At 39.5% G+C, this 72,089-nt stretch overlaps 1 protein-coding gene, 3 non-coding genes and 1 pseudogene across 12 annotated transcripts; 3 read left to right on the plus strand and 2 right to left on the minus strand.

Moving 5' to 3' along the window:
* The first annotated feature begins 17,606 nt into the window (after window positions 1–17,606).
* Window positions 17,607–23,169, plus strand: LOC113303894 (glutamate receptor 2.9-like). 9 transcript variants are annotated; one of them, XM_026552977.1, is made up of 9 exons: window positions 17,607–17,841; window positions 17,926–18,210; window positions 18,309–18,392; window positions 19,178–19,396; window positions 19,878–21,219; window positions 21,326–21,644; window positions 21,732–22,126; window positions 22,295–22,361; window positions 22,485–23,169. In XM_026552977.1, exons 5-9 carry the CDS (start codon window positions 20,350–20,352, stop codon window positions 22,616–22,618), a joined length of 1,785 nt encoding a protein of 594 aa, XP_026408762.1. In that variant the 5' UTR covers window positions 17,607–17,841; window positions 17,926–18,210; window positions 18,309–18,392; window positions 19,178–19,396; window positions 19,878–20,349; the 3' UTR covers window positions 22,619–23,169. The 9 variants fall into 9 exon arrangements, with proteins under 9 accessions (XP_026408762.1, XP_026408754.1, XP_026408755.1 ...); XM_026552972.1 differs by having other exon boundaries at window positions 17,627–17,713; window positions 17,786–17,841; window positions 22,295–23,169; XM_026552969.1 differs by having other exon boundaries at window positions 22,295–23,169.
* A 494-nt stretch (window positions 23,170–23,663) lies between these two features.
* On the plus strand, window positions 23,664–23,766 carry LOC113307035. The gene has a single exon (XR_003339002.1). It is a non-coding gene; the product is annotated as a U6 spliceosomal RNA (small nuclear RNA).
* A 1,144-nt stretch (window positions 23,767–24,910) lies between these two features.
* Window positions 24,911–26,832, minus strand: LOC113306414 (annotated as a pseudogene).
* A 31,316-nt stretch (window positions 26,833–58,148) lies between these two features.
* On the plus strand, window positions 58,149–58,220 carry TRNAD-GUC. Its single transcript has one exon. It is a non-coding gene; the product is annotated as a tRNA-Asp (tRNA).
* Window positions 58,221–58,330: 110 nt separating this feature from the next.
* Window positions 58,331–58,411, minus strand: TRNAL-AAG. The gene has a single exon. It is a non-coding gene; the product is annotated as a tRNA-Leu (tRNA).
* Window positions 58,412–72,089: the final 13,678 nt, after the last annotated feature.

The following is a 72,089-nucleotide window of genomic DNA, read 5'->3' on the forward strand; positions in this document are numbered from 1 at the left end:
AATCTCTCTGTAAAAATTACAGAGAGATTATTTGAGAGGCGCACGCCTTACCTAGCACTCACGGCTAGCAAATTGAGCCTGAATTATACATGGCTATGCAAAAACGTGGATAGGATCTCTCGAGCACCGCATGCTTAACAAAGGGACCTAAAAACAATAATATATTTTCACATGACATGTGTGACCGTCCACAGAGAGAGGGAGATCAACATCATCTCCTCTCACACTATGCACACGATTCCTAAGGAATTTCATTCCTTTTCACGTGACTCATTGGTGGCTCTCTAAGAGAGTCACAGAAATTATAACCGCAAGTGAACGGTGTCGAAAGTGGCAAATGTGCAAGTACGGGTCGATCCACAGAGACTTGGGGGAACAAATGTTGTTTTCTTTCTTTCCTAACTATCTCTAACTGCTAACAGAGCATGAATGGACTGAAATGAGAGCTGTGAGAAGTGAACAAAATCAGAACTAACAGTTATAGCAAAAGTGAAAACAAGAAAATTAAAATTTGAAAACAGGACATGAAAGAAAATTAACAAGAACAGGACGTGGAAGATGTGAATGTGGATGGGAATGAAGTGTATGGAGATGGATGAGAATTCTCTTTCACCTAGCTAGTTAGCCTAGGATAAATCCTTGTCATGTGGCTAGTTAACTACCTAAAATCCTTAGATTAACCCCTAGCATTGCCTATCTGATTAAAGCATAAACAATCACAGGTCATTTAGGTTCCTAGGTTTCTAACTAATATGGTTTGTTCATCCCTTATATTATTACTAACTCCTAGCATTAATGGTCTGTTTAAAGCACCACTAATCACAAGCCAGTGAACCCTTGGAATGTCACTAACCTAAGTGTTTTGAGCTCAACAGGGTGTAACCCAAATGGCTAACCAACATGGTTCAATGGTCTTCTCTAAGATTTAAACAGGAAATTAAACTAACTAACATGTGAGAAACAAAAATTGAAAGATGGAATTAAACAGCAAAGAACAAATATGAACAGAAATTGAAGAACTCTAAATTGCTTTTGAAATGGAAATTGAAATGAAATTAACCCAATTAGGGGGTATCTTGGATGACCCAAGAACCCCTATTACAACACCCCAAAGCATCTATTTATAGTTTATACACAATCTCTCCAAAATCCCCAAAAAAACAGAAAAATTAGGGTTTGATAAAAATTGAAATTAATGCATACCTAATATCTGAAAACACTTGAGAGCTTCGACCCATGTTTCTTATTCGTCTTCTCCTGCTCTTCCCATGCTCCTGTGATGTGAGATGTAGTGTCAAATCATCCATACTCAGTTCCTACTCCACTATCTTCGACCTAATCGTTCACAGCGCTAGAGAACAACGAATTAGGTTGATAAAAGTAGAGATAGGGATGATTGTGATGATGGTTTCTCGGATTTGTTAGAGAAAGTGGTTGGGAAAGGTGGTGGTGATGATGGCGGACATGGGTTCTGCAGACGGAGAGGGGAAGAAGGTGGAGTCGATGGTTTTGGGAGAAGGGTGTGTTTGGTTCGATTAGGTGAAGGTGGGTTTGGTGTTGTAGTGTTAGGCGGGTGTAGCAAATGTTGATGAACAGCGAGGATAAGCGTTGGATTGTCACTTCTGAAATGGATCTAACGGAAATATGGAAGCAGGCTTGGAGCGACCGTTGGATGTATGATACATCAAAACTGACGGCTTAGATCGGAGTTAGGTACTATGATGTTTGACATGAACTTCAGAGTTTGATGCACGATGATGAGGCGACCGTAGGATGATGTGATGGATCCTATCTGACGGTTCTCATGGAAATGGGTATGGATATTGGAAATGGATTTGGGTAAGGGTTTTGGGCCTTGGGTATGCCAAGCCCATATCTTCTTTAAGAATAATTCTTCCTCTTCAAGCCCACTTCTAGTTTATCCGGCTCTTGCAAACATCATTCTTTGCTGCCTTCCTGCAGGAGTCTTGACCGTTTCTTTGCTCTTTTCGCTCAACAATTCATCCAAGCTTTATTTAGTACCTAAAAATACAAAATTAATTAATAAAAATATTTATTCTTGAAAACAATGAAAATACAGAATATGGGATAAAATGTAGAATTAATGCACAAAAGATGAGATAAATGCCAAGAAAAATATATAGAAATATGCATTTTTTAGCACTCATCAAATACCCCCAAACCTGAATTTTACTTGTCCTCAAGTAAAATAAAACTAAGGAAATCCTACCTATACCACTGTCGCTGGTCTCTCGAATGCATTTAGCGTATGCACTAAGCCTTTTAAACCACTAAGTGTCCCTAGTGGACGAGTGAAGTCTCGTGAAGGTTTGCTTAGAACGTACCTACAAAGTTCTAGGTCAAAATATAAGCTCAGATTCCATCAAATGTGACATGTGCAAGTCAGTTTAAGCTCACAGCAAAATGGAGATGTCAATCTAGCTATCAAAGGCACAATCCTAGCACTGATAATAAATAAAGACATGTGATAAGAGTGTAAAGTGTATCTACACATGTGTAAAGAAAGATCGGATGTTATGACTACTAATCACCAAGAGATAGTTTCTCAGGCTAAGAACCAAGGTCGAAATCTAGCTAGCTGTCCGGACTTTACGAGAATTGTGAATGAGTTGGAGGTATTTCACAATTACTCGCGTTGTACATCAATGGCATGCACCCTTCCTTGCTTATTACAAAAAAGACACAAAAGATGACTCTTTACATGACTCTTATTTACATTGACTACTCTCTTTTATTTTTGGAACAAGAGAGGATGAAATTGAAAAATAATTGATTTTTTTTTTTTTGTATTTTTCTGATTTTTTTTTGAATATATACATCGTTTTTTTTTTTTGATAAGGAAACACTTTTGATACATAAGCAAAAAGAAACAAAAAATTACATGACATTTTGCAAGAGGTAGCCCTTTTTGATGCACCCAGTTAAATTCGATGGTTGTCTTTCTTAATGTAACCTCCACCTTCTATCCCAACCAACCAAAGAACAAGCTAGTCAAGTTTCGTTCAGTATTCTAAAGTGATTGGCAACTAAAACTTCCGATAGAACACCTCAAGGATGAGGCTATACATGTATTGGTAGATCGTGCCCGTGCAAGTTTCTTATCACTATGTGAATTGTGCTAGAATCAGGGGTGCCTAAATATCTAGACTGAGAATCCTTATGTTTACATACATGCACAAGAGTCAACATTTCAAGGTAAATGAGCTCCATTTTTATGTTTTTTTTTTCAATTTTTAATTTTTTTTTTTAATTTTTTTTTTTTCATTTTTTTCAAAAAGAAGGAGTTCTTGTTTTCAATTATGGCATATTATCAAAGTATCTACTTTTCACCCCCAAACCTAAACTAAACATTGTCCTCAATGTTTCAAAATATGAACAAAATTATAATACAACATATGAAGAGGATCATGTTGAGTAGAGAAAAAGGAAAGAGAATACCCGATTTCGGCGAAAGCAATATTAGAACTCCGTTATTCAAGGAAAGAATCCAACATATGTCAGCCGAGATCATATTGGATTAGCAAAATATTTACAAAAGGAACAAAAGGGTTTTAAGAAATTTTATCTACTGGATTATATACAAAAATTCACCATACACTAACAATCTAAAGAGTTGAGGATCAACCCAAAAGACAAAGTGTAGAGGTTTCAACAGCTTCACACAAATATAAAAGGAAATAAACGCAAGTGAAACTGTGAAACAAAATGAGCTACCCCCAAACCTGGATTTTTCAACGGACAAAATTTTGGATACAAAATCTCGCAGTTTTTGGGGTTCATCATGCACAAGGTCTAATTCGAAATGAACTTTGCTAGGGACGGGTACACATGCTAATTCCAACTGTGGTTCCTCAAAGATATTATACTTAGATGCAAAATAGTCCAAAAGGACTTGGGAAGCACACAGTTCCAAACCTAGATTAGGGACTCTCAGAAAAATTGGTTTGACAATATGGGTACAAACCAAATCTAGGTTGGGTGGAAGGCCATCAGATTGTGACTTATGTAGGACGATAGGCACATCATTATTAATCACATCAACATCTCCTAAGTCTTCTACAAGTGTCACAACATGCTCACAATCATCAAACAAATTGGCCAGATCACAATCAGAGTCATCAACATCATCAATAAATTTATTCTCATGCATCGGCAAATCAGGAGAAATATCACAATGTGACCTAGGTAGAGAATCAGACACATCAAATATATTTTCATGCATATTAGCATTAGTGTCTACAGAGGATTCAACTATTCCTATGTCATGCTCATCTTCGCAGAATAATTGTACGAATCCCATGTCAATATCAAAATCATATGAATTACAATGAGTATTAGAAAAAACAACATTCATGAAGGTCGAGGGCGAGAAGCCATATGTTATTGAACCAACAGGTTCCACAATATTTTCATGTTCTTCTAACATATCATCATAATCATCATAATCATCATCATGGTAGCATGCATATTGGTCCTCATTAACAATGGTGGTGTCATTAGTCGATTCATGTTCCTCTAAATTAGGTTCATATTCAACATCATTTACATGAATGGGACTAGACACTTCATTAGGGACAACATACATTTCCTCATGAATTTCCTCCTTTTGTAGGTGAAGCAAAATCTGATCTAAATATGCCTGAATTCGTGATGTAGATCTATCAAAGTTTTGCTTACTGAGTCTGAAAGCTTCTGTGGTGGAGTCTAAATTCATGGGAGTACAAAATTCTTCATGTTCAAATTGTGGTGAATGGTACATGTGTGCATGGTCATTAGGGTTTACAAAATATTGATCGCAACCCTCAAAGGATTGATTATGGTCCCAATGACTACCATTCTCACAATTTATGGGCATTTCATACCTTGGATTTTCTCTAGATTGCCTAAAATTATGCAAAATATGACAATTCTCAACAGGGTGGTCTAAACTACCACATGCGGGACATGCATAGATTTCAGGTTGCCTAAGAAAATTAGATGTGACAGATTCCTCATGTGATTGCATTTCTAAAGCTGCGATTCGAGTTTCTAATTGATCGATCAGTGATGATTGTGTGAGTGAGGCACTAGAAAAATGTTCATTTTCACGTTGTGGTGAATGATGCATGTGTGAATAGTTATTAGGGTTCATGTATTGAGGCTCGGGACTTTGAAAATGTCCATAATAATTCCTATAACTATTGACATCATGGTCTATGGGAGGTTCATAACGTGGAGTATGTCCATACGCAAGTTCTCTAAGGGAATTGTTGTATTCCCCAACTGTAGACCAAGATCTAGACATGATTTGGCTCAAAAGCTAAGTAACTATGTTACAAATCCAAAAATTTGGTTTTTAATGGGTTTGGATTTTTGGGAAAAATTTGGTTTTTATGGGTAACATTTGGTTTTGTCGGGTTTGAAAAAGAAATTTGGTTTTTAATGGGTTTTAGAAAATTTGGACTTAATGGGAAAAGAAAACACTTTGGTTTATTGGGTTTTGAAAACTTTGGTTTTATGGGATAAAAGGCCAAGCCCACTGTTGGGTTTTGGAAAAATTGTTGTGAAACAGAGCCCAACTTTCGGCCTAGAGTTTGGGTACACGGCCCACTAACGACTTCAGCAAGCCCAGAAACTAACGAAGCCCAGCTGAGTTGGTAGGTTCAGTTAAACTTGCTTAGGTTGTTTGTTGGATTTTTGAAACCCAAAATTTTGATAGGGACAATCCCACAGTTAAGCTCAAATACAAACCCAAAAGTTAACTTAAATTACAAGCCCAACAAAAAAATGGAAAAAATTATTACAAGCCCACAAATTAAAAATGGAAGCCCACAAGTTGGGTTCTCTTAATGGGTTTAGGCTTACTTGCTTAAGCACAGCCCAGCTGCTCAGTTTGGTTGCAAAAGCCCAGTTGGGCTTTGGATCATCCTAAGCTTTTGTCTTTGTTGAGGCCCAGTTGGGCTTGGCTCAACTTGTTAAGCTTGGCAGCAACTTCAGCAGGCCTAGTTGGGCTTGTGATTTTCTCCTCAGCAGCACAGTCCTGTTGGGCTTGGTCTTCAGCAGGCTCACCAGCTCAGGGCTTTGCAGCAGGAGCTGATCAACATCAACAGGTGCAGAAGGCAGCAGCAGGCAGCAACATGGAGAGTAACAGCCTCAGTTCCACCAGTTCACCAGCAACATCAGAGGCAGTGCAAATGGGCTAAGCAGTTCACAGCAGTGCACTAAAGCAACATGCAAGAAGATGCTCTAATATTGTGCAAGAACAGCAAGCCAACAACTAGATGAAGATGTAAACAGCAAGAATGCCCTGTAAACAGCAAATGATGAAAGTGCAGCTGCAAGTTAAGAGCAGCAGCAAGCAAATGAGCAAGGAAAGAAAAACAACATATGCGCCGCAACCGAGTCCCCGGCAGCGGCGCCAAAAACTTGGTGGCTCTCTAAATGAGTCACAGAAATTATAACCGCAAGTGCACGGTGTCGAAAGTGGCAAATGTGCAAGTACGGGTCGATCCACAGAGAATTGGGGGAACAAATGTTGTTTTCTTTCTTTCCTAACTATCTCTAACTGCTAACAGAGCATGAATGGACTGAAATGAGAGCTGTGAGAAGTGAACAAAATCAGAACTAACATTTATAGCAAAAGTGAAAACATGAAAATTAAAATTTTAAAACAGGACATGAAAGAAAATTAACAAGAACAGGACATGGAAGATGTGAATGTGGATGGGAATGAAGTGTATGGAGATGGATAAGAATTCTCTTTCACCTAGCTAGTTAGCCTAGGATAAATCCTTGTCATGTGGCTAGTTAACTACCTAAAATCCTTAGATTAACCCCTAGCATTGCCTATCTGATTAAAGCATAAACAATCACAGGTCATTTAGGTTCCTAGGTTTCTAACTAATATGGTTTGTTCATCCCTTAGATTATTACTAACTCCTAGCATTAATGGTCTGTTTAAAGCACCACTAATCACAAGCCAGTGAACCCTTGGAATGTCACAAACCTAAGTGTTTTGAACTCAACAGGGTGTAACCCAAATGGCTAACCAACATGGTTCAATGGTCTTCTCTAAGATTTAAACATGAAATTAAACTAACTAACATGTGAGAAACAAAAATTGAAAGATGGAATTAAACAGCAAAGAACAAATATGAACAGAAATTGAAGAACTCTAAATTGCTTTGAAATGGAAATTGAAATGAAATTAACTCAATTATGGGGTATCTCGGATGACCCAAGAACCCCTATTACAACACCCCAAAGCATCTATTTATAGTTTATACACAATCTCTCCAAAATCCCCAAAAAACCAGAAAAATTAGGGTTTGATAAAAATTGAAAATAATGCATACCTAATATCTGAAAACACTTGAGAGCTTCGACTCATGTTTCTTATTCGTCTTCTCCTGCTCTTCCCATGCTCCTGTGATGTGATATGTAGTGTCAAATCATCCATACTCAATTCCTACTCCATTGTCTTCGACCTAATCGTTCACAACGCTAGAGAACAACGGATTAGGTTGATAAAAATGGAGATAGGGATGATTGTGATGATGGGTTCTCGGATTTGTTAGAGAAAGTGGTTGGGAAAGGTGGTGGTGATGATGGCGGACATGGGTTCTGCAGACGGAGAGGGGAAGAAGGTGGAGTCGATGGTTTTGGGAGAAGGGTGTGTTTGGTTCGATTAGGTGAAGGTGGGTTTGGTTTTGTAGTGTTAGGCGGGTGTAGCAAATGTTGATGAACAGCGAGGATAAGCGTTGGATTGTCACTTCTGAAATGGATCTAACGGCAAGATGGAAGCAGGCTTGGAGCGACCGTTGGATGTATGATACATCAAAACTGACGGCTTAGATTGGAGTTAGGTACTATGATGTTTGACAGGAACTTCAGAGTTTGATGCACGATGATGAGGCGACCGTAGGATGATGTGATGGATCCTATCTGACGGTTCTCATGGAAATGGGTATGGATATTGGAAATGGATTTGGGTAAGGGTTTTGGGCCTTGGGTATGCCAAGCCCATATCTTCTTTAAGAATAATTCTTCCTCTTCAAGCCCACTTCTAGTTTATCCGGCTCTTGCAAACATCATTCTTTGCTGCCTTCCTGCGAGAGTCTTGACCGTTTCTTTGCTCTTTTCGCTCAACAATTCATCCAAGCTTTATTTAGTACCTAAAAATACAAAATTAATTAATAAAAATATTTATTCTTGAAAACAATGAAAATACAGAATATGGTATAAAATGTAGAATTAATGCACAAAAGATGAGATAAATGCCAAGAAAAATATATAGAAATATGCACTTTTTAGCATTCATCACTCATCCTAGTCATTTTCACAAATCAGAGAATATCTATCTATCTTGGCCAACTCGACTAAATAGAATATTTCTCTATCAAATACGTCACCACAAAGGCTGATAAAACTTCACACAAATAGTGGACATCAATTAGTATTTTGGTCAGGCGTTTCTACGACACGTGTGAGAAATATCTGGCTTATTTCTCACCGTAGAAGAGAATAAAGGCTGTGGAATAATGAGATAAACTCAGCCTAATTTATCCCTATTCCTGAAGATACGGGAGAATTGTTCCGCACGACATGGAAAGCAATCCTTATATTCACCGACTTGAGATTAGAGAATCCAGCTATAAATAGGTCATCTATTTTCCAATATACGATCATCTTTCTCATAACCTCTCAGAGCAATAACTTGTTCTCTAATCTCTCTCTTCATCTGCTTCCCTCCCTAAGACCAGCCCTAATCCTTCTTCCCTATGACTGAAGCAGCCTTTGACGGCCACTGTGAGTAGTTTAGGCGAAGACTGTTCGTGCTCAACCTCCCGAAACTCACTTTCAAAACCCTACAATCCCATATCTAGCCCCTCAACGATTTTAGGTAACTACAATTAGGTTATTGACTTTTTGTTCCAGAGATATTTATACCATAATTTGAAGCGATCATGTGAGTTTGGTCGTATTTCCCGATCCGTGTTCAGTTTTGAAAACGGGAACCTAGCTCAGCTGGTCATCCCCATTTCCCAAAGTTTTATGCGCTCCAGGAGTCCCAGGTTCGAGCCCTCAATGGCGTAATATTACAGGAATTAACATGGAAGGTAGTGTTAGCTTCCCCCCTTGTGACACAATCTCAGCCCCTCCATCCTCTTCGGTTCCCTTGGCTAGGTTACCCATGAGGCTCGCTGGTAGGTTAGCACAACAACCTGTTCAAATAATGTAGTAGTATGCCGTTGGAGCTTAGCTTGTTAGGCTTACAACTAGTTAATGTAATACTCTTTAACCAATAATAAAAATTTTATCATTAAGTTTTTATTAACTATATATTTTTGTAATTATTTTTTGTTAATAATTATTTTTTCTTTCAGTAAATCAAAGGATTTCAAACGCAATAACTCTCAAAAGAGAATGAAGAATTTTGCTTTGAGTTGCTAATGCGTGGGGGTGATGGGGCCAAATTGAAAAGATATACCGCTTGTTATTATTCATAATATTCAAATGATCCTTACAAACACTTGAAACAATCTTGAGTTTTTTTTCGACACTCGTTAAAAAGAAAATTGTCAGAAAATATAAACCATAATTTACATAAAAAATGATTGGCCAATGATTATTTTTGTTGTGATCCTCGCAATTACTTAAAATTTCTACCACAACAAAAAATTAGACCGAAGAAACCAGGTAAGAATACTTATTCATGGGAACAAAACCTATTTTGTTTGGATTACGAAAATTATAGAATGAGTAAGAAATTAGAATAAATAATTTTTGGAAAATATAGTCAACTTCGACCAAGATAGTCGGTCTTTTTCCATTGATGAGACGAATCTCTTAATATCGATAAGATGATATTTGGCCGAGATTCTACTGAGATGCAATCAATATTTTACGAGGAAAATTTTATCATATAAAAGTATAGTGTTGATGGTGGTTTTTTGACAATGAAAAAATTGGTAAATTCGCATCTGAACATGTATCAGAGACATATGTATTAGTATATACATATGTGATAGGGCTTCCCCTAGTTGTTGCTATTCATCTCCCAATGTACTCTAACTATACAAAATATACGTTCAAAGTATACTCTTGTTCCTAAACGGATACCAATATTGAACATGTTCTAAGTTGCAATAATTCCACATAAACATCATATATGAATATTTAAACTCACACTGAGTAATTTTGAACTTGTGTCAAGTTGCAGAACTTCCACGGTTGAATTCCTCAAAACTTTTTCTGTAGCACACCATGTTCAGAATATTACCTGAACAATGTTAATTCTCTATTATCCTTGTAATGGTTCCTAAACATAAAATAAGAGTGTCTATTCACCCTCAAAAGGTCAACAAAGACTAATGAAAGGATCAAAAAATGTGGTGCCAATCAAGTGCAGACGCCATAGGCGTTGTGCCACAATTACCACGACAGTTGAGAATGCCCAGTGTCAAATGAAGTATGCTTGGAACTATGCGGGTCGAAACATGCACGAAACCCATCCACCTTGCATGTGAAACCTCCTTGCACGACCAAGCATTATGCGGCACTAGGTAATGGAAAGTGATGGACATGCGCCAAGCCCGCACGACTAACCATTGCATGGATCTGAGAAATGCCCAGTGCAAACATGTGCCAAGTTTACACGACCAAGAATTGCACATATGACTTTGTAGCTTCTCATCCAAATGCTTGATTTCCTTGGTTCTTCAACATTCCTTGAATTCGTCGTCACTCCAAGTACTCCAGTGATTCTGAACGTGTTCAACTCAGCATCCTAGTTGTTGAAGATCCGTATCCATAACAATAAGAAAACCAGATGTTCTCAATTATTGTTATACAATGTCATAGTATTATTACACATCATCGATGTTCAGTTGTATCACAACTTTGACAATAATACTACGGTGATGTGCATCAATCCCCCTTAGTCAATAATTCATCTCACAATGAAAACAACTCCCCTTACATAATGATCTGTGAACCATATGTATGTAGTGTGAACTACAAAATAATTCTCCCCCTTTTTCTCAATATAAATTGGAAAAAGTTTGAAAATTATAGGGATCATAATGAAATTCTCAAAGAGATTATTCACGACTAAAAGAGAACATATCAACTTTTTTTCGATGATTGCACATAGTCGAAACTTAGTGTATTCATCAAGGAGTTTATATAGATACAAGATAACTCCTAGAATATTCTACAGCGGCACTCCCCACATAGTTCAATTAAGAACTCCTCCTCCCCTCCCCTTACATCCCATCCCCCCCCCCCTGTGAAACCTCCTTGCACGACCAAGCATTATGAGACACTAGGTAATGGAAAGTGATGGACATGCGCCAAGCCCGCACGACTAACCATTGCATGGATCTAAGAAATGCCTAGTTCAGACATGTGCCAAGTTCACACGACCAAGAATTACACATATGACTTTGTAGCTTCTCATCCAAATGCTTGATTTCCTTGGTTCTTCAACATTCCTTGAATTCTTCGTCACTCCAAGTACTCCAGTGATTCTGAACGTGTTCAACTCAGCATCCTAGTTGTTGAAGATTTGTATCCATAACAATAAGAAAACCATATGTTCTCAATTATTATTATACAATGTCATAGTATTATTACACAACATCGATGTTCAGTTGTATCACAGCTTTGAAAATAATACTACGGTGATGTGCATCAATCCCCCTTAGTCAATAATTCATCTCACAATGAAAACCACTCCCCTTACATAATGATCTGTAAACCATATGTATGTAGTGTGAACTACAAAATAATTCTCCCCCTTTTTCTCATTATAAATTGGAAAAAGTACGAAAATTATAGGGATCATAATGAAATTCTCAAAGAGATTATTCACGACTAAAAGAGAACATATCAACTTTTTTTCGATGATTTCACATAGTCGAAACTTAGTGTATTCATCAAGGAATTTATATAGATACAAGATAATTCCTACAATATTCTACAACGGAACTCCCCACATGGTTCAATTAAGAACTCCTCCTCCCCTCCCCTTACATCCCCCCCCCCCCCCCCCCCCAAAAAAAAAAAAAAAAAGTCATTCCTGAAAGAACAACAAGAGTGACAGTACATTTACAAGAAAAGAATGATTTCTTTGGACATTAACAAATCACATGAAACATGAAATTGTATCCAGTAAACTCGAATAAATTAACCACAAGAGAACCGTAATGATTAATTTAATTGGAAATGCTCAACATAAGAAAACCTATGGAGCCATACAGTACTTTTACATAGAAGTGGATCAGGGAAAGATCAATAATGCGGAATATTCAAAAGTTCATTCTATATTTTATCAAAATTTTCATAAAGACATAATAGACTTAACTTTTGACATATATGTGACGATCATAGTTCACGAACATAAAGACACATATCCCATAATTTTTTTGCGATATATAAAACCAATAAAGATTAGTACTGAAAAATCATCTTCCAAATAACTTAGAATAAATCTAAAACATTGCAATATGATAATCGTTGGCCATAGCTATGTGTAATCAAAATATTTTCTATTCCAAACCCTAGTTATCCTTCTTAAAACACAAGAATAAATTCTCACAAGAAGTTTCCTAGAAAAAATAAAAAGAACTCCTAAGAACCAAAAAACAAACTCAAACTGGAGTTAAAGAACACTTCTGTAACCATCACGGGTCTTGAGACCTTTGAGCTTGTGATTGACAACATCCACTGTTTCTTCGAAAAAGATATCCTCATTTAGAAGATCTTTAACATGTGTCTTCATGACAAAGTCATAATAATATTTTTCAACTCAGTTCGTAACACATCGAGACCCTTCATAGTATCAACGAGCTGCAGTTTCGCTTCCTCAAAGTATTTAAGAACATCATGAACCACTTCGGCCAAAAACATATTATCATTCTCTAAATCTTGATGAGTATAAGCAGAATAGCATGAGACATCAGAATAATCATCAGGAGTTTGATATTTGATATCATCAACTTCTACTAGGGTTCTTTTCTTCTTCCTATTGGACTCGAAACCAATACCTTTATCAAGAAAACTTTTTGCAAAATCACAAGTGCGAGAAGGTGATGACATTATTGACAAAGGAAAATAACCTAGAGTATGCGTACGTGACTCAATATGATTGGTATTTAAAGGGTTTCTTAGGGAATAACTTTAGGGTTTATAAAAATTGGTTTTTGAAAAGTCAATGTGGATACTCGTACAAAACCAATATGGTCCCCAAAACAAAACTTAAAAACCATAAAGTACCTCTTTACAAGGTAAAAGGGACACAACAAAATTTTCTTACACAATTTTTGGCTCAATAAATTTTATATTCTCACAAGAGGTAAAAACTTAGAGCATAAAATTAGCTCACAACTCAGCTACCCTTTGGTTTATTGTTTTCTTTGAATCATGACTTTTTGAGCTTGAGATGCTGGCCGTTGATTAAGAAACAAATTGTCACAAAAGTTTGACGTTTACGGTATTGAAAGATTATTGTAAACCCAAGAATGAAGATTGTTTATGGATTCGACAGATAGAGCTTGTCAATTATTCTCTTGCGGAAAAGTTAGATTGGAGGTTTTTAGTTGAATCAGAAGCGATTTGGGTACAAATTTTGAAGGCCAAATACTTTCAAAAATCTTTGTTCTCGGATGTTGGAAAAAAAGACTACAAGTCAACTATTTGGGAAGTATACTGGATGTCAAATCCATTTCAAAACCTTCATTTTGTTGGAGTGTTGGTGATGGCCTATCTATTAACATATGGACAGATCCTTGGATTCCACACATTGCTGACTTCCGTGTTAAAAGATATGAATTTGCTAGAAATATGGTTACCATTGTTTCGGATCTATTTGAAGCTACTAGCAGGAGATGAAATCGTACATTAATTGAATCCTTATTCCCTGCTCATGAAGCTAATGTTATACTTAAGATAAGGTTATGCATGGATAATGTGGGTGACAAACTTCTTTGGCTGAAATCTAAAACAAGTGAATTCACTTCAAAGTCCGTGTATAGGTGATTGGTTGATGCTCAACCGTCCTATTCAGATGGCAGAAATTGTTCAATTGATTGGAAGGTTTGTTGGAAACTTAATGGAATTTCTCCACGGGTTAAAATGTTTGTTTGGAAATTATTCTCAAATTCATTGGCTCTCACCAACAATATGGCAAGGTATATATCTCAAGCTGATCCTACTTGTTCCTTTTGTCACAATGAATTAGAAAGAATATATCTTTTCTTTTTGCACCGCGTAGTGGCAAAAAAGGTCTGGTTTGGTTCTCCTATTGGTCTTTATGGTGTCATTGGTCAAGGTAAGGTTTCTCTAAATGATTTGTTTAGTCATTGGCTTAAGGATGCGAGAGATCTTGAGTGTGTGAAATTGGCCAGTAATGTAGTTTGAGGCCTTTGGAAAGCAAGAAATAAATATGTTTTTTGAGAATACAAAAGTGAATGAATGGAGAATACTTTGTAAGGCTACGGATTTGTATAATGAATATAAGGTGAATCCGCAGACCACTACTGGCAATGCCAATGAAGTAGTCGTGCTATCTTCTTCTGGGGCAACGCCTCCCTCTGGGTCGTTTAAAGTTAATGGCGATGAAGCTAGCGGAAGGTACGCAATTACTGCTAGTGTTGTTATTAGAGACAAACATGGGAATATGGTGGCATGTCAGGGATTTTGTGAAGGTGATTGGGAGGGTACGAAACAAGAACAAACACTGGAAGCTGAAGCTCAAGGTTTTCTATAAGGACTCCAATTGGCCAAGTCTCTTAATCTCTCAGAAGTGATTTTAGAAGGCGGCTTGAGATCGGTCGTAGACTTCATTAATGAAAGAACTAACTTCCCATGGAAGTTACAGAGTTTGGTTTTAGATTGTAGATGTTTGAAATCATCTTTTTATTATGGCGCTGTCAATTTTATACCTAGAATTAAGAATTCAGTAGCTCATGCAGTCAAACCTCGATAAACGAATGTTCGATAAATGAATAACCTCGCCAAATGGATAATTTTCTATGGTCCCAACTTGGGCCAAGGTGATAAATGAATAACCTCGCTTATTGCATTAATGAATAAAAAGAATTGGATCCTTAAAGGCCTTATAAAAATATAAACGAATAATCACTAAATTCCATATAAAAAAGTATATATAAGAATAAAACAAAATACATAATCAGTAAATTTTACATAAAAGTATAGAAATAAACTCAATAAAATTCATCTATGGTTAAATGTTTTTTTCACCCAAACCAAAATACATGGCATCCTTAATTTTATGTAATGCTTTCACAATTTCTGGAATATTTTGCTCGTGCTGTATCAAGTAATTTTTTAAAGCGACCATCACTTGAAAGGGATCTTGATATGAAGCATTTGGTACGACGCTACTATCATCTGGTTCAGTATCATTCTCGTCATTCATTAACTCAATAATTTCTCCGTCTGTTGGAGATTCCATAACTGCATCATTTTTGTTAGGATAGTTTAAAACATGTTCGACGCCTATCACATTTCTATAACGTAAATCAAAAATGACACCAGTTAATCCTTGGATATCTGCTTCTAATTGACCATTTTCTAGTTGTGGATGATCTATATCTTCGAACCAAATCTTATAATGGCGGAAACATTTTGAATTTGTTTTTTCCCTCCAGCTTCATTTGTACGTCTTCTCTTATACAATTTAGCTTCTTAATTAAGAAAATATTGTCTAAAATGAATAAATATTTATTTATCAATAAATGGATAACCCCGCTACACGAATATTTTTTCTTGGTCCCGAAACCATTCATATATCGAGGTTTGACTGTATACTGGCGAAAGATGTAAGATCCTCTCGTACTCCTACGACTTGGTTTAATTGTATACCAAGATGTATCTCTGACTCTGTCATTCGCGACAAGTTTGCTATTTGGTTAATGGAATCTCTTTTTTCCCTAAAAAAACAAGTTGTACAAATAAAAAAGATTGTTTTGAGGCATACTCAAAACTTTTAAGGCGTACAAAATGATTATCCTAACTAGTGTAGCTTGATATGGGGTGTCTGAGGCTAGTTAAGTTAATTAGATAATCTTGATTTGTTTTAGAATAAAAAAATTGTGACATTTGCTTGATTATCTTTTTAATTTTTCAGTTTTTTAAATCATATTTATTATATTTTTTTTTAATTTGTAAATAACGAAAAACTTTGATAAAAATAAATATTTCAAAAACAAAAAGAAAAATTAGTATAAAAAGTTTTGAAATTAAATACAAAATAAAAATAGAAAAAGTTATAAAAAACTAATGAATTTTCAAGCCAGGTGGTGCTATATCCAACGCCGTCACTCGCAAACGCAACAAATACTTGGACATATGCAACTCCCAGGGTTATGGTTTAGGTGTTTTTACTTTCTCTACCCATAATGAGCTATGAGATAATATGAAGGCTTTCCTGAAAAGATTGAAAAATTGACTTGCGTGTCATGGCTACAATGTTAAAATTTGCAAGTTTTTGTTTCATAGGATAAGACTTGTCATTGAGAAGGTTGTAGGATCCCAACTTGTTGCTAAGATCCCAACTACCTTGTTGCAATACATTAACAACTTGAACAAAAATAATTTTTGTAATTATTTTAAAAAAAATATAAATGATAAGGACATTACTATCGTTATAAAATATGCCGGATATGAGATTATTGACTTTAATACCAAATGATTCTATTTTGTCTATATTAAATATGCCCCAAAATAGTCTTCCAGATAAACTGGGGCGTATATAAAGCCTAATTTGCCTGGCTTAAAAAAGCCTTAAAATACTTTTTTTCCGACACCTTATTTAAGTTTTGTTCATATCCATGACTAAATTTAGGCTTAAGCGCCGTACAAAAAGTGACTAAGCCCATCTAGTTTGTCAAACCCCCTCCCAAATTGGATTTCTGGTTCCACAAATGCAAAAAGAGACCACCTCCGTTTCTGGAAAATTGTTACTTTCAATTTTTATTTTAGCCTAACAATAAGCCAAATTGAAAAAGTGAAAGTAACAGTTTTTCAGAAACGGATGGAATATGATATTCAGATCATTAACCATATTCGAGATGCACATACAATACAGATAGTGTAACTGGAGTGTTAGAAAAACATATAAATATTCATTTTGTTTCTCAACCCATTGACCTTGTCATTCCCGCATTCTACTAGATGAATGGTATCTCACATGGTATGGGATGACTTTTCGTTCAAACGGTTTCTAAGACGTTGGATAATCAGATAAATGGTTGGAGTCGCATTCGATCCAGGACCCACCATTTTTTTAAAGGATTTAAAACTTGTAAATCAGAATTTTAAATGTGAGATATAGTGATGTACCAGTGGTTTATACAGAAGGGTATTCTCAAAGTCGTGCCGCATAACTTTTCCGTCACAGTAAATCAGATTTTCATGCTGGTTGATTTTTCTCTTGGTCTTGGCGTAGCTTCATCTCTTGTTTATGGCCTAGAGAAGCCCTCCCATATAGGGCGGGCGGGCTGTAAACTGGTCCATGTCCGAATCTAACACGCCAGATTGGTTTAGGATAGAACATAGAGAACTAGAACTAGACAGGGGTACTTCTGGTGAGATGGTGAGCATTTCTGTTAGCTCTCCACTGATTTGGCTTAAGGCTCTGGCTTCAATTTCTTATGGGTTTGAAGCTTGGAGGGACAATGGCAGCGCGGTGAGTCCCATTTTCGTCAATTGCAATAACAGCAGTTGATTTTGATGATATCAGCTGAATTGAAATTATCAGTTGACCTAGGGATTGCCTGCTCAACTGAGTTCTGGATGGAGAAGAAGCTGGCGCAGGTATTTGCTTCCCTTATAATCAATAGACATCCTATTTTCAGTGATTCCCCAATCTCCCGCAAACTGAATTCAGTGATTTTCCAGGTCTGTTATGTCTTAGGTTATTTTCATGGAGAAATCGAAAGCAAAATGAGCAGCTTGAGTAACATGGCACTTGAAAAAGAGATCCTGGACCATTCCAATCTAGCAATGTCAGAGGAGACAAAGAGGGTAAGAAATGTTGATGATGAAGTTACTGATGGATGTGAACTCTTGGTGGAAGTTGTTTGCAGAATTTCGACAAAGGAAAAATCAGAATTGTTACCTGAAGTTGATGCTCTTTCATTGAGCAGCTTTTGGAAAGACTTTGAGCTAAATTCATCACTCCAGGTGAAGGTCCAGACCAGTTTCATATATAGAAAGAGCTCATTGATTCAATTGTTTAGACTGGTGGTCAGTTAAGTCGCTAACAGTCTTCATGTTTGCAGGAGCAGATTGCAGGCATTGTGGCTTGAAGTCAGCAGTTGTAGGGATCCAAGTTGATACTGCTTCCATCTCCAACGAACCAACAGGTAACTTTAACCATATGGTGTCCGACTGATATCATTGCTTTCCAAGTGGAAGAAGTACTCCTTTGAGTTGTAGTTGCAGTTTAAAAATTGGTGCTATTTATCAAGTTGAAATTATAACCTGAAATTATACTGATGCCATTTATCAAGTTGAAACAAGCCCACAAAATTATCCAAATGTGGATAACTCGGTTCCGGTAGAGTTGTTTTTATCCTTTATTAAACTGCCCTAGATTTGGAATCCAAATCCTCATTCAAGCATAATATTTTATGGTTAGGGATGTTATTAGCAAGAATGTCAATGATGTAGACAGCACTTATGTTCAGGAGTTGAAGATGTCAACCAAAATCCTCATTCAAGAATTTTGACTCTTCATACTTAAGGAATCACTAATCATATGAGATTGAAGATGTCAACTTAAATACTCAAATCAAGCATTTTGAGTGTTCATTACTTCACCTGGCCATATATAAACACGTCCAAAGTACTAGACTATTGATCTGGAATCGTTCTTTCAAATAATATTATCCTTTTATAAATAAATAACTAGTCAAATATACATCTCATTGACAAGAAGGGGAAAGTCTAAGTTCATATTTTCCTCCATATAATTGTTTTAGGATAGCGTGCATACTTCTGCATTTATCTGTGAATTGGTGAAGTTATTAATAGACTATTGTGATTCTTGCTGATAGGGGAGGTGTGATGGAACTAAGTCATAATTGTCATCAACTCAGTGTTATTACCAATCACCTATTATTGTTCTTATTTGCTATTCATTTGTTAGGAAATCATGAATTAGTGGTAATGGGTCAAAACACAGCACAAGTAGTTGAGGAGTTTAAAGTAGGTGTGATTCTTGATCTGAATTTTACTATGGCAAAGGTGTGGTTGACTTCCATGAACATGGCTCTCTCTGACTTTTATGCAACTACTCCTCATAAGAGAAGGCTGGTTTTCCATGTAAGGGATTCTAACAGAGATGTCCTTGATGCATCCTCTGCTGGTAAACTCACTCTCCCTAGCTGTGTAGATAATTATGAATGCCTCTTCCTCATGTTTTTGTAGTCCATAATTCGATATTGTTATATTTTGTAGTACCAGCCGAAGTTGCTCTTATGTTGAATAGAAAAAATATATTTGATGCAATCGATGTACATTTAAAATGAGCAAAATTGTAAAAATACAGTTCTCCACTGTTCTAAAATAGAAGCATGTCTGTCGACTAAACCCAATATATCAAAACAGACTTATCTTTTTGAAACGGGAGTAAAATTTAACGTATGTCAGTAATAAATTTGTGTTAGATTACTGACTTAAAAGTAACTATGAGTTCACTTGGGTTTATAATTCAGTTTATTCTCACTTTTTATTTTAACATCATAATATTTGGTGTATTCCTTGCATAGCAGCTGGTGATAATAGTAGATACATTCACTTGATATTAGTTAACAAGCGCCTAATAATTTTGTATATGCGTATGACAGCTATAGATTTGATAAAGAATGTTGAAGTCCAAGCGATCATAGGTCCCATGGCATCAGCACAAGCTATTCACATGGTTCCTGTTGGAAGTCGATCTCAAGTTCCGATTATTTCTTTCAGTGCAACAAGTCCTTCTATTTCTCTTTCTCAAAATCCTTATTTCATTCGTACAACACTAGAAGATTCAGCTCAAGTAAATGCCATTGCTGCTGTTGTGAAGGCTTTTGGATGGAGAAGAGTTGTACCTCTTTATGAAGACACCGAATATGGACATGGAATCATTCCATATTTAGTTGACGCTCTTCAAAGTGTCAATACCAGAGTTCCGTATAGGAGTGTATTCCCTGTTTCAGCTTCTGACGATCAAATTCTTCAAGAACTTCATAACTTAAAGACAATGCAAACAAGGGTATTCATTCTGCATATGGTCTTGCACTAGGATTACGTATTTTCGAGAAAGCTAAAGAGATTGGTATGATGAGCAAAGGGTACTCATGGTTTATTACCGAAGGCTTAGGCTCTCATTTGAGTTCATTCAACTCTTCGGCTATTGATACAATGCAAGGAGTGATAGCTATAAGGCCATATATTCCTATGTCCAAAGAGCTTAGCTCATTTGAAGTGCAATGGAAAAGAAAGTTTCAGAAAGAGAACCCAGATATTGACTGGAATTTGGATATTTTAGGTATATGGGCATATGATACAGTTTCGGCCTTGGCAAGTGCAGTTGAGAAACTTTTAAGCACCAGTCCTCGGTTCAGTAAGCAAAAAACAACTTTGAACACAAGTGATGTTACAAGATTAGGTGTTTCTCAAATAGGTCCTGAAATTTTGCAAGGAATTTCCAGCATCAACTTTAAAGGCCTGAGCGGGGAATTTCATGTCGTCGATAGGCAACTGCAATCCAAAATCTTTCAAATACTCAATGTTGTAGGAAGTGGGGCTAGAGAAATTGGAATTTGGACACCTTCAGATGGAATCATAAGGGATATAAGCTTAGTTGAGACTACTAAAAGCACATACTTGACATCAAATAAAGACCGTTTACGCCCTATCATATGGCCTGGAGATACTACGGACATTCCTAAAGGTTGGGTAACTCCAACTAATGAGAATAGGTTAAGAATAGGGGTTCCAGTAAAACAAAGTTTTAATGAATTTGTCAAGGTAGAAAATAATTCTGGTAGTTATTCGGGATATGATGTCACTGGTTATTGCGTAGAGGTGTTTAAAGCTGCAATAGATGAGCTGCCATATGCTGTTCTCTATGATCTCATTCCTTTTCAGGATAGCACAGGCAAAGCTGGAAGTTACGATGATCTTGTGTACCAAGTGAATGCTCAGGTTAGCACTGTAATACAGAATCCAACATAGACCTATCTTTTCCTAATATTGTCGTAAAGTTATACTACTTACAGTTACCGATTAAATATTGTTGTATTCTTAACAGAAATATGATGCCGCAGTTGGGGATATTACTATTACAGCCAGTCGATCAGAGTTAGTTGATTTTACGTTGCCCTATGCAGAAGGAGGGGTGTCAATGGTTGTGTTAGTGAAAAAAGATATGAGCAAGGATACATGGATATTCCTCAAGCCATTGGAGTGGAAGCTCTGGGTAACAACTGGGGCTTTCTTTTTTATCATTGGTGCTGTAATTTGGATTCTCGAACACAGAGTAAATAGGGAGTTCAGAGGAGGGCCTCATCCTTTGTATCAGTGGGGTATCATGCTTTCTTTCTCCTTCTCAACGCTCGTCTTCGCCCAGAGTAATATCACTTCACTTTTCCTAGTTACATGGCTTTGTATATAGTTCTAATAGTTTCTAAAAGCTTGGTGTTTCAATCATCTTGCAGAGGAAAGAGTTCTAAGCTCTTTGGGTAGATTTGTAATTGCAATATGGCTTTTTGTTGTGCTAATTATCACACGAAGTTATACAGCAAATTTGACATCCATGTTAACGATTCAACGATCTGATCCAACCTATACTGATGCTATAGAACTTAGGGATCGTCGGTACAATGTTGGTTATCAGGAAGGTTCGTTTGTGTTTGGAATCTTAAAAGGGATGGGTTTTCATGAGTCCAATCTTATAATTTTCAAGTCTCCTAAAGATTTTGACGATGCTTTTTCGAATGGGACAATTGTTGCTGCTTTTGAGGAGCTCCCGTACATTGAACTCCTCCTTGCAGAATATTGCAGTAAGTACATGACGGTCGGAGAAATCTATCAATATGATGGACTTGGTTTTGTAAGTCTCTACTTTTCTTTTCAACAATTCCTATAGATTTGATATGTTGCAGATGTCACTGTAGTACAGTGGTAAAATGTTTGAAATTCGTTAGCATGCACCTATTGTCATTGATCTTTGTTTGGTATTAGTAGTCTCGAACTTATATGAAGACTCTTTTGTTCACAGGTTTTCCCAAAAGGTTCTCCCTTGGGTCCTGATATTTCAAGAAAAATCTTGAGCATAAGAGAGGAAGGTAAAACGAAAAATCTTAAACGAGCTTCGTTTAAGACCCAAAGATCTTGTTCAGACAGGGACCCCTTTGCTTCATCAAATAGTCTTACTCTCAGTAGCTTTTGGGTCCTTTTCCTGATAACAGGACTCTGTGCAGCATTCGCAGTAATTGTCTACTTAATTGTTTTCTTATGCGAAAACAAACAAATCCTGAACGAGCCGAATTCTACAACCTGGGAAAAAAATCATCAATTTTCTCACAAAGTTCTACGAATATGACGAGAACCGGATGATCACATATTTCGAATGCGATCCTGCGTGCAGTGAGCGAAACAAAGCCGCCGTCAATGGAGATCAGCATGCAGCAGAAACTCTAGATTTCGGTGATTCACCTCCACAGATTGAGAATTCTCCATCAATAATGGGTTACGGAGACGTCACCCCACAGAATGGCAACTTTAATACAGCAAGAAGAAACTCTACAACATTGAATGCTGATGACGATATAGATATTGGATATTTTACACCTACATCAGAAGGTGATAGTACAGAATTTGGAAATTCTACGCCAGGAGATAACGATTCCGTGTCAGGCGTTAGAAACTCAACTTTACACATTTTAATGACACAGCAAGTTCATAGGGATTTTGAGGAACATTAATCTTTAGATTTTATACCTATCTGTACAGAGTTTGGATTTAATATTAATTCTTCGGAATCGTTTATGTCGAAAATGTCTGTAGATTTATTGGTTTCAGATGTGCAGTATAATTTTTTTAATTGTTGAATTTCATAGTTCATCGAAATTATTATTATCTTAACTTTTCTAATCCCCTCACTCCTTTGATATCTGTTAATTCCTGCTCAGGAAGTATGGCTATGGTATGGAAGGTATTGGAATTGGGAGCCATTAAGACTCTAATTGTATGGATATCAGCAGGTACATTCTGAAGAACAATGTTTCCGGCCAGACTGCATTTCAGTAAGTAGAAGAGAAGGATCCTAGCAACTTCCGTGATCTCGCCAGTAGCGAAGAATTGGAAGTGCAGGACCAACAATTTCTGCTTAGGGGCCTTGCATCTTGAGTATAAAGATTTGGATTTGTTTGTATTACTTTTTTTCAGTACTTTTTTTCAGATGATTTGATAAATACTGGGATTAGCAAATTTTCATCTCCTGTGTATAACAAGTTATGATTACTGAGGGTCGAACCTTCGACGTATGTCCCATAACTGGATACTTATGAGATTGGCCTCTGATTTAGTCCCACATGTTTCAGTTTACAGACGATAGGTATATATACTGTTAGGTGCACCATAAGCTCGTCCCTTCGGGGACATTCGATAAAATTGGAACGATACATACAAGGTTAGCATGGCCCCTGTACAAGGATGACACGCACAAATCGAGAAATGGTCCAAATAAGTTTTGCCAAATGTGCTATATCTAAGTTGTGACCTGGTCTGGCCATCACCAGTTGCGATTTCTCTGCTGCTTATCAAGTCTTTTGCTTGGGTTTGTTTTGTGGAGATAGCTAAGCTCAAAGAGCCGATTTATTTATAAGAAAGAAACAAAAAAAATTACAAGGAATGAAGGCCTAAAAAGAGACCCTTACAAGAAACTGTGAAATCATTTATTTACATATTTTAAGGACTTAAAGGCCTAGACAAATAAAATTCTCACATCGAACGGTGAGGAAACTCTCGTTTACTATTGGTCGAAACAGGTTTTTTTGAGTTTTGTGAGACACTTGGCAATGTACTATTCGTTTGGAATATGGAAGTCCAAAAAAAAAGGAACTCCTTAACCTACGGACTCTTTTTTCAGGGTACAATACTCTTTTTATTGATGCTGTAACTCAAGAAGAAGTATAAAAGATTTTTTTTGGGAAATTCAATAGAGTGGTTGTAGGGATGGTGATGTTGTTGGAGTTGGTGGCAGTGGGGGTGTTGGACTGGTGGTGATTAGATTAAAGTAAGTCGTAAAAATCTTAGACCAGGTCCATTACTTACACCAGCATAAATAACACTAGCTCCATTAATTTGCAGTCCTTGGTGTTTTTGATGGGCATGGAGATGTAAATGCTGCAGAATTTGCAACAAATAACATGGATAAGAATATAATGAATTATGACTAAGGTAGCAAGAAGAGGAGAAGCTGCAATCAAAATTGACAGGCGTCGTAACCTCCTTTTTTTCTTCTCCCTATTTTCCCTATGTGTCTTTTATATGAGTTTCTATAACTTCTGAGGAGATATGAAAGCTGCAAACCAGTTCTGCTTGGTTTTCTGGTACGCCTTCTGATTCAATGGTATTAATACTAATTTATTGTCATGTACCTAGGGTACCCCATATCGTGTTGGTTGTCTATCTTTATTATTATATTATTATTACTTATAATTAGTAGTTAATTAGTTTAATCTGATTAGTTAGTCTTTAATTATAATTGTTCCATACGACCATGAATAAAATTTGGCGCCAGTCAGCTTCATGAAGATTGCGCGAATTCTCCTCAGCAATATACACCATGTTCTGCGGCCTTACAATATACACCATGTTCTCTGTGAACCAATTATGACCGGCCAACACCAATTAATCTTAAAAAGTTGTTCCCGGGTTCCTTCCAATAGAAGAAACCTTGTAACAGGATAGGAAAAACATTGCATGCTGCAAGAATATAGATCACCAGAGCATGCTTTCCCATCCATTCAAAAACCAGAGTTGGTTTTCTGAAACCAAATACATCAACCATCACATAAATTGCGACAAAAAGAATACCTGCAGCACCGACAGTAACGCATGTGTAGCTTAAAGAGTAGAGGGCTTTGTTTATGTGCATCCCACAGAAGTCCAAAACGAATCCAGCAACAACTAGACCAGCCGAAGGGTTTATCCAAGATATTATTCCTATGCTTGTGATCCTTGAAGTGTACTATAATATGACCAAAATGCAGACCAATCATGCAGGTAACAACTGCCTTCACAGAACTTAAAATTCCTTCAGAGTTCAGGGTCAAATGGGGCTTGACACCAACTAGGCGCATTCAGTGGAAGTGGGCCGTTGCTTGGTGAGCTCATGCTGCATTCCTTTTTTCGTCCATAGGTCGGCTTCTTATATAAATGCTGAACGCCAAACAATTTACGGTCAATCATTCCAACAGCATTACAGCCAGGTCCAGTGTCTCCACGAACTCCACATTTTACCAATGTTATATTTCCAGTACCACTGACGTGTGTATGTTATTTGCTGATTGCATATGTATAGTTAATGTCAATTATTAAATTATAGTATTTAAAAAGAGATTAATTATATCAAAAATAATTTTTAACATGTTAATATATGTCGAATTTTGTATGCCGAATTCATATCTCTAAAATGAATTATACATGCACGTGCGTCGTTTCGTATTACTGTCGAATCACGAACTATTGACTGAATTTGACTTTTATGAATCCGTATAATACTCGTATGTATCCCATTCCGAACGTTTTTTATATCCGGAATCGCTAACTAGGCATGGAAGCATAGTCTGATACATGAAAAACATAATTGTTTTTTACCCAGAGGGAGCACATTGGTTACGTAGTCTATGGACGAAACACCTTCTTAATTGCGTGGAAATAAGGGAAATAAAGAATACACTGTGACACTGTCCTTCCAGCAGGCGTTTGCGCTGCTGTCGCCACTGAAGTCATGCCTTTGGAGCTTTAGAGCAATTCCTATGGGATGAACAAATTCAGAGTTTGTTTATTTTGCTCCCACTATGGAATGAACAAAGTAAGAAAATGGATGTTGAAATGAACAGATCTGTTCATTTGAACATCGAGTCGCAACAACAGACGCTCGTCTATTGTAATGGCGCGCTATCCCTAATAAAGCTGGCGTCAACAACAATGACGCCCGCGTTGGAAGAAGAAACGCCCAGTGCTTTTTCTCTCCAAAACCCGTTAAGATATTTAGGGTATTTTTTAATATTTATTTTTATTAGTTAAATATTTCGTGGGACTCAACTCTTAATAATTTATATAAATAAAATCACTAGTGGGACCCAACTCTTATTAGTTTATATTAATAAAATCACTAGTGGAGCCCAATTTATTCATTTTGCTTTGTTTTCCATAACGGAGAATTCAGTTTGTTCATCCACGTGGCTCAACAAATGTTTGAGTTTGGTCATTCCTATACGAATTGCTCTTATAATTAGTGCTTTGGGACACGGACAACTTCAATTCAACAGCCTGGACACCTAGTGAATTAATTAACTTAAGGAGATAGATACATGCATTTGTTTTCTTTCAACGTGGTCCTCTTCTAAGCATCAACAACTAGTACATATACTTGATAGGTACCAGGTGAAGAGCGGATTTTTTGGGGAGTGCGAGTCCGGATGATTCGTCCATGTTGTTATCTTCTTTCTTCATTCCTTTTGGCAATTCCCAATCAAAAGAATATAAAAGATTTGCCAGCGCCAAGTCCATCGGGGAGAGCCCCATAAGAATATAAAAAATTTGTTTAGGACAATATAGAGTTAGAATAGTTTTTAATATTGTGTTTGAAATTGTATGTTTCTGATTAGAAAATTGAAATCAATCGTTATTCTGGTTAACCACCGGGCCTATTTGGTGTTTGATACTTATATTATGTCCAATATTAGTGTTTGGTCTAATTTTTGTCCAACTTAGAATTTGGTACTTGGAATTGACGTTGACCAACGTTGACTATGTTAAATCATGACTTCTGTTTAATAATTACAAAAAAGAATAATTAAATCTAATTACTTAACGTCGTTAGATGACCGTTAACAATTTAATTGAAGAAGATCCCTAATTTCATGTTCTTCCCCAAATTAAAAATCAGTCTTCTTTCTTTTCATTCTACCTGACTTTCATACCACAAATTCAATTATCTTATAAAAAAAACGAACCCAAAATGATAGCAATAATACAAAGACAATTACCGTTCGTCTGAATCAAATACCCATATGTGAAGATCGGATCATCTAAACAGGGTAAAATCAGTAGAAATTGGATGCAAATCGATTGTAGGTGCCTATTTCAAATTGAAAGCCTACAACGACAACTAAACCCATATAAACAAACCTTCAGTACTTCCATCAATACACCAATAGAAGAAGATGTTTTGGTGAGAATAAGAACAACCCAGAAACCCCAATATTTCAATTTTAGGGCACTCTAAAACTTCAAATTGATAACCCTGATTTCATCCCCAACCTCTAAATTTACACCTCCAAAAACGAAATTTAACATACTAAAAACCTTACAATGTCTTCAAACCCACTAAACAAATACTTAAATAAATCTGAAATTTAATTTCAATATGAAATTTTTAGGGCGGATGATTAATCTCAATCTGAAATTTTGAGATCTTCAATCACATGCGAGAAAGAGAAAAAGAGAGGGGGAATTGTTTCAGGATGGTGTCGAAATGGTTTTGAGATTTAAAGAGAAAAAAAGGAGCTTATTGTTTTGATATATGAGGTTTCTGTCTGTATATGGATATTTAGAAAAAGAAGGAGATGCAGATGGGTTCTCTGCAAGTGCAAAAGATGAATGAATAAAATTGATCAAGTTTTAGATTCTCAATCGCTAATCTCTAAGGTGTATGTGGAGATCTAAGGTGGATCGTCCACGTGTTAGATTGGTTTAGGACACATTGGTCATTGTTACCGAACAAAAATATATTTTAGTAATTATGTATTAATTCCCCAAATTTTAGACACGTCATGACTTAACCAAGTCAACACGAGTCAATACGAGTCAACGTCATTTCCAGATACCAATCCTTAAGTTGGACAAAAATTAGACCAAACACTGATGTTGAACAAAATGTAAGCATCAAACATCAATTAACCCCGACCACCGAGTGGTATGAATTTCTATGGGAATGGTAATGTAGGAGTTAAGAACCATGTATTAGTATATGTTTTGCATTTTGTAATTTGGTTTGGCTTGAACTACACGTACATGTTCATTTGCAATCTTTTCTAGGGGTGCACATACCCTACCCATACCCGCCAACCCTACCCTATCCGCCAGTTTTTTAACCGTATTCTATCATATCCACTATTTGGAGGGTAGGGTGGCGGGTGAAGATTTTCTTAACCGCCAATAAACGGGTAGGGTGGCGGGTAAAGCTCGAAATTATCCTACCCTACTGGTCTTCGAGCAATTCCTACAAGGGGTGCACATACCCTACCCATACCCGCCAATCCTACCCTACCCGCCAGTTTTTTAACCGTATCCTACCCTATCCACTATTTGGCGGATAGGGTGACGGGTAAAGATTTTCTTAACCGCCAATAAACGGGTAGGGTGGCGGGTATAGGCCATATCTTACCCACCCTACCCGTTGTGCAGCCCTAATCTTTTCCAAGTGTGTCATCTTACATTTTGGTTGAATATAGGAAGAGGATTCTGAAGAATATGGAAATCCGGTTTCATCAGCGTCTAAGATTGCTGATATTATTAAAACGAGGACAGAGGCACTTCTGAACAGGACTAAAACCACGCACTACAAAACAAGTAGCTTCTAGGGACGGCTGTTTTGAAAAAACCGTCCCTAAAGACGAATATTTGGGACGGTGATGGCCTGACCGTCCCTAATGGTCATAAAATATTTAAATCAAGGCTAAAATATGTCCGTCCCAAAAAAAAAAACATAATCAAATAGTATTAGTGACGGTGGAACAGGGGACGGTACATAAACCGTCTCTAATACCTCTTGGGACGGTTTTTTGTCCTCTTGGGACGTTTTTTGGCCGTCCCAAGAGGCCTTCTGTTTTGTAGTGACGGTTTCTTCTAAGCCGGTTGTCATGAGAGCTGAATATGCACATAGTCCCAATCTCACTATTATCGACACTCCTGGATTTATTCTTAAGGTGGGTGGTTTCTTCAACTTCGTTGCTTGATTTATCTATGGTTTGTGCAGGATGATTAATGAAGTTGTATACTGTTTTGCTGTTTTTCTCATTTAATATTTCATTCCGAAATGCTTATTGCAGGCAAAGAAGGGTGAACCAGAAAATACACCTGAGGAAATCCTATCCATGGTGAAATCTTTAGCAAGCCATCCTCACCGCCTTCTCCTACTTCTTCAGCGAAGTAGTGTTGAATGGTGCTCATCTCTTTGGTTGGATACCATTCCTGAGATAGACCCAACTCTAAAAAGGACAATTGTTGTTGTCTCCAAGTTTGACAACAGGCTCAAGGTATGTAAAATACATATTAGGGAATTCATGACAAATAAAAGAAGAAATTAGTAACAAGTTTATGATTTTCTTGATAAAATGTGCAAGAGTTCACAGACAGGTGGGAAGTGGATCGGTATTTGGGGACTAGTTGTTATCTTGGGGATAACGTGCATCCGTACTTTTTGGCCCTTCCGAAGGACAGGGGAATAGTTTCTAACGAGGACTTTCGGAGACAAATTTGCAAGGTTGATTCAGATGTTCTTCGTCATCTGCGAGAGGGTGTTGATGGGGGATTTGATGAAGAAAAGTGTGAACACGTAAATCACGAAGGCATCTATATGTTCACAAACAATGTTCGCATTCTATACACATGCTCGCACTGATGATACGATTGAATTGATTCCTTGGCTCAAAACCTTCGGGTTTATCATTGCCTCGTCTAATATCATCACCAGAGGCGTTCACATAGAGGAAGATAAAGAAAACGAAGTGTAAAAGTAATACTCGTGGAGTATGAACTGGATGTAAAGTGCTGAAATGTAAATAAGACTGGGATTTACGTGGTTCAGCACTAAGGCCTACATCCACGAGGTTGTCGTTTTCACTATGTATTTGATGATTACAGAGGTAGTCGAATGACTTTGGAGTTTACGTAGGTCTGCGAATTTTAAAAGGTAAACTTACACTAACAATTCTTCTCTCTCGACTTCTCTCTAAACCTCCCTCTCTTTTTCGATCCCCTCTCTCTTGGTGGAGAGGGGGTATTTATAGGGTTAGAGTGTGGGACCCATTTCTGAGAGCCGTTGGAACCTTATCTTCTTGTGCTTTGTGTCCATCACGCAGAGGTCTTCGTTCATTGCTTGATCACGCAGAGTCATCCTCGTTCGTTCCACGGGTTAATCGACACGTACACTGCTCAGCGTGTTTAATGCGGGTAGTTGAGACGCATGCTCGTGTCAGACAAGTGTCTTCTGCCCCTGTCACGTCCATGTCAGTCAACCTTCTCTTCACCATTGATCTTGGCCTCTTTTTGGGATGAGATAAAGCAACTCTTCGGGAGTTATTTGGTGCTCCGCAGTACACCGTGCTTTTGGTACATCCTTTAACTTATGCCCTTGGATTTGTTCGGGCGAAGATCCGACGTCGACGGGATGGGCTTCTTGGCTGTGGGCGTGTGTCATCATGTTTTGATGACTTGGTCCGCATGCTCTCCACGTGTCTTCTCACATACACGTGTTTGATTATGAAATATGTACACACAATTATCCCCTTTTCTTCGGGCTTGAGTGTTTAGTGGGAGCATTGAAAACAGACGTTACATATTCTTCCTCTCTCCTAATAACTTCTCCTATATACTTGGGTACGTTTCTCACTCGTGCATTAACTGCTCATTTAATGGGCACGTTTCCCATTCCTCCATTAACTTCCTTCTCTTTCTTTCGAGTATATAAAGGAGAGGAGAAAAAATTAATTTCATTCTCCTTGAAAATTAATTTGATTCTCCCTGTCAGACTTCATCCTTTGTTCTTCAACCATTAAATTCTCCATGCCCTAGCATTAATCACGCTCGTTTCTTCTTTGTTTCTGGTTTGTTCTCTCATTTGTCTTCTTTTGGGATTTTGTTTGTGGTGGTAAGGTTTCTTTTCTTCGTTTCTGTTGTTTTAAATTTTGTGTTGATTGTGTTGATTGTAAATTTCCTGCTGCTGTTGTACCTTGTTTGTGATGAAGAACATCTTTCGATGCATGTATGCTAGTTTGCCCCTGTTCTTCTTCTCAAGTCGAGGAGGCCAGTGTTTCAATTGTATTGATTGATTTTTTTTTTTTTAGTTTTAGGGTTTCTGGGCTATGCTGAGATGAACTGTTAATTTTGTGGTTTTTTGATCTTTGGTGATGCCCTCGTGTTTGCTTCTAACTTGTTTTTTGTACCTCCTCGCAGCCATGTCTGACCGTCCGCGGCTTCCTTATCAAACTCCGCCTTCCAGTCTGCCGAGATCCCCTCCGCGTAGAGAGTCTGATACATCTCCACATGGGGGAGATCTCTCTAAATTGTCGCAGATGGATCCCCGCGGTAATAGAGTTTCGTCTTCTTTGGGACGAAGGCTTCACCTCCTAGGAAGGGAGATCCATCGAAGGGCCCTTCCGGGTCTCGATACGCTGCCAGCGGTTCTCCTTCTCGTCCTCGTGATGACTACAGGTGTACGCAGACACCTCCTCGCGGTGACACCTTCGATATTCCCCCTCTTCGTTCTATAGTGCCCGTGCAGAACCCTCTGCCGCCGCCTCCAGTTCTTTCAAAGGGAAGAACTCCAAAGGTGTTGTGCCGAGAGATGAATCATCTAAATATTCTCCTTTCAAAAGAAAAGATTCCGAAGCTTTTGTTGGTTCGTCCGATCCCGCGGAAGAAGAGGAGGCTGTCCCGGTGATACGCAACGTTTCGGTTAGCAAGAAGAAAGTCACGTTTAAGCACATTGACCTTGAAGTTTTCAAGGAAAAGCATGAGCTCCAAGCCTTCGAGGTTCGTTTCTATGCCCCTGAGGATGATATTACTTACGAGCTCATCTCGAAGTATCAGTTTGATGAGTTTCATCTGTTGACTACGGTTGGAGCCTTCGAGGCGGGTCTTATGCTGCCGTTGTATAAGTCTGGTGATTCCTTTTATTATGATGTGCTGGCTGGTCGCGAAGGCTCTTCCACCAATACTCATAGTCGTTCCGTGTCGCAATTATCGGGGAACTATCTCCGTGCACTGAGGGAATGTTATCTGCGGAGGGGGAGACGACGATGACATGTTACGTTCCAAATCCCGCTGAGAGGGAGTGGTATACTCCTGAAAACTTCAACTCCTTTGGGGATTATGTCAATAGTAGGAACCGTAAACCGTGGAGTGTTAGTCTTCGTAACCTCGCTGCTCCTCGGGGCGAAATTCGTCTCTTAAGTGAGGTGAGCGATGCCAAACTGAAATACGTTCCAGGCACCGAGGGGTCGGCTCAGCGGAAACTTTTTCCTGCTCGTGAAAGGATCAAGCGTGACCATGATTATGAGTGGCATGCCACTGTTATTGAAATTGTTGGTCCTTGGGCGTATGGTTGGATTCCCGGTCCGCGCGGTTGGCGTCCTTCTGAGAGTAGCAGGCCTCGTGAATCTCCTCCTGCTCGTTATGGAGATTTCTGTCCCTGGCGTTTAAATTTCGAGGGCATGAACTTTCCTTATGCTCTCGACGTTGTTGATGGAGACGAGGAAGAGGGTTCTGGTGCTATACTTCCACCGAAGAGTGCCGCTACTACCAAGGTATGGTTATTGCAGATTCTGGCCGCGCCCCTCCTTTTTGAAAATCAAACTTTGTGTATGAGGAAATAACTCTTTTTGTGGAACGTGTATTGGTTTGCAGGTGTCGAAAAAGAAAAATTGGGCCCAAGCAGTCTTCTACCATTGTGACGGGTGAGGCTGAGGTTCATGAAGAAGTTACCAGTCCAGTGAACGAAGAGTTTGCCGAGGATGAGGCAATGTCTGATGGGGAAGAACGCACTGATACTTCCCCTCCTGATGTCGAGGAAGAGGTTGGTGCGGGTTGTGATGGTGTTGATGGGGGAAATAATACCGCGGTGGCCGAGGGAAGTGTTACCGCGGAAATGTCTGCTCCTGCTGGTGATAACCCTGGTGGTCCGGAATTTATCGGAGGGGGTGAGGCTGCGGAAACTCTCCCCACCATTTCTCAAGAGTTCTCCTTTGACAGGATATATTCCGCAGGGGAACTCTTTGATGATGCCCTCGGTTTTCCCGAAGACTTTTCTTTGCTTTCCCCCAATGATGATTGGGATGTGCTCGGGGATTTTGGTAAGGAAAATGCTGCTGTTCAGAATGAGGGCGCGGATGATCACATTGCGCGTGGTGATGCCGAGACTTGTGCTGATGGGAAATGACAGCAAAGGGGAAGTCTGTGGTTGACTCACCTTCCGAGGATTTCCCTCACTCGCTGATGTTTGAGGGTGAGGATGCCATAATGGATTGGCTCAAGAAAAAGAGTCTGTTGTTTGTTCCCCATCCTGCCCCGGTGGTTGCTGGCGAGAAAGATTCTGATGCTTATACTCGTCGGATGATGGAACTATCTTCCGAGGCGCGTGTTGCCGAGATGTGGGGGAAAAGCTTGAGTGTTCCAGAGGCTACCCTCGTAGCGGACCCTCCATCTTCTGTTGCTGAAATGATGGCCATAGCCGATGGGTACCAATATGGTTTTCCCCAGCAGCGTGTCTTGGAGGTAAGTCCTCGTACATATCTCTTCGTGACACTCGAATCCTTCGGTGTAATAATGTTTGCCGTTTGATGTGTAGATGATGAGGAGTGAGCATTGTAACCATGTGTTGTATCAATTCTTTAAAGCGAAATCTTTGAAGTGGAGGCTAAGCTTCGTCACAGGGAAAAGGCATTATCTGCGGCTGAGGTGGAGATAGAAGAACTGAAGAATAGCCTTAAAGAGAAAGAAAGGCTGGGTGAAGCGGAGGCTGGTCTTCGTTCAGAGCTTGCCACCGTTCGCGCTGAGTTAGAGCAAACTCGCGGCAAAGTTTCAGCTTTCACAGGTTTAGTTCTTCTCCATCTTTTATCCCTCGTAATTCCTTTCTACTACTTTTTGTTCTGTCTGAGTCTCCCCACCCTATCTTCAGTGGGTGGAGTCCCCGAGCTGATATGGCTTCGGAATGAAAGGGCACGACAAAAATCTCGTATCAAAGAGTTGGTCGAAAAAATTAAGAGCGAAGCCAAAAAGTGGGACGCTCGGGCTGAGGGATGGCGCGAAGGCATGTTCAGATGGTTGATATGCAGAATCTGTATAACCATGACCGTATTTTGTTCAATGGTACGCTGCTGTGGACACGTGAGAATCTGCGGGAATCCCGTGAGCGTACTTCGTTATTAGAGGCTAGAATACATCTTCTGGAAGAGGAATTACGAAAGGCTCGCTCCCTTCCGTTTCCGGGAATTAGGGAGAGTATGTGTGTCTTACCAGAGAAAGGGACGATGCCAGAGCCGAGGTTGGGGCTCTCAGCAAAGCCCTTGCTGCGTCTCGCGCTGAAATAGCCCGCCAGGCTGAGTCTGAGAGAAATCTCGAAGTATGCATGTACAGACTTAACAAAGGGGTAACAGAGATAAAAACGAAGTCAACCATCTTCGTCACATGGATTCGATGAAGCAGGTAGAATTATGCAAGTCAATTTGCTCTCACCAACCTTCAACTAGATTATAAGAAACTATCCGAGGAATATGACTATCTTGACGAAGCGCGAGACGCGGTTGTTAATGAGTATGAAGAGGCTTCGGCTTGTGTCGAAGGTATAACCTCATTTCATCGAGTGTGATTATGTCTTTTCTGTGCTAACTCCCTTGTGTTGTCTTTTTCAGAGCTCGAGGGACAACTCCGCGCTGCAAATGAAAAATTTGAAAAGGCTCAATCTTCCTTAGTGCAGCAGGAAGGACAGACTAATTATTTTAAGAGTCTGGTGGCATCCCGCGAGGAGGCCGTTGGTGCTGCTTCTAAAGAAGTGAATCGTCTGTCCTCGTTGTTATCTCAAGCCCACCAGCGAACGACAGTTATTATGCATAAGGCTCGGTGTCAATTGGCGGAGGAGACAAACAAGATGCTGGAGAAGATTGAGCTTGGCCTTAAGACCGATCATGGCCTCGTCAAGAGCTATCCGCGTCGTCCTGTACCTGCCTCCTTGCCTGGCTCCTCGGGACCCTCTTCTGGTGGGAGCGTCCCTTCAACTCTTCGGAACAACCCTGCTGATGGGGCGGCATCTTCCAAGTAGAAACCACGGCATTAGCCTTCAGTTAGATTTTGCTAGTATTTTGTAAAGAGAATGTTTTTTGTGTTTTTCTTTGAATTGGCCTTGCCGCTCTTTGTAACCAACCCTTATGAAATGGATCATTCTTTTGGTATACCTGCAGTATCAGTTTGTTTTTTTTAAGCATTGTGAGGAAGGACATTAAAAACAAAAGAATGTTTTAAGTGTTTGGGTGCGATACCGAAGGGAGGTACCTTCGTGATCGTCTTGAGACCTGTCACCCCGCTGGCGAACCCTGGGCCAGAGGATTCCCAGACGGTGGGGGCCGAGGCAACGTTCTAGGATATGGGGTTAAAATATTTACATACACCCATTCCGTCGACCCGTTGCCTTAAGATTGGTTGGGTATCTCTTTCTGCTGGGTGCCTTCCCCCTGGTCTTACACTCATAGACACTGATGGGGGAGCCCTGAGAGATTGTAGATTAACTACTTTCCCCAATATTGATAGTTTATTACTCGATGTGCCGTATGTACAGGTGCTCGTCCCGCGGATCTGTTTGTTCATCCCGCGGAATTGCTTCGGAATTTGCAAAGAGTTCGTTTGATTGATAGATTGAGGTCTGCTAATCCTCGTCCAGAGATAGAAACAAGTAAAGCGGTTACGCTGCCTTCTTCTTCTGGTATTCTTCACGCAGATGCAAAGCTGCGTTGCTCCTATGGGTAGTACGGTTTGAGCCACTTAGCATTCCAAGGATGCCGGAGGACCTCGCCTTTCAGATTGCGAAGATAGTAGGAACCGTTTCCCGCAATGTCGTGTATTATAAAAGGTCCTCCCCATGTAGGTGCTAACTTTCCCCATTTCTTCTCTCGTTGATACTGTGGGATTGTTCTTAGCACATACTGCCCTTCTACAAAATTTCGAAGCTTTACCTTTTTGTTGTACTCCCTCGCTAGTCTTCGTTGATAATTTTCCATCTTCTGCAATGCTGCTTCCCTCCTTCCTTCCAGGTCGTCCAATCTCTCTAACATCATGTTTGTTGTGAGATTTTTCTCCCATGCTTCGGTCTTTGTGGTTGGCATGAGAATCTCTGTTGGGATGACTGCTTCAGCTCCATAAGTGAGGAGAAATGGGGATTCCCCAATGGCAGATCTTCGTGTTGTCCTGTATGCCCATAACACATTGTGCAGCTGTTCACACCATCGCCCCTTATGTTCGTCTAATTGCTTTTTGAGGATAAGGGCGAGGGTCTTGTTAGTGGCTTCCGCTTGTCCGTTGCTTTGAGGGTATATGGGGGTGGATTTGTTCTTCCTTATTTTGAAAGTATCGAAGAGCATGTCTATATTTTTCCCCTGCAATTGCTTACCATTATCAGACACGATTTCTGCTGGTATGCCTAACCTGCAAATGATGTTTTGGAATATGAAAGTAAACAATCCACGTCTCTGATCCTGGTAAGGATTTAGCTTCCACCCATTTACTGAAGTAGTCCGTGGCTACTATCAAAAATCGTCTTTTCCCTAATCCTTCGATGAAAGGCCCGACGATATCTATGCCCCATTTTGCAAATGGCCACGGGTTATCTACATAATTTAACGTTGTTGCTGGCGCGTGTATCTTTTTGGAGAAACGCTGACATTCTTCACATCGTCGGGACATTCTTGCGGCATCTTTTATCATTGTGGGCCAGTAATATCCTTGCATTTTTGCTTTGTCGGCTAGTGATCTCATGCCACTATGATTCCCTGCGTCACCATAATGGATGTCGTTTAGAATTCGATGCCCCTCTTTCCTGGATAAGCAACGTAGTAACGGTCTGAGGAAGGATTTCTTGTACAGGACCCCATCCCGAAGATCATATCTTCCTACTTTAGAGAGTATTTTCCTGGCTTGTTTATGATCCGCAGGTAAGGTTCCATCTTCGAGAAACGCATGTATCACCATTCTCCAATCATCTTCGTTGCTGAAATCTTCGTCTTGACTTTCTCTTGACAAGATATCTTCTTCGTCAAAATCGTTATGGATGTCTTCTCCTACCTGATCTTCGATATTTTCTTCCACTGTATCTTGATTGGTAGCAAAGGAGAATTGCGATGCAATTGAAGGCTCGTATACCCTTGTTATTTTAATAGCTTCGATGCTTTTGTCCTTCAGCATGGATGATATATGCTAGGGCATCCGCGTGCCTGAGATCCCTTCTGCATAAGTGCCGGAACTTGATGTTCGGAATTTGTGATGCCAATGTTTGGACCAAGGCCATGTAAGCTGAGAGGGTGTCGTCGTACACATTGTACTCGAGCCCTATTTGCCGTATGACAAGCTGCGAATCACTTGTCAGTCTTACATCGGTTACCCCCATCTCTATTATTAAGCGGAGGGCATGTACGACTGCCTCGTATTCGACGATGTTGTTAGTATGCTCTTTGAATTCTAACCTGAGTGCCTGTACGATCCTTTCTCCAGTTGGGGTGGTGATGACAATGCCTATTCCTGCCCCTTCCTTATTTTTGGAACCATCGACGAAGACTTCCCATTGTCTTTGACTCGCGGGTTCGAGGACATCAATTGGATCCTTGCTTTCTTCATCGGCTTCTGGTATTCCCTTAATCTCTTCGTCGTTTCCAGGGGGAGGTCTGCTAAGAAATCCGCCAAAACTTGGGATTTTTGGGAATGTTGAATTTCATGAATGATGTTGAATTGGTCCAGGTGGGTGTTCCACTTGGCTATTCTGCCTACTTTTCCCGCGCTTTTGAGGACTGCTTCCAGTGGTGCTTTGCATGGGACGCGGATGAAGTGAGTTAGGAAATAGGTTCTCAGCTTTTGAGTAGCCCACACCAATGCCAGGATAAGTTGTTCGATCTTCGTGTAGTTCCTTTCCGCAGAATTGAGGGTCTTACTGACATAATAGATAGGTGTTCTATCTTCGTATTGGTTTTGACCAACACTGCGCTAACTGCGTCTTCTGTCGCTGCTATGTACAATGCCAAAACCTCATCAGGATCAGGCTTCTGCAGGATTGGAATTGAAGCCAGGTGTTCTTTGATTTTTGGAAGGCTTCTTCGCATTCTGCGGTCCATTCAAACTTACTTCCTTTTTTGAGAATATTGAAAAAATGTTTGCATTTGTCCGAGGATCGGGCAATAAATCTGCCCAAGGCTGCTATGGACCCATTGAGCTTCTGCACTTCTTTTAAATTCTTCGGATGGCATTTCTACTATGGCCTGAATCTTCGCTGGGTCTACCTCAATGCCCCTTTTTGTTACCAGATATCCGAGGAATTTCCCTGAGGTGACACCGAAAGTGCATTTTTCTGGATTTACTTTCATGTGATGTTTCCTCATTGCTTCGAAGATATCTCAGATCCTGGTGGTGATCTTTGCGCAGCTTACTTTTGACGAGCATGTCATCAACGTAGACTTCTAAGGTACTACCAATCCATGGCCTGAAGATAGCATCGACCATTCTTTGGTACGTTGCCCCTGCGTTTCGAAGTCCAAAGGGCATTCTAGTGTAGCAATAAAGGCCATGTGGGGTGTAGAATGTTGTGTAGTTGATCTTCTTCTCCGAGGGCTACTTGGTTGTAGCCAGAATATCCATCCATGAATGACAGCTCTTCGTATCCTTCTCTTCTCAACCAGCTGATCTATGCTTGGCAGGGGATAGCTGTCCTTTGGACATGCCTTGTTGAGGTTAGTAAAATCGATGCATATCCTAACCCCTCCATTTTTCTTAGGAACGACGACCATGTTGGAGATCCATGTAGGGTACTTGACTTCCTTGATGAACCCTGCTTCTAGTAGTTTCCGAAGTTCTTTTTCCACTGCCTTATGATACTCCGGTGCAACTTTTCTTATTTTCTGCCTGAAAGGTGGCGTGCCTGGTTTGATGCGCAGCTCGTGTTGGATTATTTTCGGGTCAATCCCCGGCATATCTCCTAGCTTCCAGGCGAATACATCCGCGTATTCTTTAAGTAATTTGGTTAAGGAATCTTCTCTTCTTTCGTCCATTATGGTCCCTACTTTGATCATCTTCGGGTTTTCTTCCGTTCCTATGTTGATTTCTTTTACGGGCTCTACTGGTGTGAACACCGGCTTCGGATCCCCGAGGACTGGGACGTTCTTTGATTGCTATTTGGTATGTTTCTGTCCTTCGTTGGCTGCTGAAGTACCTGTTTCTGTGTTTAGGACATTATCATCTTTTGTCAAACCCCTCCCTGTGGTTTCCTTGAGGAACAGGTCTATGGCCTTTTCTTTCGCGGCTTCTTTATTTTTAATTCTTCGGGTTTTTCGCTGCTCTTCTTGTTCGTTGTTGATACGATCCTGAGTGGTTTGGCACTCTTTTGCAGAGACCCGATCTCCCTTGATTTCCATCACTCCCTCAGGTGTAGGGAACTGAGATATTGGTAGTAAGTTGCTCCACTCCTTGAGTTTATGTAACCACTTTCGTCCAATAATGGCGTTATAGGGGGATGGGGCGTCAACCACGCTGAATCGTTTCTACTTTCATGGGTCCGGCGTTAACCTGCAACACGATGTCTCCCAATGGCTTCGTGGGTGCTCCATTGAATCCGTAGATGGTGTAATAAGAGGTCATTAGCTGTTCATCATGGAGCTTCATCGTTTGAATGCGTCGTAGAATAGAACGTTTACTGAGCTTCCCCCGTCTATGAGGATCTTTTTGAGGTTACATCCAGCCACTGGTAGTGTTAGGACCAAGGGATCGTTATGATCTTCCATATCTTCTTCGATATCTTCAGCATCGAAGATAATAGGTGCGTCCATCCACTCTTCGTGTTCGTCCACCTCTACACCATCAATCTTATATAATTCGCAGTGGTCCGAACTGCTTCCGTAGCCTCTTTCCTATCTGCGCTGTAAGGGAGGGCCCCGCGGCTTCGGAACACGAGATGGTGTTGATTGTGCGGTTTCCCTCTGGAAGTTGGACTGGCTTGGTCCGTTTGGATCTATCCTCGGCGACCTCCTTTCGTATGTAATGTTTGAGTTCGCCAGCATCAATCAGTTTTTGGATCATTATTTTGAGGTTTTTGCATTTCTCGGTCTGGTGTCCATTGAAGCAGTGATATTCACAGTAATCTTTAGACTTCTCGGTTCTTGGGGGCTGTTTTCCCTTAGACCACGGCCACTCCAAATTTTCCCTTCCTTTGATCTCTCGCAAGATCCGAGCATAGCTAGCATTGAGCTTCGTGTAAACTTGATCTTCGAATTTTCGATCGTCTTTTCGTCGTTCATCTCTTCGTTCCTTCCTATCTTCGTGAGGCCGTTCCACTGAGCTATTTCTTTTGGCCCCATTGGTTTGTTCTGCGGAATTGGTACGGTGAGACCTCTGCTGTGTGCCCTCGGGTTTTCACGCTGGATTTCTTCAAGACGAGCGTACTTTTCAATAATTATTCGAAGATCTCCTTCTGTCTTAGGCACGCTTCCATGAATCTCAACAAATAGTGGACTCATTCGGTCTAATCCCCACTTGTAGCAGTTGATACTTACTACTGGGTCCACACTCCCTATGGCTTGGCAGATCTTGTGCCATCTGTTGTGTATTCCCTCGTGTTTCCTTGTAGCCAATTGCCAGAGAAAAAAGCTTATCCATTCCAGTGTTGACAGCTTTGTTGTACATGTATGTCCTCAGAAATTTCTCTGCGAGTTGATCGTAGGAGTTGATGGAATCAGGTGGTAGGTTGTCAAACCAAGACAAAGCCGATCCCTTCAGACTTGACGGGAAATATCTACAGAGGACGGCGTCGTTTGACTCCATCGGGCTAAGATACGGTTATAATACCGGATATGTGCCGCGGGATCACTGGATCCGTCGTAGCATTCAAAAGTTGGGACAGGGCACTTTAACGGAATGGGGGTATTTGCCAGGCGATGAGTTAGGGGAGTGGAGTTAGCTTCTTTCATCACCTCTTCGAGCCTTCCTCCGCCTTGTCTGGCTTTTAACTGTTTGATCTCAGCCATCATATCATCGCGCAGCTCCTCCATTGTGCGGTAATATCCCATGTTCTCATGCTCAGTTGAGCGTTTCTTTCTTCGATCTTCACTGTCATAATAATCTAACTCTTCGGTGGCATATTCCGGATCTGATGCTCTGCTTCCCCTGGCGTCATTTGCTAGGATGACTCTTCGGTCACGATTGGGATCTGACGCTTTAGAATTTGCTTCGTCCAGTTGTTGGCTAGTCTTCGTGCTTTGGGAAATCTTATCTTTCAAGTCTTGGTTCTCCCTGGACATAAGAGATACGGCATCTGCATAGACCTGCTGGCTCTTTTTCAATTCTTCGAGCTCTACCATCAGTCGGTGGGATTGGTTTGATCCCTGATTGGGAGTTCCGGCTGGTACCCCTACGGCCACAGTTCCCCCTTCGTCTATAGTGTGTATTAAGGGTGGCCGAGGATCTGCTTCAATCGTTGATATCTCCAAGTTTGGTCCCCTCGGTTGAATTTCCGCCCGTGGTCCTAAAAGCACTGGTATGGTTTGATTCTGACCGTTGGTTGACGGCATTCCGAAGATTGGTGGATGTTCGGGATGATGCGTCATGGATTCTGCTACCCCTTATTTTTGTTGATGGATTTGGCTTGGGACCCAAGTCTTGTTAGCTTCTGTAGTCTGGGGGGACACAACAGTCTTCGTGGCTGCATCTTTGAGGGCCTCGGCTGCTATGGAGTTAATGTTCATAGGTGAAGTGATTTCCGCAGCATCCTGCCTCTGAGCAGTTTTTTTAGCTTTGTCTCATTTCTGCTTGCTTCGGGTCATGACCGAGGTAACCCTCGGTGTCTCCTTTGATGAGGCTTTGGTTTTTCCTGCCTCTAATATCTTCTCCATGTTTAATCCTTTCCTGCATAGGGAAATAAATAAGGAGAACCAAAGATATCCACGAGGATAGGGTTAGCGTCATTCGTACCCGCAAGACTATTGGAATAGAATGAAATGAGTTGCCCAAGGGCCCTTAATAGAAGAGAAATGCAAAGATTTCATGGGTCTAGTTTTTGAAATACAAATCTTTTAATAAACGATCATGAATCTTGTTATCAGACTAATTTTGAAAAAGAACTCTTGAAAAGGCAGATCTGTCACGAGGACTCACGAATCTGGATTATTAAGTCTTAGTTGGAGAAAACGCCTCACGTGCAAATCGGTGATAGATAGCCGCGGGTTTGTCTGCTTTGAAATGGTGTTTGTGAAAATGAAGAACATGAACCCCAAAAATAAAAAAGGTTTTGAAGACACGCTGAACCCAAAAAAGGGCACAACCATAGTGCGTGTTCTAAGGTGAAATCACAGGATAAGATAAATCTTTTACCGGGACAGAGTCCCTGTTTCTAGCGCCAGATTGTGAACACGTAAATCACGAAGGCATCTATATGTTCACAAACAATGTTCGCATTCTATACACATGCTCGCACTGATGATACGATTGAATTGATTCCTTGGCTCAAAACATTCGGGTTTATCATTGCCTCGTCTAATATCATCACCAGAGGCGTTCACATAGAGGAAGATAAAGAAAACGAAGTGTAAAAGTAATACTCGTGGAGTATGAACTGGATGTAAAGTGCTGAAATGTAAATAAGACTGGGATTTACGTGGTTCAGCACTAAGGCCTACATCCACGGGGTTGTCGTTTTCACTATGCATTTGATGATTACAGAGGTAGTCGAATGACTTTGGAGTTTACATAGGTCTGCGAATTTTAAAAGGTAAACTTACACTAACAATTCTTCTCTCTCGACTTCTCTCTAAACCTCCCTCTCTTTTTCGATCCCCTCTCTCTTGGTGGAGAGGGGGTATTTATAGGGTTAGAGTGTGGGACCCGTTTCTGAGAGCCGTTGGAACCTTATCTTCTTATGCTTTGTGTCCATCACGCAGAGGTCTTCGTTCATTGCTTGATCACGCAGAGTCATCCTCGTTCGTTCCACGGGTTGATCGACAAGTACACTGCTCAGAGTGTTTAATGCGGGTAGTTGATGAGTGCCAAATATTGTATATTTTTATCCCTTTTTGTTGGCATTTTAACTCATCTTTTATGCATTAATTCTACATTTTATCCCATATTCTGTATTTTCATTGTTTTCAAGAATAAATATTTTTATTAATTAATTTTGCATTTTTAGGTAATAAATAAAGTTCGGATGAGTCGCGGAGCGAAAAGAGCAGAAAAGTAGTGAAAAGCCGGGAGAAATTACGCAAGGAAGCCGCGAAGAATGGTGCGCACAACCTCATTATCTACACACAAAAGCGCCTCCGTTCTCAGCCGTCAGATCAGTTCCCAAAAGCATCCGATGGTCGCTCCTTCATAGAGCATCAAAATCTGAAGTCTCTGCCAAGCACCACAGCGCTGAAATTCCAAGCCTTCAGATTAGATGGTTGTTGAATCCAACGGTCGCTCCCTTGCTGTTCATCAACGTCTGATATCTCCGCCTTACACTACAACACCTAACCCCATCTAGAGCCGTTAACTTCGTTGTATAAAAAAATCCAGCGGTCGCTACAAGCTTCACTTCATCTCACCGTCCGATTGATCTTTCATCTCCCTATCCCACGGCGCAGCGTCGCAGATCATCACACTCGATACGCCCGCCTAACACCCAAGTATCGAACACCCTATACCCAGCCAAACGCACCTTTCTTCTTTCTTCTCCATCTCTTCTTCCTTCAGAACCCGTACCACCACCATGTCCGTCTCCATCACCACCATCTTCTCCCCAAATCACTCCACCATCCTCTCCCCAAATCATTCAACCATCACCATTCGAGCCATCATTCCCCTACTCCTCTAGCTTTCTATAACATCAATTCCTCGATCTTTTCCTCTCACAGGAACCCTAGAAGAGAAATTGATGGAATAGATGAGCTAGAAAAGCAATTAGGGCATGGGAAGAAAAAGAGAAGCATCAGGAGAAGGATTGGAGGCATGGGTCGACATCCATCAGTGTCAACAGTGATTAGGTAAAAAAATTTTAAGAACCCTAATTTTTCTGATTTGGGAATTTTTTGGGGAAATAACTTGTACGTCTAATTGAAGCATGGGTTAGTCCAATTAGGGTTGTTATCGTAGTTAGGTAGGATTTTATTTGATTTATTTTTTATTTTCACCAAACCTTAATTGGACTGATGTAGTCCTGATTTTTGGGGATTTTGTAATTGGGTATAAATTGGTGTTGTGTGGAGTGTGTGAGAGACACAATTTACCTCTCTGGACTAGCCAGTAGAGAATTGAACAAAATTTTATGAACTGAAAATTTCCGTGCTTGTATGTTTGTATGTTTGTATGTTGCAATTTGCTTATGTGTTGTAGTCATTTGTTTTGCTGCAATTTATGTTTAAGTTATCTATGTTAGTGTATGCATGTTGTCACTTCATGGTTAGCATGAGCTAATCATTTTCAGGCCAAGGCTCAGTGAAGCCTTGTGCACTGTCAAGTGTGAATGAACTAGAGAGTTGCTTCCTGTTGCTGTGTTGTGAAGGTGTATTTGAGAGAGGCCAATGCTTATAGAGCCTGTGATTGGCTGTACTGTCAAAAGACAGCCAATGCTAGGGGTAGCCTAGCAAGCAAGTTGGTGTTCTCTCATTTCTAGTTGTATGCTTAGGAAAGAACTTAACCTAGACCATGTTACTTGATTAGGATACAAGGTGGATCTTATGCTTTGGCTTGCCCACCACTTCTCTTTTAATCAATCTTAATTTCAGTCACTTTTTCAAGTTCTGTGTTTTTGCATTTCAGCTTTATTTTCATGCTTTTTATGTTCCTGCATCTTGTAGCTACTGTGCACTGAAGGCAGTGCACAATCTTGCCTCTTGCCCTTGGCTGCCAAGCCTTGGTAGTTTGTTGCTTTTTCTTAACTGCTCCTTTGTTGCCTTACCCTGCATTTTTGGTTCTTGCTTATCTTTCCTTGCTTTGGTTCTTAACCTGCTTCTCTTTTGCCTTACTTTATGTTCTTGTTTCTCTGCCTGCAACCTTGCCTGCCCTTAGCTTATTACACATCTTAGTTAGGAAAACTTCTCATATGCTCCTCTCCCTGTGGACAAACCCCTACTCACTCTTTTATTACAAATATTGACCTTGTATACTTGCAAGCATATTGTGTGCATCTTAGAATCCACACCAAGTTTTTGGCGCCGCTGCCGGGGAGCTGGCTGCCTTATCTGTGAAGTTTTCAAGGTCTGCTGTTGGTGTGCAAGTGTTGGTGACTCTGCTGTGAAGCTGCTGCAGCTGCTGCTGCTGCTGCTGCTGGTGTAGAGCTGCTGCTGCCAAGTCTGCTGTTGCCAACTTTCTGCTGCTGCTGGTGCTGCCAACTTGCAACTGCTGCCAACTGCTGCTGCTGATCTGCTGCTGCTGATCTGCCAAGCTGTTGCACTTGCCAAGCTTGCTGCCAACTGCTGCAAGGCCTGCTGCCAATCTCTGCGCTGGGCTTGTACCAACTGAGCTGGGCTCAGTAACCTCAACTTCTGCTGGGCTTGTGCAACTTCTGCTCTTGGGCTTGCAATTTCAGCTGGGCTCCGTTGCTGCTTCTGCTGGGCTCTGCTCCACCTGTTGCTGCTGGGCTTGGACGTGAGCTGCTAGGACGATCCTAAAGCCCAACTGGGCCTTGCAACTAAAAGGGGACTAAAAGCCTATTTTTGGGCTTCCCTCCAAAAACAAGTAAGCCTAACCCATGAGTTAACCCACTTGGGCCTCATTTAAATTCAAATTTGGGCTTGTAATAATTTATTTAATTATTTATTTTGGGATTGTAATAATTTTTATTTTCTTTTTCTTTTTTTTATTTGGGATTGTAATAATTTTTTATTTTCTTTTTTGTTTTTCTTTATTTTTCTTTTATTTTTCTTTTTTCTTTTATGGGTTTGTTTTAATTATTATTATTGTTTTTATTTTCTTTTATGAGTTGTGATAATTTATGCTAGGTTTAGTTCAAAAATTTTCAAAAACCCAAAATTTTTAATCCCTTCTTTAAACCAAAATCCATTCAAAAACCAAATCTTCATAACCCTTGGGCCAAATTGTTTCCGATTGCTCTGTCTGACCAACATGTTAGTTAAGGTACCTACTAGGACATGATTGTGACCTACAGAGACCAGACAAACAGACTTGTTAGAATTAACCCAGACGAACCTATCGAAATTCTAAGTTCTGAGGGAGACAGTCCAGATCAACCAGAAACAATGGGAGAACCACGTACTCTCAAGGATTATATGTACCCAACTAGAGCCAGTCAACCGTCCTGTATTTTGCTGCCCGAGGCTAATGGCCATTATGAGCTGAAATCTAGCACAATACAGATGCTTCCTATTTTTAGAGGTGTTGAGAATGAAAACCCTTACCACCACGTGAGAGAATTCGAGGAAATTTGTGGAACTCTGCGTTTCACTCAAATGACCGACGAAACCCTGAAGTTAAGGCTTTTTCCTTTTTCCCTGAAAGATAAGGCAAAGGCCTGGCTCTATGCTTTACAGCCTCAATCCATCATGACATGGGATGACCTCATAAAGGAGTTTTTCAAAAAGTTTTTCCCGAACCACAAGACTGCGACAATTCGTCAAAGTCTGAATAGCTTTGTGCAATTAGAAGGTGAGACCTTAGCTAGATACCTGGAGAGATTCAATGAATTATTGCTCCAATGTCCCCATCATGGTTTTGAAAAATGGAGACTTGTGCAAATTTTGTATGAAGGTCTAGATGTGTCCACCCGAACAACGGTTGAGTCGATGTGTAATGGTCTATTCGTAGATAAAACTGCTGACGCGTCTTGGGACTTCTTGATTGAAGTAGCTGAAAAGACACAACAGTGGGAATCCATCCGTGAAACCAGAAAGACTACATCCGAAGCAAAGGCTTTTAGGATTGAAGCGGATTTTGAGGGTAGAACAAACATGGCATCAATAGTTAGGAGATTAGAAGAGTTAGAACTACATAAAAATTCAAAACCTTCCACCACTACTCTCCGAGAACATGTCGCTTCATCTATTTGTGCTGCTTGTAACGACCCCAACCATCAATTCCAAAATTGTCCAGAGTTGCTTGCAGTCCAGGAGTCTAGGCTTGAACAGGCACATGCCATGTTTCAAAAACCAGAGCATAACCCTTATTCTCAGACCTACAATCCAGGATGGAGAAACCACCCTAACTTTTCATGGTCAAAAGGGCCCACTCAAGGAGGACCATCTCAACCCAGTCAAAGCTATCAAAACAATCAGAGCTATCAAAACAATCAGGGATATCAGAACAATCAAGGTTATCAACACCCGAGAAACCCTCAGCAACAATCGAATCACTCTCACACAATCATATCCTCAGCACAATACAGACAAGATATCCACCTTAGAGGAAATGTTTCAGAGTTTGATGCAAAGTCAGAAAAATCTAGATCAAAAGATGGATCAAATATGTGAGAGAGAAAAGGGTAAACTTCCGAGCCAACCCCAACAAAATCCAAAGAGGATATTTCAAACAGGCACAACATCCTGCACTGAAACCTCACCTGATCAAATCCATGCCATTACCACCCTCCGAAGTGGTAAAGTCATCGAGAACAACGTAGGCGAACCTAATGAGTCTGATACCAATTCCACGTTGTCTCCACAACCCCAGAAAACCAAAGAATCTGAGCAAGTTGGAAAATCTGACAATTCCACTGCTGTGAATGTCCCTTTGCCAACTCATCTTCCTGTTGCTCCATTTCCTCAGAGATTGATCTATCAACAGAGAAATACCCATTACAATGAGATGTTAGATCTGTTCAAGAGAGTCAACATCAACATTCCTTTTCTTGAAGCAATCAAGCAAATCCCTGCTTACGCCAAATTCCTCAAAGACTTGTGCACTCAAAAGCGCAAGCTCAATGTGCAAAAACGTGCTTTCTTAGCTGAGCAAGTGAGTTCCATCATTCTGAACAGAACTCCACCCAAGTTTAGGGATCCAGGATGTCCAACAATTTCTTGCACTATCGGAGAACACACGGTCAATAAAGCGTTATTAGACCTAGGTGCAAGTGTTAACCTACTGCCATATTCTGTTTATGAGCAGTTAGGTCTTGGGGAGTTGAAACCAACATCTATCACTCTACAACTGGCAGACCGATCTGTCAAGATTCCCCGTGGAGTGGTGGAAGATGTTTTGATCAAGGTTGACAAATTCTATTTTCCGTAGACTTCATTGTCTTAGACACTCAACCTGTACAAAACCCAGACTGTCACATTCCTGTCATCTTAGGACGTCCTTTCTTGGCTACGTCCAACGCGATCATCAACTGTCGGAATGGAGTGTTAAAACTGTCTTTTGGTAACATGACGGTAGAATTGAATGTGTTCGATATTAGTCAACAACCTGTGAATCTTGATGATGATGATGTACATGAAGTTAATATGATTGAAGGATTAATGCAAGATTCGTTGACTAACATTCTATCCGTTGACCCCTTTCAAGCATGTATGGAGAACTTTAACCCTGATTTCTATGATGATGCATACTGTAGTGACGTCCTATCTCTGCTCGAATCTGTACCTCAAATGGACGTCACTGAAAGGAAATATGAAGTGGAACAACCCCTATTCTCTGATTCCAAGCTTATTCCATCCATTGTTGAGCCACCCAAGCTTGAATTGAAACCATTGCCTAGTACGTTGAAGTACGCATTCCTAGGTTCTTCTGATACTTTACCTGTCATTATTTCATCATGTTTAGACACGGAACAGGAAAGTAAGCTTTTAGAAGTACTTAAGGAACACAAAGAGGCCTTAGGATGGACCATCTCAGATCTCAAAGGAATTAGTCCCACCATTTGCATGCACCACATTAACCTTGAAGAGAATGCCAAACCATCGAGGGAAATGCAAAGGAGACTTAATCCTAACATGAGAGATGTAGTCAAAGGAGAGATCCTGAAACTACTTGATGCGGTATCATATACCCAATTCCCGATAGCAAATGGGTTAGTCCCATTCAAGTTGTGCCTAAGAGTCAGGCATTACTGTAGTTCAGAACGACAAGAATGAATTAGTCCCTACTCGTACAACCACAGGATGGCGAGTATGCATCGACTACAGGAAGTTGAACACAGTAACAAGGAAGGATCACTTCCCGCTCCCTTTCATTGACCAAATGCTAGAACGTGTGTCTGGACACAGTCACTACTGTTTTCTAGATGGCTTTTCCGGTTATAACCAAATTCACATTGCTCCGAAGATCAGGAAAAAACTACATTCACGTGTCCATTTGGGACGTTTGCTTATAGACGTATGCCCTTCGGGTTGTGTAATGCACCTGCTACTTTTCAGCGTTGCATGATGAGCATTTTTCTGACATGATAGATAGTTTTCTCGAGATCTTTATGGATGATTTCTCTGTTTTTGGTTCCTCGTTCGACGAATGTTTGAAGCATCTTTCCCTCGTGATATCCAGATGTAAAGAAAAGAACCTTGTTCTAAATTGGGAAAAAATGCCATTTTATGGTGAATTCAGGAATAGTTCTAGGACACATCATCTCAGAAAAAGGAATTGAAGTGGATAAAGCTAAAGTTGACCTCATTCAACATCTACCACAACCTTGCTCTGTGAAGGAGATCAGATCATTTCTAGGTCATGCTGGTTTTTACCGGCGATTCATCAAAGATTTCAGCAAAATCTCCAGACCTCTGTGCAGTCTTCTCTCCAAAGATGTTGCCTTCAATTTCGATGCTGCCTGTGTGAAGGCATGGGAGGAATTAAAAACCCTTCTCACCACCGCTCCTATAGTCCGACCACCCGATTGGAAGCTTCCGTTCGAACTTATGTGTGATGCCTCTGATTTGCTGTTGGTGCTGTTTTAGGACAGCGAGTTGATAGACTACCATATGTGATATACTATGCTAGCAAAACCCTTAATGATTCCCAACTCAATTATTCAACTACCGAGAAGGAATTGCTTGCCGTCGTTTTCGCATTAGACAAGTTTAGATCTTATCTGATAGGGTCTAAGATCATCATATACACAGACCATGCGGCTTTGAAGTATCTTCTTTCCAAGAAGGATGCTAAAGCTCGCCTTATTCGATGGATACTCTTATTACAGGAATTCGATCTCGAAATCCGTGATAAGAAAGGTTGTGAGAATGTGGTTGCTGATCATTTGTCTAGATTAACTTTAGAGTCTATTGATGATTGTGAGCTGATTAGAGAATCATTCCCAGATGAACAGCTGATGTCTATCTCAGACCTTCCTTGGTTTGCTGATATTGTTAACTACCTCGCTACAGGTAGATGCCCTCACGTTGGTCGAGACAAGACCGCTCTAAATTCCTGGCTGAAGTCAAACATTTCCTTTGGGATGACCCATATTTGTTCAAGTACTGTCCAGACCAAATCATTAGGAGATGTGTCCCCAACACTGAACAGAAAGATGTGATATCTTTCTGTCATGACCAAGCATGTGGAGGCCATTTCAGTGCCAAGAAAACTGCTGCAAAGATCTTGCAGTGTGGTTCTATTGGCCATCATTGTTCAAGGATTGCCATGATTATTGTGTTGCTTGTGAACGCTGTCAAAGCTAGGAAGCATTTCGAGGAGAAACATGATGCCATTGAACCCCATTTTGATTGTGGAATTTTGATGTTTGGGGGATAGACTTCATGGGTCCATTTCCCATGTCTGACAGCAAGCTGTACATCCTAGTCGCAGTTGATTACGTTTCTAAGTGGGTAGAAAGCCATAGCAACCAGAACAATGACCCAAGGTGGTACTTCATTTCTAAAGAAACATATTTGCACGTTTTGGTACCCAGAGCTATCATCAGTGACGGCGGTTCACATTTTCGTAACAAGTACTTTGAGTCTTTAGTACGCAAGTATGGCATAACTCACAAGTTGCTACTCCGTACCACCCTCAGACTAGTGGACAAGTGGAAGTGTCTAATAGGGAAATTAAGCACATTCTGGAGAAGACGGTCAACCCGTCTAGGAAAGATTGGTCATTAAGATTGAATGATGCTTTATGGGCCTATAGAACAGCTTATAAGACACCAATTGGCATGTCCCCCTATCGTCTAGTGTATGGAAAGCCGTGCCATCTACCTGTGGAATTAGAACATCGTGCCTACTGGGCAATCAAAGAGCTGAACTTTCTCTGGACGAAGCTGGAATTCAAAGGAAACTTCAACTCAACGAGTTGGAAGAATTGAGAAATGAGGCTTATGACAGTGCCAAGCTGTATAAGCAGAAGATGAAGATGTTTCATGACAAGCGTATTCTACGCAAATCCTTCACTCCTGGTCAGAAAGTCTTGCTGTATGACTCCCGATTACATCTTTTTCCAGGAAAACTGCGTTCCAGATGGAAGGGTCCGTACCTAGTACGCACAGTTTTTCCTCATGGAGCTGTAGAGCTGGAGGATGTCTCCAACAAGAACGTTTTCAAAGTCAACGGGCAGAGATTAAAGCCATTCCTTGAGCCATTTCCACCCGACATTGAAACAACCAACCTGGAGGACCCAGTCTATGTGGACTAAACTGGTCCACTCTTTCCCTAAATAACCAAAAAGTTTTCCAAATTTCCCTAAAAACCAAAATTTTTCGTTTTCCCATCAAAACCAAATGTTTCCCAACAAAACCAAATTTTTTCCAAAAAGTCCAATCCCATTAAAAACCAAATTTTCTTGTAGATAATGTGTTAGTTAAATTTCCTTTTGTATATATTTTGTGCTCATCCATTGTGACTCCTAATATGATGGATTTTTGCCTTGAATAACGGAGTTTTAATCGAGCTCGCCGTACAATCGGGTATTCTCTCTCCTTTTACTCTACTCAGCATGTTCCTCTTCATATATTGTTTATAATTCTTTCCATATTTTGAAACATTGAGGACAATGTTTAGTTTAGGTTTGGGGGTATAGAGTAGATACCATGATAATTGCCATAATTGAAAACAAACTCCTCTTTTTGAAAAAATTGAAAAATTCCAAAAAAAATTGAAAAAAATTAAAAAATTAAAAAAAAAAAATGAAAAAAATCATAAAAATGGAGCTCATTTACCTTGAAATGTTGACTCTTGTGCAAATATGTATTTTATTAGGAGTCTTAGTCTAGATATTTAGGCACCCTGATTCTAGCACAATTCACATAGTGATAAGAAATTTGCACGCGCACGATCTACCAATACATGTATGGCCTCGATCTTCAAGGTGTTTGATAGGAAGTTACGATTGCCAATCACTTTAGAATACTGAACGAAACTTGACTAGCTTGTTCTTTGGTTGGTTGGGATAGAAGGTGGAGGTTACATTAAGAAAGACAACCATCGAATTTAACTGGGTGCATCAAAAAGGGCTACCTCTTGCAAAGTGTCATGTAATCTTTTGTTTCCTTTTGTATTGTATCAAAAGTGTTTCCTTGTTCAAAAAAAAAAAAAAAAAAAAAAAAAAAAAAAAAAATCAAGTATTTATCAATTCCATCATCTCTTGTTCCAAAAATAAAAAGAGATAGTCAATGTAAATAAGAGTCATGTAAATGTCATTTTGTTGTTTTTGTAATAAGCAAGGAGGGTGTATGCCATTGATGTACAACGCGAGTAATTGTGAAATACCTCCAACTCATTCACAATTCTCGTAAAGTCCGGACAGCTAGCTAGATTTCGACCTCAGTTCTTAGCCTGAGAAACTATCTCTTGGTGATTAGTAGTCATAACTTCAGATCTTTCTTTACACATGTGTAGATACACTTTACACTCTTATCACATGTCTTTATTTGTTATCAGTGCTAGGATTGTGCCTTCGATAGCTAGATTGACATCTCCATTTTGCTGTGAGCTTAACTGTTTTGCACATGTCACATTTGATGGAATCTGAGCTTATATTTTGACCTAGAACTTTGTAGGTACGTTCTAAGCAAACCTTCACGAGACTTCAACTCGTCCACTAGGGACACTTAGTGGTTTAAAAGGCTTAGTGCATACGCTAAATGCATTCGAGAGACCAGCGACAGTGGTATAGTTAGGATTTCCTTAGTTTTGTTTACTTGAGGACAAGTAAAATTCAGGTTTGGGGGTATTTGATGAGTGCCAAATATTGTATATATTTATCCCTTTTTGTTGGCATTTAACTCATTTTGTGCATTAATTCTACATTTTATCCCATATTCTGTATTTTCATTGTTTTCAAGAATAAATATTTTTATTAATTAATTTTGCATTTTAGGTAATAAATAAAGTTCGGATGAGTGCGGAGCGGAAAGAGCAGAAAAGTAGTGAAAAGCCGGGAGAAATTACGCAAGGAAGCCGCGAAGAATGGTGCGCACAACCTCATACACACAAAAGCGCCTCCGTTCTCAGCCGTCAGATCAGTTCCCAGAAGCATCCGATGGTCGCTCCTTCATAGAGCATCAAAATCTGAAGTCTCTGCCAAGCACCACAGCGCTGAAATTCCAAGCCTTCAGATTAGATGGTTGTTGAATCCAACGGTCGCTCCCTTGCTGTTCATCAACGTCTGATATCTCCGCCTTACACTACAACACCTAACCCATATAGAGCCGTTAACTTCGTTGGTATAAAAAAATCCAGCGGTCGCTACAAGCTTCACTTCATCTCACCGTCCGATTGATCTTTTATCTCCTATCCCACGGCGCAGCGTCGCGATAATCACACTCGATACGCCCGCCTCCCACCCAAGTATCGAACACCTATACCCAGCCAAACGCACCTTTCTTCCTTCTCCATCTCTTCTTCCTCAGAACCCGTACCACCACCATGTCCGTCTCCATCACCACCATCTTCTCTCCCAAATCACTCCACCATCTCCTCTCCCCAAATCATTCAACCATCACCATTCGAGCCATCATTCCCTACTCCTCTAGCTTTCTATAACATCAATTCCTCGATCTTTTCCTCTCACAGGAACCCTAGAAGAGAAATTGATGGAATAGATGAGCTAGAAAAGCAATTAGGGCATGGGAAGAAAAAGAGAAGCATCAGGAGAAGGATTGGAGGCATGGGTCGACATCCATCAGTGTCAACAGTGATTAGGTAAAAAAATTTTAAGAACCCTAATTTTTCTGATTTGGGAATTTTTTGGGGAAATAACTTGTACGTCTAATTGAAGCATGGGTTAGTCCAATTAGGGTTGTTATCGTAGTTAGGTAGGATTTTATTTGATTTATTTTTTATTTTCACCAAACCTTAATTGGACTGATGTAGTCCTGATTTTTGGGGATTTTGTAATTGGGTATAAATTGGTGTTGTGTGGAGTGTGTGAGAGACACAATTTACCTCTCTGGACTAGCCAGTAGAGAATTGAACAAAATTTTATGAACTGAAAATTTCCGTGCTTGTATGTTTGTATGTTTGTATGTTGCAATTTGCTTATGTGTTGTAGTCATTTGTTTTGCTGCAATTTATGTTTAAGTTATCTATGTTAGTGTATGCATGTTGTCACTTCATGGTTAGCATGAGCTAATCATTTTCAGGCCAAGGCTCAGTGAAGCCTTGTGCACTGTCAAGTGTGAATGAACTAGAGAGTTGCTTCCTGTTGCTGTGTTGTGAAGGTGTATTTGAGAGAGGCCAATGCTTATAGAGCCTGTGATTGGCTGTACTGTCAAAAGACAGCCAATGCTAGGGGTAGCCTAGCAAGCAAGTTGGTGTTCTCTCATTTCTAGTTGTATGCTTAGGAAAGAACTTAACCTAGACCATGTTACTTGATTAGGATACAAGGTGGATCTTATGCTTTGGCTTGCCCACCACTTCTCTTTTAATCAATCTTAATTTCAGTCACTTTTTCAAGTTCTGTGTTTTTGCATTTCAGCTTTATTTTCATGCTTTTTATGTTCCTGCATCTTGTAGATACTGTGCACTGAAGGCAGTGCACAATCTTGCCTCTTGCCCTTGGCTGCCAAGCCTTGGTAGTTTGTTGCTTTTTCTTAACTGCTCCTTTGTTGCCTTACCCTGCATTTTTGGTTCTTGCTTATCTTTCCTTGCTTTGGTTCTTAACCTGCTTCTCTTTTGCCTTACTTTATGTTCTTGTTTCTCTGCCTGCAACCTTGCCTGCCCTTAGCTTATTACACATCTTAGTTAGGAAAACTTCTCATATGCTCCTCTCCCTGTGGACAAACCCCTACTCACTCTTTTATTACAAATATTGACCTTGTATACTTGCAAGCATATTGTGTGCATCTTAGAATCCACACCAGTAGTTGAGACGCATGCTCGTGTCAGATAAGTGTCTTCTGCCCCTGTCACGTCCATGTCAGTCAACCTTCTCTTCACCGTTGATCTTGGCTTCTTTTGGGGATGAGATAAAGCAACTCTTCGGGAGTTATTTGGTGCTCCGCAGTATACCGTGCTTTTGGTACATCCTTTAACTTCTGCCCTTGGATTTGTTCGGGCGAAGATCTGACGTCGACGGGATGGGCTTCTTGGCTGTGGGCGTGTGTCATCATGTTTTGATGACTTGGTCCGCATGCTCTCCACGTGTCTTGTCACATACACGTGTTTGATGATGAAATATGTACACACAAAAAGTTTGGGAAGTTCATGGGTTTTGGCCGTTTGAAGGAATACTTAGAGGCTGAGCTTCAAAAGAGATACCTAGACTCTGTACCGCCCACTCTAACTTTTCTGGAACAGCGTGTGATGAAGTAACCACATACTTGGCCAGAGCGGAGTCCAAGATAAGGGCAACTTCTGATGTCGCCTGCCTTCGGAGGTCTGCAATGATGCACGCAGCATCTATAAGCACTCATGTGGTAACTAATTATGATCTTTTCCATTCTCGTCTTATTTCTTCTTATTAACTGATATAAATGATGATATATGCTTAATAAGAAATGTTTTTGTTTCTTTCAGGAGGAACATTTTCCTGGTCTACGCCCATTACTTCATCTTGATCAGGTGTCTTACCATCAGATAACTCAAGGCTAACTTGGGACCCTTGATCTTGATTGAGTCTGTAAATGGTTGATCCACCTTGGACATAACTTCCTAACAAGTCAATTTTATAGCAAACCTGAGAGTAAGAGCTTGTAACTGAATCAAGGTGATGCTTTATTAGTTTCTTGCACTGGTTTGCAAGATCCTTTACAAAGCAATTGTATGAATGCCTTAAAGCAACATGAAAGCCTATATACCCATATAAAAGGTATGTGGAGACTTGAACTTATCTATCACTCAAAATTCTACTTCTCTATCTCCTATTGTTGAGACAAAGTCGTATAAGTATGATAGTTTTCATACATACATATTTGTTATTTCGAGCCGAGTTTACTCGCCTATCTTTTTCTTGAAATATGTTTTGTTAAGCTTTCGCTTTAACCACTTTTCATCTTAACCCGTGACAAAAGTCATGATGACGTTTCAATCTTGAAAATAGCTTTGATGACGATAATTGTGAATAACGACTGTTATAACATTATAGAAGAATGTTTAGATGATTGAAATGTAGAGTTGAGATTACATAACCAACTATGAATATAAGATTATATAGTGTGTTCGCACATTAGTGTATAAATCCATGTGTCGGAAACCAAGTGTGTGCATACGGTATTGGTGAAGGAGACAGGGTTCGAAAATTTCTGCTGAGTTTGTAAGTTTGCAAACTGTTAAACCAGTCACCTTATTTACGAGAATCAAGAGCAATAGCTGCGAATCAAATAAAACTACTGAAAGTAGTATGAGTAAAAACCATTTAGTATACTGGTGTTGTTGTAATCAACAAAAGTCGTTGTAGTATATTGGTAAGTATTCCCGCCTGTCAACAGGGTTCGATCCCTGGCAATGGCGTTTTTTTCTTCTTTTTTTTTTTTAAAGCATTTTATGTCATTTCTGTAGATTACTCTTTACACTTAACACTCACTAGTCACTACTCCTTTACTTTCTTCCCCAGTTTAGATAAAATAATGGCTTTGGACATTGCGATTCTAGCTTGATGGTATTGCAGCTCCTACTGATGGTCACTGTTGCCGGCATTGTGACACTGGCTTTCTTTGATGAAATAATTAGTATCGTGACACATTGTACTAACTCCAAAACCCTTGAAACCATGGGGTAACAAAACTTCTTTATATCCACAATAGAGGACTGTTTTAACAGACATATATTGAAATTTCTTGCTGTTATAGATACCAATGTCTAGTTAATATAACCCAGTTAAGAAAATATTTCTTTTGAAGGATTGAAAATAACTGATTTTGAAGGATTGACTTGACTAACGCAATCCTATTAACTCCGGCATCCAAGGACTCGTCAGTTTTTTTTACAGTCATTCCAAGAAAGCAATGTGTAGGGAATGGAGTATACGTTGTTCATCTGGAATTCCGGTAGTCCGATATATCTTACTGCTGCCTTAGTTTTTGGTTTTGATTTTGATAGATACCATGCAACTTATTACTGCATATGTATGTCTGCAGGATTGCTCACCCAGCACCAGGGATTCCACAGGCATTGATTCAAGAGATGTTCTACCACAGCCAGGGAGTTTCAACGGAAGGTCTTGGATTGTACATAAGCCAAAAGCTAGTCAATATAATGAAAGGCACTGTACAGTGTCTTAGGGAACCACTGACATCATCATTCATCGTTTTTGTTGAGTTTCCTCTAGGTCATCCAAAGTTATGACCCAATTAACCGAGAAGATATGTCCAACCATTCCCACACATTAGCCCGAGCCGTTGACAGTGTAAGCTTCAAATGTACTTGGCCTTGCTCCACTTAATAATGTTACAATCAATAACTGCAATTTGTTCCACAGCTTCAGTATCCCCACAAAATGCAAGTCTTAGTCGTACAAGAAATTCCACTGTTAGAAACTAAGAATCGAAGCACACACGTAAATTTGATACTGAACAAAACTTGAACACCAAAGTCGTTGTAGTATAGTGGTAAGTATTCCCGCCTGTCACGCGGGTGACCCGGGTTCGATCCCCGGCAGCGGCGTTTTTCGTTTTTTTCTTTTCGCATTAGGCAGCAACGGACAGCAGAGCTACTGCCCCAACCTTTTAATTGAAGAATATATTTCTAAGTGGCCAACGAGCAAAAAATGTAACCGTTGACAGTGGGATTTGAACCCACGCCCTTATGGACCAGCGCCTTAAGCTGGCGCCTTAGACCACCTCGGCCATGTTAACATTGTTGTTCGGAAGTATAATTCTTATGCACTTTATTTATAGCCTATTTAAGTGCCACAGGACTGGTGCAAAATATTCAAAAATATTCTTGAATATTTTTTTTGAAAGGAGATTATTAAAGTAATGTACGCAAATATTTGAAGAGGATGACACATCCTTTGTAAGCTTCGGGTTGAGTAATAAAAATGAGGTTGTTTTACTTATTTACAATGGACTTGAGTGGCCAATTCATGTCTAGATTTCATACGGAGATTTTATTTTTAAATTTTTTCGGTTTAACTTTAGGAAGTATATTAAGATTACTTTTTTCATTTAATTGTAATGTTTTTTCTTTTTGGACATTGAACATTTATGTTCAAGACATAAAGAAGGTAGTTCTAAATATAAAATGCACATGGAAAGACAACAATTATTATATTGTCTAGTTTCCTCTGGATTAATTAGTTGGCGGTCCAAGTTGACTATAACGTTCGCCCCTCAGCAGTTTGAAAGGTATGATTCAACCGCCCATGAAATCTCTGTAAGTGGATTTACTTTATTTCTTCGTACGTATATATATATCGTGGATTTAATACGGGATTTAATAAAGTGAAAATCATGTCGTACAATATAAAGAGGGCAGGTTTATTCAAGATTTCTCCGATTAGAATACATTATGTATGTCCTGGGTTTCCCTTGATTACGCCACTTACACCAAGAAAATTTCTAAAAATAGGGCTTATTAATGCTTTTAGAACATTAACTAGGTTCAAAGAATTAGAATTGTTAATATTTAATTTCTTTAGGAGATGAACGACAAGTGCGCTACACTGTCTGTGTAATTTTACGTGTCATCATATTCAGGTAAGACACACAGAGAATAACATAGTTTGTAACGCTTTTACATCTATAAAATTAAGCATAGACGCTTCAAATATCAAGCATTCAATATTCAGTTCACCATTTATTCTTAGCATTAAGATTTCTATTCAGCGATCTATGTTATTTTTTAATCTGTCCTTGTCTGTTAACAACAACCATGAATATGCACATGAATTTTTTCCATGTATATGTTCACAAAAATTGAAGTTCAAGCGAAAGATTAGTGTTCATCGGTTTATCGCAGCAACAGAAATTATGAAAATCCAAAAGGCCATTCTTAAGGTCGCAGGTTTGATCCCAATCTAGGCTCATAAAAATCCTCATTCACTCTTTTTTTGAGCCATTTTTCACAATTCTATGTGCATCGTGATGGCGTTTTGATGACGTTTCCTTCAATCTCACAAGTATATGAGCAAAGTGGATTAATTTGATAGTATACTCTTTTATACAATTTTGTGACGATCGATATCCATCGGAGTCAAAGAAAGGTGCCATAATATATTTAATGGTTTATTTTCGTGGCAAGTAACAATTATAAGGAGGATATATATTGTATGAATTTAATGAATGTATTTCAATTTATTCTTCATTCAACGTTTCTCAGGATGAAAAGGTGAATATTTTGAGATTATTCCAAGTCTTTACTATCACAAGATATACCGAAATTGTACAAAAAAAGAGTGTTCTACTGTAAATATATATATATATATATATATTATTCAGTTCCTCTATATTATCTTAGATTTGATATATATATATATATATATATATAGTTGTATTTAGTCATTGCTCGATCATCTGTCAGGACTTTAAAATATTTTATGTTTCATTGATAAAAACATTAAATATCCTCTTGTGGAGCATTTTTGGGTTTGTCTCTAATGGAAAAGTTTACTGATGCAAAAGTTTCCTAATATCCCTCGGTGGATTAAGCATGTTTTTTTTGTTTCATTTATATTTTTAAATCAAATTTATCCCGGAAAGTTCAGTAACTACACTAAAGTATTAAACTTACACTTGTTATATGCTAACATTGTTAAATTAGATCATCGATCTTTTGTTCCAGAGATATTTATACTATAATTTGAAGCATTTGCCGAGTTTAGTCGTATTTCCCGATCAGTGTTCACTTTTATCATTATTTTTTTCTTTATTTTTAGTAATTGTTAACTATATTTTCGTAATTATTTTTTATTGATAATTATTTTTTCTTTGAGTAAATCAAAGGATTTTCAAAAATAATATCTCTCAAAAGAAAATGAAGAATTTTGCTTTGAGTTGTTGCTGCATGGGGGTGATGGGCCAAAATGAAATGATACACCCATTATTATTATTCATATCCATATGATCCCTACAAACACTTGAAACAATATTGAGGTTTTTTATTTTTTTCGACGCTCGTTAGAAATAAAATTTTCAGAAAATACAAACCATAATATGCAAAAAAAAAAAAAAATGGTTGGCCAATGATTTTTGTTTTGTTGTGATCCTCGCAATTACTTGAAGTTTTTGCTACAACAAAAAGTAGACCTAAGAAACCGTGTAAGAATATTCATTCGTGGGAACAAAACCTATATTTTTTTGTATTGAGAAACTTAAAGAATGAGTAAGAAATTAGAATATATAATTGTGGACAATGTAGTCAATTTCGACCGAGATAGTCGGTCTTCGTCCATTGATGAGACGAATCTCTTAATCTCGACAAGATGATATTTGGCCGAGAAACTCGATGGCCGAGATTCCACCGAGATGCATTTAAAATTTGCCGAGACAAACTTTATCATATAAAAATTTAGTAGTGTTGATGGTGGTTTTTTGACAAGGAAAAAACTTGTAAATTCGCATTTGAACATGTATCAGAGATATATCTATAAGTATATATGTGATAGGGCTTCACCTAGATGTTGCAATTCCTCTGTAGGTGTACTCTGACTTACAAAATATACGTTCAGAATATACTCTTGTTCCTAAACGGACACTAATATTGAACACGTTCTAAGTTGCAGTAATTCCACATCTGCATCTTTTAACTCATTTCATATATTAATATTTAAACTCACACTGAGTAATATTGAACTTGCCTCAACTCGCAGAAATTCCACGATTGAATTTCTCAAAACTTGTTCTATATGCACACCATGTTCAGAATATTACCCGAACAATGTTAGTTCTCTATTATCCTCATAATGGCGCCTAAACATAAAAGAAGAGCGCATACTCACCCTCAAATGGGTAAACAAAGAACAATGAAAAGATCAACAAATGTGGTGCCAATCAAGTGCAGACACCAAGATAGGCACTGCACCACAAATACCACGACACTTGAGAATGTATAGTGTCAAACGAAGTATGCTTGGAACTATCGGGGTCGAAACATGCACGAAACCAAGACGGACATACGCCAAGCCTCATTGCACAACTAAGCATTAGCGACGCTAGGAAATGGCAAGTGCCGGACATACGCCAAGCCTGCATGACTAAACATTGCAGTGATCTAAGCAATGCCTAGTGCAGACATGCGCGAAGTTTACATGACCAAGCATTACACAGACGCGCACCAAACAATCTCCAAGCCTTGCACGTACAAGAACGAAAATAATGGTGATGTATCAGGAGTAGCTTGAACGACAATTGATATCCGTCATATGCCTTGAGAGTGATTTATTTTTCCATATAATGAAACATCAATAACAATTTCTATGGTAAGAAACCACAAATTGAACTCAATTCCTGGCAAAAACTCACTTCCTTAAACATTAAACAAATATGAATCTAACACTTAAAGCCCATAAATCCTACTGACGTAACAAGATCACAAAATGAAACACTAATCAGTATAAATTACAAAAAACTCAAATTGTTTTAAGAAGGGGAAACCCATAACAATATAATCTTTTAGGATAAAATAGATTATGTGATTTTTTATATTTTTTTAATATGAAAGAAAAATTCAACTAAACTTGTTGTACATGGAGTTTCTCTTTAATAAGAGAGTCCAACCAAAATGATATTTCTGTTTCCCAACAAGTTTTCAAAGACATGCTAATTGCATCTTTGGCTAATAAATCATCTGCACAATTTGTTTCTCTGAGTACATAAGTAATCACCCATTTATTGAAAGACCTAAGACAATCTAAACAATCTCTAATAATTGAATTAATATTCCATTAGGTAGCTCCAACTTTTTCATTAAGAGCATTAATAACATTAAGAAACTCACCTTCAATGTGCACTTTTATAAATTATTTCATCCTCACCGTCTGTAACGCCTCAAATGCTGCTAATGCTTCTGCATGTTCATCATCCTCTGCTACTGATGGAAAGCCACATGCTCATTAGAATTTCCCCGCATCATTTATCATAATTAGAAATCCACCCATACATTTACTTTCTTTGCAGAAGGAAGCATCAAAATATAGTTTAAAGTAACCCTCTAAGGGGGGTTTTTCCATTGGACAACTGCTCACTCCCTGTGATTCAGTCTCCTTTTTTAGATTACATCAGTATGAATGTCATTTCAGTCCTGAATTGACTTTTTGGTTATTTGCACAATCTTGCTAAACTGCACTTGCTTATTATCAAAAACTAAAGCATATCTCATTTTCCAGATTTGCCACAGAGCATGGCTAACAAACATTAGAACAAATATAATCCAACCTAGTAAACTAGTTCCAGATTCTAATGTATCTGTGTGTTAGAAGTATTGGGTTATTCATATATGTATTCATCATCTGGATTTGGCTCATAAAAATCATCATTTTGAGTTTGAGTTTGTGCTTGAGTTTGAGTTTGTGCTTGAGTTTGAGTTTGTGTAAAATCATTCTCATAATCTAAGAAATCATCCAATTCCGGATCATTGTTGTAATTGATGTGTATTTTCCTAGGTTTTTCAGATGAAGATTGACCCTCCTCATCCATCGAATCAAAATACAAGCTTTTTTCTCACTTTCCCCTTCTCCAAAAAAGCCTAACTTTTTTTTCTTCCTTAAAAAATTTCATCTACACAAATTTATAACTAAATTATCTTATTCATTAATCACTAATCAGGATTATATTATAACTAATCATTAGTATTAACATTAATTATAAAAGGGTAGATTTTCCATTACTAAAAATATTTGGTTAAGGAGTTATTGATTTTGATATTTACAACCAGTTTTTGTCTTTATTCAGTATGCCCTAAAAGTTTTACGTATGTCCTAAAACAAGGTTCTTAGTTGGGGCCTTAGCCCTCAGGAGAGCAAGAATGCCAAGAAATTAAGATGGTTTAGGTGAATAAAGGCCCAAGAGAGAATTATGCTAGTGGGCCAGAAAAAACCTAGGAAGAGTGAGCAGCAAAATAGTTTAGAGAGGGTAGGAGGCTAGGGGAGCATTGCAGTGTACCATGGGTGTTAACAGGAGAGAATTCAGTGGATGTACTCGAGGGATCAAGAAAACAACAACTAAATGCCACTAGAAGTGATGGAAGGTTAATGAGGGAAGATGTTTTAAATCATGATTGTCAACGATACTAACAGCACTTAGATTGAAGATGTCAACCCAAATCCTCATTCAAGCATTTACGAATCTTCGTTACTACGGTCTTCACCTACCCGTGAAATACTCTAATCAATCATTTTTTAGTGTACATTACTTCACCTGGCCATATATATAAACGCGTCTCAAGTAAAAGACACTGATAGTTCCTTAATTATAACTAATCCATATTATACATCATCAGTGACAAGAAGTGGGGAAGTATCAAGTTTAAATTATCCTCCATCTAATTGCTTTGAGACCGTACTTCTGCAGTCGATGAAATTATTATCTGTGAATTGGTGAAATTATTATTATTAGGCTGTTGTGATTTTTGCTAATAGGGGAGGTATGAAGAAACTAAGTCATAGTTATCATCGTCATTTTAGTGTTGTTACCAATCAATTATTCTTGTTGTTCTTTGTTATTCAATTATTAGGAGGAGATCATGAATTAGCGGCAATGGGTCAAAATACGTACAAGTAGTAGTTGAGGAGTTTAAACTAGGTGTGGTTCTTGATCTGAATATGTCTGTGGCAAAGGTGTGGTTGACTTCCATGGACATGGCTCTCTCTGAATTTTATGCAACTACTTCTCATAAAAGAAGGTTGGTTTTCCATGTAAGGGATTCTAACAAAGATGTCCTGGATGCACTCTCTGCAGGTAAACTCACTCTCCCATTTGTAGAAGATTAAGAATACCTCTTCATTTTTCTATTTTCATGCTGCAAAATTAAATTGCATAGTTAGAAACCATGGAAAATATTGATGAGTCTCGCTAGCAATTATCGGAAGCGAGTAACGGGTGAAGGTGCCATATTCGACCTGGAATTCTTTACTACATAATTCTATATCCTAATACCACAACATGGGAGAAAGTCATCTATTTGCTTACAAAGTTCTACGAATATGACGAGAATCGCATCATCACATATTTCGAATACCATACTGCGTGCAATGAAAGAAATAAAGTCGTCCCCAATGGAGATCAACATGCAGCAGAAACTGTAGATACTGAAGATTCACCTCCACAGATTGACAATTTTCCATCAATGGTAGGTTTTGGAAACGAAACCTGCAGAATGGAAACTCCGATACAGATAGAGGGTGTAGGTACATAAAATAGGTTCTCCACTTGGCCGCACAGGAAGGAACGAGATAGGACATTTAAAGATCTCGGTCAGTGACTTGTCAAATCAAATGTCAGAATTACCTCGCCACTAACTAATAACGCAAAGCACGAAGAAGAAGCATCCTAAAAACGAAGTACTTCGTATAAGGAATCTAAACTACGAAGATTCATTTGGAGTACCCAACAAGACACCAACCACGATGGAAGAAGTAAGGTTACTTGGCTGGAAAGATAATCAGCGAAGTCAGTAAATTATGGAGCAAGAAAAGAGACAGCTGTTTCGACAATCATCCAAAGTTGCCAGCGAAAGGAAGGGGAAAACTTTATGAAAAATGATCTGGGCGAAGTATAAAACATCCCCACGAGATTCAGACGAAGTAAAATGAGTTGTACATCATTAGGGTCGGTTGGTCTATAAATAGGGGTCCTTGGACAATGTATGGGGTCGGATTCAGAGAGAAAATGGAGAGCCTTGCTTAGAGTGAGAGATTAGGGCATCCTTATAGACAACAACTTGTATTTACATTACTTGGGGTGGTTAAGTAATAAAGATTTTCTTATCCGAAACCTTTATCATGTCTTAGATTTATTTGGGTGTGCTACTGGATTTCCAATAGTTACATTTTGGCGTCAAGAAACAGGGACTTAGATCGGGGATTCATTCTCGTCTAAGAGTTTGAGAAAGGTTGAAACTGTTAAAATTGTAGAAGTTAGAGATTTTGGCGAGTTGTTTTAAGATTAGGGTTTTGTAGATCTTAAACTATTCATTCGTAGATTAAGATTAGAAGTATAGGAGAGGGAGTAATCTTTGGGTGTTGCATCGTAGAGCGGAAGTAGATTTGGAGATACCGAACCAAGGATCAGTCGATGGCCAGAGTACCAGATCGATCGAGGCACTTGATAGCGACAAGAAGAAGCAAGCGTTTGGAAGCGAAAAAATGAAGAAAAATGGAAAAGGGAGAAACATCGGTTGCAGGGGAAAGAAAAGGCATGAACCGACGACGGAATAATCAGGACGGTGAAGATGATTTTAGGGAAGGCTCAATATACACTTCTGACGCGGACACCGATGTCGAGGAAGAAATGATCCACGAAAAGTTGGAAGGAAGCATTGATGAAGAACACATGACGTTGGAGCAGCTAAGGGAAACACTTCACCTTGAACGGGAACGAGACAGGGATCTAGCGGAGAAACACACCCGACTGATGAGAAAAAATTATAGGTTGGAGCTACAAAATCTCCAACTTAACGAGGAAACATAAGCTGCCACTATGGACTCCGAAGGAAACACGATATCGTCAGAGGAGTAAGAGCCACGACGGAGGAGATTTTCCCATGAGGACGATGGAAGAGAGTGACGAAAAAGACGGCAAAGGGAAGACAGTGAGGAAAGAGATCTGATGAGAGCGTTGGAGGCAACGAGATGGGAAGATCAAAGAAGGAGATACAAAGAATAAAGGAGGAACGAAGACGAAATGAGGCGAGAAGAGGAAAGGCAATGCGATGTAAACCAGAGAGACGAGGAAGCAATCAGACGAGGGGAAGGGAGGCTTAGTGTGATGAGAGGCGACCGTCACGAAAGAAATGGAGGAAACCTGAACCAAGAGGTCTTGAATGAGCTACAAAATATGAGGACGCTGATAAAAAATTCGCGAAGAGGTGGCAGGGTGAAACTGGCAGAGGCGATAGAGGAGGAAGATCTCCACTCACCTACGAGATAATGTATGCGGACATTCCTGAAAAGTGCATGCTACCAACATTTTCAAGCATATTCAGCGGATCGGAAAGTGCTGCGCAACACTTGAAGCAGTATACTCTATCATTGGTGAAGTGGGGACGGAACGAAGCGGTACTCTGTAAATATTTCCCGGCGAGTTTGACTGGCGAAGAATTGGCATGGTTCGACGGGCTACCAAAAAGGTCGATCTCATCATTTAAAGACCTGTAGAGAATATTCCTAACGACGTACATAAGTAACAACCTGCTGAGACCAGGAATCGAGACCTTGTTTAACCTAAGGCGAAGACCAACGGAAAGCCTGCGAGGAATGGTAACGAGGTGGAGGACAGTGTGTAGAGAACTTGCGGGACGAGTGGATAAGAAATTTTTTATCCTAGCCTTCGTGAACGCCTTATTCCCGACCGACCTGTTGTACACCCAAATATTCATAATCCGGAATTCCTTGACGATGAATGAATTAAGGGAGTACTAAGAGGAATACATAGCGTCGGAAGAGAAGCAAAGGGAAGTCAGCGAAATAGCACTACTTCCAGCAAAGGAAGGAAATTCAAGGCTATTACCAAGAACAGTACATGTCGTGGAGGATGATCCGAAATATGAGAAAGGGGAACCTTCAACCCCAGTTCCGGCGAAACTTGTAGTTGTGTAAAGCGGAGACCAGGAGTGGATCGATCAGCAGAGATACGAGGAGTCAAGACGAAGGAATTATGAGCCCCGAATCCGTAACACAGGATATCAACACAAAAGTAATCAAGGACCTAGGTTTGGAGAGCGAAGACCAAATGCACCGGCCTTTGAAGATGTAAAGCTTCCTAGTCTCAATACAACTGTTGAGAAGGTATGGAAAGCGATAGTGCTGACAGAAGAGGTTCCGCCCCCACCAAATCTGGGAAGAGAACCACCTTCGAGTACTAGGATTCATGAATTTTGCAGGTATCATCGGTTTCATGGGCATCACACGAATGACTGCCGAAACATCCGAAGGATTATACTTCGTCTAGTGGAACAGGGGAAGCTCGCTCATTTTCTGGAGGGATATGTAAAACCACCCCCACCTCCACCTCGTGACAATCAACAAGGGTACAGAATCGAAATATATCGAGGAACCCACAAGCTTAATTGTAATTCGATAATAAATTCAGCCAAGAGCATTCAAAATTTCCATGACAGTATACTCAAAAGAGTGCATAAGAGGGACTTTGAGGGGAATGAGATATTCAGTGTGGCGAAGAAGGAGCCATTAGAAAAGTGGAAAAAAAAGGAGATAGCATTCTCAGCAAAAGACGCACCAGAGGGGATCTTCACACATAGATCCATTGGTCGTAACCTTAAATTTTGGGAAATACTCAAAATGGGAGGATGACGAAGTCAAGAAAGAGAAAATCTGGGCAATAGAGAGAATCCTGGTGGATGCGGGGAGCTCGGTTGACATACTATTTTATCATGTGTTTAGAACCATGGGTTACAAAGATTCTGACCTTGTACCATCGACATACAATATATATAGGTTCAACGGGGTTGCGTCAAAGCCAAAGGGAGAATTAGTCGTGAAGATTTTCGCGGACGAGTTGGAAACGAAAGTTACTGTTTGTGTGATAGATATAGACTCAACTTATAACGCTCTCATAGGCCGACCGTGGATACATGGGATTAAAGGGGTTGCATCTACATATCATCAGGCCATGCGGTTTCCCATGCCAAGCGGAATAGGCGAAATCAAGGGAGATCTAAAGGATGCGCGAGATTGTATCGAAAAGGATGTCCACAACTATGATGAAAAACTTAGAAGGAAGATAGAACAAAAAAGGAAGGTATGTGAAGCTAAAAGAGCTGAGCAATTGATGGTGTTCACTATTGGGATAGGAGAGGAGCAGATTGCAACGCAGAAAAAGCATGGAAGAGGCAGAAAAGATGGCGATTGCCAATAAGAAGGATCGCGAGAAAACTCCGGAGAAGGAATGCCAAGTTGAAATAAAGCAAAGTGGAAAAACGAAGAAGGGAAAAATAGCTGAAGGGAGCGAAGTAGTGAGAAGCGAGAAAGAAACCCCCATGGTCAAGGAAAAACGAACCCCGCAAGGCGGAGCAAAGGCAAACAACCCCAAGCGCAAGAAGGTGTAAGAGGTTGAGAAAAGTGTTGAATTTCCCAATCATTTTGGTAAGGAAAATGACGAATGCAATGAAGAGAAGGAGATGGAATAATTAAAGGAGAAGCTCTACCAAGAAAGACGAAGGAAGGAATATTTGGTAAAAGAACGAATAAGGCTAGAAAGGAAAAACGAGAAGCTCTTGATTAAGCACAATCATCTAAAAAGAAAACAAACAGAACGTAACACCCTAAGGGGAGAAAATACTTCGGGAAAGAAATTAGCAGCCGAAGGACGTCATGAGTATTGGCGAGATAGAAAGGGGCGAAGGGAACAAAATGAACAAGAAGATTTGAAAAGACCCATAAAAAACAGCGGGAAGGAGTTCAGGGAAAAGGAATATTGTATGCAGCAGATGATGGTGGCAAGGAGAAAAAGCGCATCGAGCAATGACCTAGCTACGAGGAGAAAATCTGGAACGCGGGAAGAACAAGAAATGATGAAAAAATATGCGAGAAGTAATCCATGAAAACCAGAAATAGCAGAACTATTTTTGTTGAAACAAAGGGAAAACAACTGAATGTCGTAATAACTGTATGAGAGGATACCAACATGCATGTTAGGGTTAACCTCCTTGAAGGGGCAATCAGGGGGAATATAAAGGGATGACACCCTCCAGATTAGGGAGCTGTGTGACCAAAAGAGACGACAATGTCACAGGGCTAACATTCATTGGAATGGATAGGCCAGTCGCATTGTCGCGAAATGGGGTTCATAACAAATGTTAAGACGAGGTTGATGGATTATTATTTGAAATAATAGTAAGCGCCTGATACTTCGTCCAATTAAGATCCTTCAAAAAGGATGAGGCACAATAAGACCTTAATTAGGAGGCACAATAAGACCTTGGAAAGCAACACATGAGTGAATAACACAAGAACAATATATAAAGCAAAATTATCATGAAATAACCAAAAGAGGCAAAGGAAGGCAAAATAAGACAATGGGGAAGCGTTAAACAGCAAAAGGTAAGGACAACACGCAATGAGGCAAGTAACAAAGCTCATGCATCCTGCACGAATTCGAAATAACAAAATCCCAACCTCTCGTTTCATACCTTGGAAACCCACAAAAGAATAAGAGGCAAGTATATACTTTAAATTTTGTTATTCTTTTGAGTATTCCCGCGGCGAGTATATATTTGACGAAATGGAAATCCATAATACCGATATGATCAACAAAGGAATACTTAAAGACAAACAGAAATACATAAAAACAAAAGTCAAGGTGTTCTGCCCCCAAGCTTGGGAGCGCCCAGATAAAGAGATTGTTACAATAACTAAAGTTGAAAACATGGGAGAAGGGAAACTAAGATTGTTGCTGAAAAGAAGCACCATCAGTAATTATTGTCTCAGAGATTTCACCACCAGCCCCACCAAGAACAGCACCCATCTTAGTATCTGCATCAAGGTTCGAAGGTTGGCCCGGAAAACTCGAGGAAGCAAAGGCACACTTAGACTCCTCCTCCTCGACCTTGGTCTCATTGATATTTTGCTCCACGTCACCCTCAGTGAGCCTCTATTATTCACCTGAGATGATTCCGCGGTTGACTGGTTCCTTGTCGTCGGAAAAAACTTTCAGAGGAAAAGTAGGATGAGGAATGCCTTGCTTGTCGCAGAAGTTGTTGAAGATAGAAACCAGGTGGTCTTGGGTATTCTTGCGAGATAACTTCGCTACTTTTCCAGAATCTTCTATCATCTCATCAATATCAACATTCAAATCCTTAACCTCATCTTTGACGCGAGAAACTTCTTTGCGAGAATCATCCCTTTCGCAGGAAAGATGAAGAACTTGATTCTTGTAACGCTATTCGGATTCTGCAAAAACAAAACAATATTTTATCAGAAACCTGAAATTTGACATAACCGATAGTATCTCACATTGCACCTAGAGCTACCTTCCATCTGTAAGATAGTGCTATTCAAAGTCTCTTGGATATCAGAATACAAATGATCCAGCTAGGATATTTTTAGATCTGACTCTTGAAGTTGAACGCATAGCTCGTGATACGAATTGTCCCAGCCTTTACCATGACCAGACTTCAAAGTATCTTTTCTGGGTTGAATGACGAGAGCACCCTCATTCTTGCGAAGATCTACAGACTTGACTCGGGAGGAAGATTTGACAGAACTTGGGCGTGAAGGTTTATCCAGCTGAGCCTGAAGAAATTCCACCTTTTTCTTCAGACAATCAATTTCCTCGTTTAAAACAGCTAGTTTGTTACGAGATTTGCGAAGATCAACCACAACCTGATTTTTTCTACTGATCACACGCTTGTTGTCTTCCTCCAGTCTCTCATAATCAGATAATGACGAAGCATGAAGATCCCTCGAGGTAGTAAGGGAATTGTTAACCCGTTGAAGTTCTAACTTAAGGCTCTCTTTCGCGTCATAAAGATGAAGATTCAGCTCCTCGTTACGAGCAGAATCGATAGACATGCGATCCACTTGCGAAAACAGATTTTCGACTTTCTCGTTCAAGATCAAGTTTTCATACACATAGCAATCATTATGAGTCATGAGGTTCAGATTCTCAGCACCAATATCTTCCAGCGAGGTGGAAACTTCGGAAACATCCATTTAGCGTTGCATGCATCGAGCTTGACGAAAACAAAATAAGAAAATAACAGAAGTAAAATCAAAGGCAAGGAATGCATCTACGAGGGAAGAGAACTTACTTCGAAGCTTCTCCATCTTCTTCTCTTGATTGCTGGAATACTCCTTCTCCTCTTTAAGCTCCTTCGTCAAGGCCTTGATTTGAGCATCATCCTTCTTCATCTTCTCTCGAACCAACCTAGCCTCCACTAAGCTGGCCATATGACGATTGACTTCCTTTAAATACTCGAAGCAGAACTTAATAATAAACCATGAAGTACTGTAAAGATGTTGTGGAAAAAATATGCAGGGCTCACCAAATTCATTAAAGCGGAATATTGTTGGAGAGTCAAATTCATAGAAGCATTCAATAACACGGAGGAATCTTGAGAAACAAAGTCTTCAGCACTGAAAGTCACCAAAGATTCAAGTGCACGAGACCTCGTAGCGGGATTTTCGCGAGCCTTGTTATAGATATCTTGAAGGAACTTCATATCAGGATCATAGATGGGGTTAGACATCACAGACGAAGCCGCTTGCTTCCCTTTTCGTAAGAAAGGGGTTTCACCATGGGTTTCTCAGGATGCTCTCCTAGAGAAGGAGGAATAGGAGAATCAACAACCTTGAGGGAAGCAGTTGTACGGGATTGGGAAGATTGATGATTAGGATCTGAAGGTTGAATTGGAGAAGCA

This window comes from Papaver somniferum, chromosome 8, assembly GCF_003573695.1.
Source record: "Papaver somniferum cultivar HN1 chromosome 8, ASM357369v1, whole genome shotgun sequence".
In the NCBI taxonomy this organism is placed as follows: domain Eukaryota; kingdom Viridiplantae; phylum Streptophyta; class Magnoliopsida; order Ranunculales; family Papaveraceae; genus Papaver; species Papaver somniferum.

Bases quoted from the DNA above. Each gene is read 5' to 3' on its own strand.
- LOC113303894 (XM_026552969.1), top strand. From the start codon at position 20,350: ATGATGAGCAAAGGGTACTCATGGTTTATTACCGAAGGCTTAGGCTCT. The intron at 21,220-21,325 runs GTTAGCACTGTA...TATTCTTAACAG, and splicing joins TGTACCAAGTGAATGCTCAG to AAATATGATGCCGCAGTTGG. The intron at 22,127-22,294 runs GTAAGTCTCTAC...TTTTGTTCACAG, and splicing joins AATATGATGGACTTGGTTTT to GTTTTCCCAAAAGGTTCTCC.